Genomic DNA, 71567 nt, shown 5'->3' with positions numbered 1-71567 from the left:
AAAACCAACCAGGACTTCAACAGCAAGAAGCATCTCTGAATTCTTACTTTCCCCATTAAAATGATAAGACACTTTATACTCATTTAAACTACTCCAGGACAGGAAAGCAGTAAGGACCCTTCTTCAGATCCTTGCAGTGGAGTCAGGGCCAAGCAAGATGCGTGTCCTACACTCACGGGCCCTGGGTTCTAGCTTCAGTACTGTTAAAAAAGAAATTGAGGGCCTAGTGGTGGTGGCACACACCTTTAATACAAGCACTCAGGAGGCAGAGGCAGGTGGACCTCGGTGACCTCGAGGCCAGCCTGGTCTACAAGACCAAGTTTCACAACAGGTTCCAAAACTATGAAGAAGCCCTGTCTCAAAAACTCAAAAGCAACAGCAACAACAAAAACCAAAAAAACCCAAAACAAACTGACTCTCGGTACTGAGCGATTTCTCTGTACATAGGAACTGTTACCCTGTTAAGCTGGGATCACACCCAGGGCTATGTGTGCTAGGCAAACACTCCATATTCCACCAGTCACAACCCAATTTTCTAACATATGTCATGACCTAAAATATTTTTGTTCCCCAATATTGTTTTCAACTAAAAGTAGCTAACTTTTGTGTGTTTGAAAATCTATCTAAATGCCAATGGGAAGAACAAACTATGCCCACAATGAAGAGCGTTTCCAGTCCTTTCTTATCATGGGTATTACATCCCAGAAGGCAAAAGCACTTCTGACCATTTCTTTAGACTATATTTCCAGAAAAAGGACTATGGGTCATTGTAGTAATAAGAGCGGCGGGGCTGCGTCCCCGCACCCGGCCGCCCGAACAGCTAGCTTTACCCGAAATAATTACACGGAAACTGTATTCTTTTAAACACTGCTTGGCCCTTTAGCTCTAGCCCTTACTGGCTAATTCTGATATCTGGATCAACCCATCTCTAATAATCTGTGAGCACCGGTCTTACCGGGAAGATTCTAGCCTACGTCCATCCTGGGTCAGAGCTTCATCGCGTGTGTCTGCCCGGGAGCTGGACATGGCATCTCTTCTGAGGCGTCTGCTCCCGAGAGGAGAGCTGTCGAGTCTGAGCTCACTTCCTCTTCCTCCCAGCATTCTGTTCTGTTTTCTCCACCCACCTGTGTTCTAACCTATGAGGGCCAGCCAAGCAGTTTCTTTATTTTTTTAACCAATGACCTTCCTCCATCAGGTCATGAAGGCAAACACGAGGGAAATCTCTGGAGACATACCACATTTATTTCCATTAAAAATTGTTTTGTTTGTTTTGGGTGTTTTGAGACAGGATTTTTCTGTGTAGCACTGGCTGTCCTGGAACTCACTTTGTAGACCACACTGGCCTCACACTCAGATTCACCTGCCCCTGCCTCGCACCTACTGGGATTGAAGGCATGCGCTGCCACGCCCAGAACCAATATAAACTTCCAACACTGTGTGTGGGTCACTGTATTTCAGTTACTACACTGTGGGAAGCACCACCCAAAGACACTCCTTATAGCCCTTAAGTTCCTACACCAGCACCCATATTTTTTTAAAACTTCAGTCTTGGCAGGGCAGTGGTGGTGCATGCCTTTAATTCCAGCACTTGGGAGGTGGAGGCAGGCAGAAATCTGTGAGTTTGAGGCCAGCCTGGTCTACAAAGCAAGTTCCAAGACAGCTAGAAGAACTGTTACACAGAGAAAAATCAAAACAAAACAAAAAAACTTCAGTCTTTATTTTCCTTTAATTCTAAATACAGACTAGATGATTGAGTTCTTTCTTTTTTTTTTTTTTGTTTTGTTTTGTTTTGTTTTTCGAGACAGGGTTTCTCTGTGGCTTTGGAGCCTGTCCTGGAACTAGCTCTGTAGACCAGGCTGGTCTCGAACTCACAGAGATCCGCCTGCCTCTGCCTCCCGAGTGCTGGGATTAAAGGCGTGTGCCACCACCGCCTGGCGATTGAGTTCTTTCTTTCTCTTTTTTCTTTCTTTTCTTTTGAGACAGGGTTTCTTTGTGTAGCCCTGGCTGTCCTGGAACTCACTCTGTAGACCCAGCTAGTCTCAAACTCAGAGATTTGCCTTTATGCTGGGATTAAAGGACTGTATCACCACTGCCTGATGAATCCTTCCATTTTTATTTAAACTTTATCCTTTTGTACCATTAGACGTTCCCTCCAACTGAACAGGCTGACTGTGTTGTTCTTCTCATTTAGAAGCACACGATGCAGCACTTGGGAGGCAGAGACAGGCGGATCTCTGTGAGTTCGAGACCAGCCTGGTCTACAAGAGCTAGTTCCAGGACAGGCTCCAAAACCACAGAGAAACCCTGTCTCGAAAAAACAAAACAAAACAAGAAGCACACGATGCTTTTACCCACAGCTATGCGGTAACAAGGGCAAACAGGTGTGCATGTAGTCCCCAAATCCTTCATGAACACATTACTGTACTTTTATATACATTAAAGCTGTTTCAAGTTCCATGTACAAATGAAAAGGTAATATTTTTTCTCAAGAAAAGTGCCTGATAACACTCAGCAACAGAAACTAACTTAGTATAGCTATGGGGAATGATGATTTACTTACGTATTCTGACACGTTATTTACTATAAACAAGTAAGTCCAAGGGTTGTGGAAACTAAAGGTCCCTTCACCGTAGACACCAACAATCTCACAGGTCCTTAAAAATGGCAAAACTCAACGTTAGGACTAACCAAGCAAACCCATATCTTAATAGGTCTCCTTTAGAGACTTATTTTATGTATATGAATGTTCTACTGCATGCAGACCTGTGCACAATGTGTGTGCAAGTGCCTTTGGAGGCCAGAAAAGGGTGCTGGCCACGCTGGCCCTAGATGTTACTGAACCTGAGTCCTATGCAGGAGTTCGGGGTGCTCTTAACCACTGCGTGCTCTCAGCCCTGAACACACACTTAAGAATTCCGAGACCATTTACTTCAGCATCGCTATGGATCATCTCTTGACTCTGGTCCCGGACAGAGGACATTCTTCTAGATGAGTATGATATGATTATTCCTTCTACCTTAAAGGAATGACAAACTCAGCGTCATTGAACTAGAGAATCATCACTAACTCCAGAAGACAAGGCCTGATTTTGAAAAGTGTAATGGATAAACATTGACTCCGGCTCACCTTTTCCCTGTAAACTATCTGGCAGATGCGTATCTGATTTTGGAAAGAGTGACAGATAAACATTGATCCCAGCTCACCTTTTCCCTGTAAACTACCTGGCAGATGCGTATCTGCAGACCCAGTTCCCCCACCCCCCTCCCCGAAAGTAATTTTTAGCACAAGTACTGGGTTATGCGCTCATCCGGTTTCTAAGCAGCAAACAAAGCATAAGCCATAAAGCGCTCCAGCTCAAGGGCAGAATAAAGAGCTGACCTGGTTTGTTTCAGTGTGGCTGTCTTTACTTTGTGAGCTGCAGAACTTTGAGGTCTAACAGAGGAATCATATAAATTGACACTTTGGATTTTTTTAAGGGAACGTTTCTGAGGTAGTTTCATTATGTTTCATATTTTGACATCAAATGGTTTTTGTCTGTGTTTGAGACTCCGTCTATGTAGACCAGGCTGGCCTCAAACTCCCAGAGATCTGCTTCCTCTGCCTCCTCGGTGCTGGGATGAAAGGTGGCACCAGTAAAAGACAGTGCTCCCAATAAACTTTTTTTTTTTGAGACAGGGTTTCTCTGTGTGGTCCTGGCTGTCCTCAAACTCACTCTGTAGACCAGACTGGCTTGAACTCACTGGGCTCCTCCTGCCTCTGCCTTCCAAGTGCTGGGATTAAAGGTGTGCGCCACCACTGCCCGGCTCCTAATAACTCTTAACAAGGTAGAAAATAAATCTGTGTGGTTAACCCAAAGGAGATTTTATTTTTTGTGTTTTACAGTCTGCTCTCAAAAGGATGTGAATCTCCTAACAATTCTTATACTGTTCACTGTAATAGAATCCAGATTTTATATATGGATTTACATTATTAATCAACATTGATTTTCTTCTTGTTTTTTCCCATTTAAAAACATAAATTATTTTTTTAAGATAGGGCCCAGTCTGACCTTAAACTCTCAATTCTCCTGACTCTACCTTCAAGTGCTAGGATTATTTGCCATGAATCACTACACTTGGTTTCTGTGGAATTAAACCCAAGGCTTTGTGCATACAAAGCAAACACTCTTATCAACTGAGCTATATTCCCTGGCATGTATCAAGAAGATAAAAAAAAACCCAGCTCCAGAAAGGTCACACTTACAAAGCTGTCACAGTGGTGATCGATCTAACCACACTGTATTGAAGCACTCCCAGCTTGCAGCGAAATAATAGTATTCTGCAAGAGAAGAGAACACCAAAGCTCAACTATTCAGTGGCATCAGAGCATCTCAAAGCCTCCAAACTGAAATCATTTACAAGGCGCGGAACAGAAGGATTAGAAAGTACTGGGACCTTGGTCTTTTCTTGTTTCCCACTCTTGCCATGATATACCTCAAATCAATAGGACCCAATGATCTCATCAACAGTCCAAATAAACCCGATTATCTCAGAAATTTTGCTAGAAGTGACAATGAAAACTCTAACACACACACACTCCAGGAGAGAAACTGAGGCACAGATCAACTGTGCATATATACCTGTGCATATGTAAGAATGTGTTCACAGAAAGATTTCCTGGGACAAGGGAGCCATCGATATTAGCAGCATATTCTCCAGGCTGTGGCCCAGACTGCACAGAGGAGGCGGTGAGCTGAGCTCCGGCTTTCCTCAGCCTCCAGACAGCAGGTGCACCGGCCGCACACCTTCCCACCACAATGGACTGGCCCCACAAACTCTCTTCCTTCATTGCTCTTGGCAGTCATTTTGTCCCAGCAGTGAGACAATTAGTGTGTGATCACAGACAAGATCATAGAGGCTCCTATACCCAGCTGTAAAAAGGATGCTGACTTAATGTTTTCTAATGTTCTCTCCTACAATACACTGATGAACTTTTCTACTAGAGTGATCACTCACAACATAAAAAGAAAACAAAACAACAATCAATAAAAACAGCTGACTGATACTGAAAGCCCACGCGGAGGCCCATTAAAGACAAACATACTTACTCTCCCATAGCCCAGGGTGGACAGCAGCACAGAGGACAGAGAAGCTTTTGTTGATCCTTAGCTTCCAGGTGGAGCACCAAGTTGGGGATTTGAGTTGCTACATACTTGTTAAGGAATAACATGAAGTTGTAAATAACATAAGCTTCGTAGCACTCCCTCAAGGTGTCCACGTAGATGGCGCAATGGGGATACTTCAAAGCTGACCACTATGAGAAAACAAGATGTTAAAGACCTGTCACTGACATAACGTGAATTCACCCTACTCATAGACGCTAACTCTAGAGCCTGGAGATCACGTCCCATGCTTGCTGCAAACTACCATAATCCAGAATGGATTCACTTGGGGAGGAGGCCAGGGAATGCAAGGCTGCATTCCATCACTGAGCTGCATCCCCAACCCTGTAACACATGCCTTGATGTGCAACAAGCAGTTTCAACACAGCTAACAAAACAGGTAAGTGCTGGGATAAATAAGGAATATAAAAAGAAAATTAATGGCATTCACAAATTATCTGAAATTAAGTGGAAAAAAATGATCACAGAAAATGCTCCTGAAGCCGGGCAGTGGTGGCGCACGCCTTTAATCCCAGCACTTGGGAGGCAGAGGCAGGCGGATCTCTGTGAGTTCCAGCCTGGTCTACAAGAGCTAGTTCCAGGACAGGCTCCAAAACCACAAAGAAACCCTGTCTCGAAAAACCAAAAAAAGAAAAAAAAGAAAAAGAAAAAAAAAAGAAAATGCTCCTGAAGACATCTGTGTGTGTGTCTTTCTTTCTTTCTTTTTTTTTTTCAGACAGGGTCTATGTAACCCAGATAGTATGGAACTCACTAGGTAGACCAGGCTGGCCTCCAACTCACAGAATTCCACCTGAGGGATGGGATTAAAGGGATGCAACACATGGCTAAAGCCATTTTCTTTATATCTAACCACCAGAGTAGTTACATCCACTGTGGAAAGTCTTTTGTCCTTTCCTTTTTCTCCTCTTTTGGGGGGTGAGGTGACAAAATAATAACGGGAAGGCATGATAGTGATCCTTGAGAATCTGCATCCATGGGTTCAGCCAACCCTGGAGCAGATACCTGTAAAACAGCCTCTGACCCCTGGTCTGCACTCTGGAACTCACTATACAGACCAGGCTGGTCTTGAACTCATGGGGGTTCTCTTATCTGCACCACTATCTCCTCAGCCTCCAGGGCTGTCACTATTATTAATTTCAAGCATATATTAAGGAGTAGTGGTGAGAGAATACATCCTTGCAATATGCCTACAACTGTCTTTAATACAATCGTAGGAAAAGAGCTACACATTAAAAACATTTGAAACAGCTTCATTTTTCATTACATTCTTTGCCAACATTAAAAAAAGTGAGCTTAGCCAGTTGCAGTGCTATATGCCTTTAATTCTAGCACTAGTGAGACAGACAGGTGCTGTGGGACAATGGTCTGCACCCTGTCAATTGTATTTTAATAAAGCAGGAAGTATAAGTGGGGCGACAAGAACAGGAAAATTTTGGGAAGAGGAAAGATTCAGTCTGCAGTCCTCACTCAGCTGCAGAGGAAACAAGATGAAACTGGCCTCACTGATATAAGGTAGTGAGCCATGTGGCTAACACAGACAAGAATTACGAGCTAATGTAAGATATAAGGATGAGTTAATAAGAAGCCCGAGATAATAGGCCAACTAGTTCATAATTAATGTAGAGTTCTGTGTGTTTCTTTGGGACTGAACAGCTGTAGGACTGGGGGAGACAGAAACCTCTGTCAAAAAACTGGGAGCCCTCTGTAAGTTCAGGGTCAACCCGGTCTCCAGAGTGAGTTCCGGGACAGCCAGAAACACAGTGAGACCCTATGTAAAAATAGAGAGAGAGAGAGAGAGAGAGAGAGAGAGAGAGGAGCCATCTCTCCAGCCCAAAAATTCTTAATACAATACAATAAAATATACTTACGGTACTCAAACTGTATACTGGGACCATCCAAAGAATTCTATCGAAAGTAAAACATATAATAACATTTAATATCATGTTTATGAATTATGTCAGTCAACACTAGTAGTAGCAAATATATTAAGACTTGACCTTATAATAGGTTTTTGAAGTTCTGGTTTTGTATGATGTATTACATGGTGCACAATCCCCCAGAAGGACACAGAGATTGTCAGTATCATAAAGACACCCGCGATAAAGGATGGATCGGTGTTTATTCCAACCTCGAAAGACAAAAGAACGCATTAGTTTAGATTCTGATATTAAAACTATAAAGATCAATATTTTTATTTCTTATGTTTTCATTTGATTTCTAATTCTCCTTGGCATTTCCAAAATAATTAGTAACAATTTTTTTAAAAGATTTACTTTTTAAAAACTTCTACGAATGTTTGGGTCTGTGTGTGGGTATGTGCATGTGTGGGCATCTGCTGAGGCCAGAAGAGGGCGCTAGAGTCCTTGGACCTGGAGTGAGAGGGGTGTGAGAGCACACACCTTTAGTGTGTGTCCAAGGAGGAGGCTCCAGGACACCAAAAGAGCCCTCCTCGAATAAAACAAAACATTCCCATACTATCTTTGCCCACGGAATCGTGTCTGAGTGAGGACCAGCACCGTGTGTGCCAAGGACTGATGCAGACCAAGTGTCCTCACAGAGTGCCGCTAGGAGGAAAGTTCCATGTCGAGCAGTCATAAACCACATGACAGGAAAAACAAGCTACCACAGCCACCGCTGCAGTCACTAAATGAGGAAGTTATATTTATATTAAGATTGCTATACCCAAATTTGGACAACAAATTTCAAATAACCTAAAAATTTAACAAATGAGAAATACTTAATGTCATAGTTTAATAGCCTGAACTAGCTATATGGACTATAAGCCAATAAAAGTTTAGTGAACAAAAGCACCCTACAAATATGGCTAGACACATTGTTTAACTAAAATATTTTCCACAATCAAAGGGGGGGTCATCTACATGGTATGTCATAACTCTTCCAAAATAAGTGTTTCTCAATAAAAGTACTTTCTGGTTATTAATTAATTAGTCGATAATTCTAAGTTCCCTTTATACATATATTATGGCTATGTTAGGTACCCAGTTTCCAATGCTTTACTAATGTCACAGCATGACATCAACACATAATGAAGGGTGGGTCAGAGAGATGGCTGCGCTAAGGTGCTGGCCTCCAACACTGCACTGATCCCTTGCGCTCCGCCCTCACTCAGCACTCAAGAAGGAAGGAGAGAACCAACTCCCCCAACTTGCCTGTCCTTTGACCTCCACAACTGGGCCATCCCACAAATACGCCAGCAAATACATTTAAGAAAAGAAAGGAAGGAAGGAAGGAAGGAAAGAAGGAAGGAAGGAAGGAAAAATGAATACACAAGGAACTTTGGTAAAACTTTTCCCTTGACTGAGAAAGAAAGAAAAGAATGAATACACAAGGAACTTTAGTAAAACTTTTCCCTTACTGAAGAGTAACTTCAAGTCTGGGAATGTCGCTCAGATGGGAGAATGCCTGCTTGCCTCAAATGCACACAGCCCTGGGTTCCATCCCCAGCGTTCAATAATCAGAAGCGCTGAGAATGTGCTTGGAGGATTTCTCTAGGCTACAAGGCAAATTCCAAAGAGCATGGTCTACGTGAGACTTTATCCCATTAGAGAAAGAAACAAATAAAAGTCATAACTTCAAACGTAAAACTAATTAGCAAGTCAAACTAACAGGAATCGTTTCGTTTCAGGAAGATCTTCTAAAATCCAGAATGTAGCTTTCAAGGTAGTTTATTTTATCTGGTTAAGACCAATATCTGTACAGCATATCTGATTTCCCAATCTGGGAATTGATGGGTATCGGCAAAGCATTCTAAGCAGCTTTAACTATTTTCTCCACCCGGTCCCACCTCCAGCTGTAGTGGCAAAATGAAATCAGACGGGTCAGTATGTTCAAAGACAAAATGTTTTTTAGACCCCAAGCATGACAGCGCAGACAAAGGGATTCTGCCAACTAGCGTAGGATAGGGCAGAGGTGCTGGACCCACCTACCTTTAGTTTTTGAGCATTCCAAACAAACAGGAAAACAGAGACGAGGATCAAAATTACATAAATAAGTACGAGCAGGCATCGGATCCATGGCCTCCAGTTGTTCCCATTACAGGTCTTTTTAATAAACAAATTAGTTTTGAACAGCTCAATAAACGAACCAAGCCGAGATTTTGGCGGGTTCTCTTCGTTTTCTTTCTCCTCTGGCTCTCTACAGGGGAAAATTCAGCAGCCGCTGGCACCGCGTCCTCGGGTTGCGCTGTGGTTGCGGCTGCCGCAGCGGCAGCAGCTCGGGATGCTCACAGGTGCGGGCTGCATCCTCGCCGGCTAACCGGCGTGCACTTGGTCGCCGCTCACCTGGGGGTCGCCTAAAGTCTTGGCTGCACCACGGCCCCGAGGACAGCCGGGGTGACCTGTGGGGGTCCCACCTGCAGCTGGAAGCCAGTGACTTCCTTCCCCCTGCTCTGACAGGTGAGTCTCCGCCCCCCACCCGGAAAACCTGGCTTGCAACTTCCTCACTCACGCTTCCGGAACTTCCACAGTAGTGGAACTCATCTTCGAAAGAAATGAGTCCACTTCCGTTTCTGATCAGATGCTCAAAGCCAACGACCAGCCGGGAGCTTCAAGCTAGGCAAACCCTGTCCGGTATCTGCCGCCCTTATGATTGGTCAGCTAGAGGAAGGGCGTGACTGTAACCTAGGTTACCAGAGGGCGGGGCGAGGGATGCAGGAGAGGGTAGCAGAGGACTAGTGGTTTCGCTGACTTACTGGGTCTTAGTGGAGCCGTGGGGGTTGTAGGAACTGAGACCCTTTCAGAAACACCTTCTTCATTCTTTAGACTTTATTCCACCTAACGGAAAGCTTTAGTGAACACTGTGGAGGGGAACTTGAGACAGCCTTTTTCTCAGACGGCTTCCCAATTGTCTTTAGGGGTGGAATCGGGAGCCAGCTGGAAAAAGACAGAATAGGAAACTTTCTCTTAGATTTTAGTCAGTTGCTAGAGTTTGAGCCCTAAGGAGGAATTTGTCTGCCTAATTTCTGAACCGAGTAGGAGAGTCATTAAAAAAAAAAAAAGCTCATTTGGAAGTAACTGCCAATAACTGCCAATATATGTTCACATTTGGAACTTGTGTTAAAACTGGCATTCTGACATCGTATTCTATGCACTCAGCTTTTAGCTATATAGGTTTGCAAACAAAACAATGGCAAATGGGATCGTAAAGTCTTTCTAAATCAAGGGAACAAGCAAACATCTGTGTCCAATTAGATGCATGAATACGACCTGTAATGTCATTTTCTGAAATGAAACACTATATTATTTTCTTTACCCATATATGAGTTAAAGTACCGAGAGACAGGGAGTTTCCACTTCACAGATGATCTGCACACAAGTGCCTAGAGACAGGCAGTTTCCACTTCCAGGTGAGAAGTTTCAAGTGACAGATTTGCCCAAACATTTTCTCTGACCTTGAATTCTGCTTGATTTTTAAATACTTGGTTTGTCAAGTATACTGTACATAGTCTGAGTTCCAACAAGATCTCAGCTCCACAGTCACACAGTAGATCCTGTATTCTGTGACCTAAAAGAGCTTTACTACTAGCATGTATGTGTGAATGCGTGCCACAGCCAGTGTGTGGGGGATCAGAGGACACAGCAACCTGGTGGAACTGGTTCTTTCCTGCGGTCTTCGTGTGGGTTCTGGAGATTGAATGCAAACCGTAAGGCACGTGCGGTAAACACCTTTACCTGCTGAACCACGTGTGTGTATGTATGTGATGTATGTGTGTAGGCCAGAAAACAATATAAGCTGTTAGGCATTGTCTTAGGGTTTTTATTGCTGCGAAGAGACACCATGACCACAGCAACTCTTATAAGGAAAACATTTAATTGGGGTGGCTTGCTTATAGCTCACAGAAATTTAGTCCCTCATGGTAGGAGCATGGTGGCATGCAGGCAGATGTGGTACTGGGGCTGAGAGAGTGCTTACATCTAGACAGAGGCAATAGGAAGTGGACTATCACAGTGGGAGAACCTTGAGAAAAAGACCTCAAAGGTTGCTACACATTGTGGCCTGGATTAAAGGTTAGCCAACCTCCTCCAAGACCACGCTTCCTCCAACAAGGCCACGCCTCCTAACGGTGCCACTTCCATTGAATTTACGTGGGCCAAATGTATTTGAATTACCATGGACATTATCCTCCTTATTTTATTTTTTGATAAGGTTTCTCTGTAGCTTTGGTGCCTGTCTTGGAACTAGCTCTTGTGGACCAGGCTGGCCTTGAACTCACAGAGATTCGCCTGCCTCCACCTCCCAAGTGCTGGGTTCACTGTCCAGCCAGCTTAACTCATGTTAGCCACTGCCTGGCACATCCTCCTTGTTTTTAAGGCAAAGTCTCTCACTGGCCTGGAGCTCTCCACATGGGTTAGGCTGGCTGCCCTGTGAGCCCCAGGAACTCTGACTGTCTCCACTTCCCAGTGCTAGGATTTCATGTACAGCCACACTTTTACTAGGGTTCTAGGGGTCCAACTCAGAATCTCATGCTTACATGGCATAATTTACTGTCATCCATCTCCTATACAGATTTTAAAAAATTGCATGAAAATATGATAGCTCAATCTCCTAGGAATGTTTTCGTAGCCTCTAACGTTTGCATTGGTGCCATTGCTGTTCTTGCCTTACCTTTAGCTCTGTCTCCTCCATAGCAGCTTCATGATTTAGTTTGCACCTTTGTAAAGTAGGGAGATCATATTGCCATGCCTCTGCATGATTATGTCAGTTGAAAGAATTAATACTTGCAAAATGCTTAGTTCAGTGCTGGTGGAGAGACTAGGGCCCAGCTAGGTGGGCACTGATTCCAACAGAGCACATGCCTGACCAGGATTGACTCTAGGTGGCCTTGCCCGTGTTGCTGTCTTGGAACCTCTATTTCTTCCCGAAGGGACTGGTTTCACTCAAAGAACCAATGAGAAGGTTTGGGAAGCCAAGCTGGGCAGGGGCTTCTAGAATGCTCTGCCATCTAAGGCCACCGGGGTTTTTCTGTGGTGGGTGTTGTAGGTCTGAAAGACCCCTCCCCACAGATGGCTAACTGAGGTGCCTATTTAATATGTCAAAGCGGACACTGGCCAATAGGTTCTCTCGGCACACAAGCACCTCTTGCAAAGTCCTAGCTCCTCACAACACTCCTCACCCTTCCCCCTCCCCTAAACCTCTCTAGCCCAAGCTATGTTTCCCTTCCACCAGCTTCTCTTTCCTATATGCTTCAGAAATTTTGGCTACGTGCTCTCTTGGCTCTGCTATTGGCCTCTTGGTCTTCTCTTTGCCCTCTTGCTCCCCCCCCCCCCCCCCCATGGCGCAGTCTATTCTGCTGGCCATGTTCAGTCTGGACTCTTCTAGATGCTCTCTCCTCTTATCCACAACAAAAACCTCTATCATACCCAGGAGTGGTCATGTCCTAAGTTTTTCTTTCATCTGGTGCTGAAACCCAGGAATAGCATACATGAGCTCCCCCAAGGGACTCACCTCTCTGAACCAAGCTGCTGAGTCTCCTATGTGTGGATCATTTGTTTCTGCTGGCTTCTGCCACACACCAAATTTGATTCTAAATTCTAGAGTCTGTCTCTTCTCCTGCTGCTTCTATCTACCTGCTCTAACCATTTGTCTCTCCTTGCCTACTGGTAAGCTTCTCTCTAGCTCTAGGAGACTGGGACACCTGCCTGCCATGCTCCACTTGGGCATCTCTCTAAGACACTCTCCCTTCTCCCTCTGTTGGAACCCTCACTTTCCCCAAAGCCTCTCCCAGTCTGTCCTTCTGCTACTTTCTCCTCTATTGGGTAAGGGTGACACTTTCTTGGGGTTGCCTGCTTTGACTAAGCCACACCAGTGTGTCAGGATGCTCCTGTTGCCCTACTGGGCTTCTCCTCTGTGACCAATCTGCTTGGGATTGAAATTCTTGCTCCTTTTGTTCTTATCCCCCTCCTGGAGTTTCCTTGTCTCCCCTGCTTCTCTGTGCCCTCCTGGGAATCCTTGCTCAGGCAATTCCTGCAGCTCTGTTCTTGAGTCTCTCTGCTCCCTCTTGGGGTTTATAGAAACTTCCTCCAGCAAAGTTCACTTCAGGACCCTTTCTCCTTTTGTCTCATTAACTATTGTGCGTCGGCCTCATTCCCAGCAGCAGATGGCCAGCAGCTTTGCAGGCCCCTTCTCTTGTTGACTCTGGACTATCCTTCCTTTTTAAAACATCTTTATCTATTTTTTAATTTTTAAGTTTCTCCTCTCCCCCACTCTTTTCTTTCTTTACCCCACAATTCCTTTGAATATACATTATGGCTTTTGGTTTTTGTTTTTATGGGATTCCTGAGTGCAAATTAGTAGGTCTCTGTGTCTGTATCTGTTACTTATTTTTTTTGCCTCTTTTCCTTCTGTCTATTGATATTGTCCTATTGCGATGTCTTCATTTTTGTTTATCTTGTTTTATTTTACTATTATCTCTTAGAAGCCTGTTTATTTTCTAATGAGATACAGAAAGGGGGTGGATTCAGATGGGAGGGGAGAAGGGGAGGAACTGAAAGGAGTTTGGGGAGGGGAAAAACATAATCAGGATAAAAATAATATATTTTCAGCTGGGTGGTGGTGAACACCTGTAATCCCGGCACTCTGGAGGCAGAGGCAGGCGGATCTCGATGAGTTCAAGACCAGCCTGGTCTACAAAGTAAGTTCCAGTACAGTCAGAGCTGTTACACAGAGAAACCTGTCTTTAAAAAAAAAAACAAAAACCCGGTCGTCTGCTCCTGCTACCTAGCGTGCTCGCTCGTGCGTTTCTCTCCCTCCATGCTCCCGGCTCCCTCCCTGAAAGACCCTCAGAGTGGTCCTTCCCTCAGGAGGAGACCCCTAACCCAAGGAACAGTCAAGACCACTGGCTGCAATTAGCAAGAGGTTAATTGGGTGGGCACAGGTTCCTGTGGGCGGTTTTCGGAGGACTTGCGCGCCTGCAGGCTGGCAGAAGGTCTTTTTATAGGAAAAGGGTGGCAAAAGCAGGCATACAGAAGCAATGCATGGTTACAGGGATCTCATTGGTCAGTTCGAATGAGGCGATGGGTTCATTTAGGGGACAAGTTCCCAAGAGACATGAAGGTCTGATAATAATAGCAGACTTGGCCCTATTTAGGGTACATGTAGTTTTTCCCAGAACTGTTCATTCCCCTCCTAGGCCTGGTGTCTGACCATAGATATCCTGTTTGACCGCCTAGGAGTACTGACTTTACCTTGAACTTACATTTGTTTGTGTGAAGGCTTTGCAAGATGGCATTACAGCAGCTAAGCGGGGATCTTTCACTCCCCACGCTGCCCGGTGACCGTGGCGCCCCACTGAGGCCAGAGAGGACGTTGGATCCCCTGGAGCTGGAGTTAGATGCAGTTGTGAGCCCCTCTGGGAACCGAGGAGTAAGAACAGCAACGCTGTTCATCATGGAGTCATCTCTCAGGACAGACCTGTACCACCAGGCTCGGCTTCCTCGCCAGACCTAAAAGACTTTAAGAAATGAGCACAAAGCTCCCGTGACGCTCCGCCGTCTTTGCGTGGCTTGGCTCGCGCCACAGTCACAGCTTCCACCTTTTTCACAATTTTTCGCGCCAAAACGTCCCGCTCACAAAATGGAGACCGGAAGGAAGTGGTGCACGAACTCCCCCCCCCTCCCGCCCAGGAATCACAGCCAATCATTTTGGGAATCAGGCAGGGGGGCGGGACTCGACGGACCAGAGCGGCCGAATAACCAATGCGAGCGCAGACGCCGCGGCGGACGAACGTCAAGGCTGGTTTTCCCGCGAAAGCCGGCTTGTAGGGGACCGAGGTTCCTGTGGCGCGGCGCTGAGAGGTGAGGGACCGAGGTGCAGTCATGTCGGGCTTCGACGACCCCGGCATTTTCTACAGCGACAGCTTCGGTGGCGACCCGGGCGCCGACGACGGCCAGGCCCGCAAGTCGCAGCTGCAGAGGCGCTTCAAGGAGTTCTTGCGACAGTATCGAGTGGGCACCGACCGCACGGGCTTCACCTTCAAGTACAGGTGGGACCGCTTGCGTGAGGCGAAGGAGGTCTAGGGAGGACCCTCTGGGTAGAGGCTGGACCGCCCTCGGGTCAGGTGTGGAGGGAGGTGGGGGCAGGGCTGTAGCGTGGGCACCGCGGCTGACGGCTCCTCCTCGCCGTCTTGTTGGCCACCGCAGAGATGAACTGAAGCGGCATTACAACCTGGGGGAATACTGGGTCGAGGTGGAGATGGAGGACCTGGCCAGCTTTGACGAGGAGCTGGCCGACTACTTGTACAAACAGCCAGCCGAGCACCTGCAACTGGTGAGTAGCGCCGGTTTCAGAGTCTTGTATAGCCTGGCCCAGTCCCGTCACCAGCAGTTTATACCTTTCCTCTTCTTCAGCTTGAGGAAGCTGCCAAGGAGGTAGCAGATGAGGTGACCCGACCCCGGCCTGCAGGTGATGAGCAGCTCCAGGACATCCAGGTCATGCTCAAGTCAGATGCCAGCCCATCTAGCATTCGGATTCTGAAGGTGGGTCTATTGAGTGGGCCAGTCAGGGTGGCGTGGTTGATATATGGTGCACAAGGCTCTGGCATCGGTAGCCTGTGGCACCAGATGTGTGACCCTGAGCAGGACACTTAAGTAAGCCTGTGTCCTTATGTATAAAATACTTCTGTAGATTGATGTCCTAAGGGAAGGCAGAGTTGAGTCTTGTAGAAACAGCAGTGACTTCCTGTCCATTGGGGAGACTGACAAACCAGTAAACACCATCGATAACTCACAGGCAGAGGCAGGCAAATCTATGAGGCCAGCCTGGTCTACATAGTAAGACCCAGTCTCAGAAAAAAAAAAAAACATAAAAAATAAAAAAATAAAAAGACCAAAAGAAATGGGGGACACCGTGGCCATGGCTGAGATGGGTGGAGAGTTGGGAGAGAATCCTTCTGAGCAAGTAATCTTGGAGCTAAAACTGAAGGGTGTGTAGCCAGCCAGGTCAAAACCTGGAAGGGCTTTCCACCAGCTCAAGGAAGAGCAGCAGGTGCAGAGGCCCAGGGGTGAAAATGGTCGCCTGTTTGGAGGAGTGGAGAGAAAGCAGTGCAGCTGGAGTCCCCTGAGCCTGAATGTTGGTAAACAAGAGGTGGATGTGTGCAGGTGCCGTCCACATGTGCAGTTCCTGGAGGCAAGCAGGTGTCTTTACTCACTGGCCCTGATTCCATTTTCTTTCTATGAGGCTGGTGAAGTACTCTATCTAACTCCAGCCGGAGACTGATGCCGAGTTCAAAAGATCCCTCTAGCTGCTATGTAGAAGAGGATTTATAATGCAGGCAGGGAGGAGGACGCAACACTGATTGTTGTTCTGTCTTAGGGTTGTTGAGAATCAAAGGCACAGTACATGTGGCAGTACTCTGTAGTAGTGTCCAGGTGTCACCATTGACTTGGTGTCACTACACCGAAGGCTATTTATCTTGCTTGGACCGTGTAGAGCTCTGCAGTTTTGGAGGCCCTGTCAAATTGTTCTCGGTTAGCAGGACAGCCTCGCTTCCACAGACAGCTGAGTCCTTTGCACAGTGTCTGTTGGTTTCTTCTCAAGTCTCGTGGTCTAGAACTGAACTGCATCGTAGGTTCTCTCTCTGATGGTGGCATTGGATCTGTCTGGGTGGGGGCTGCTATTTCATTGGAAAGAGAAGATTGTCCCTCTTCTGGCGGAGTTTGGGCGGGGTGGGTTGTACAGAGCCATGCCTCTTCCACTCTGGGAAACGTACTGCAAATGTACTGGTTGCAGTGAGTACTTGGCCCTATAGAGCAGTACTTTTTTTTAAAAATATTTATTTATTTACTTATGTATACAACATTCTGTTGGTGTGTATGCCTGCAGGCCAGAAGAGGGCACCAGACCTCATTGCAGATGATTGTGAGCCACCATGTGGTTCCTGGGAATTGAACTCAGGACCTTTGGAAGAGCAGGCAATGCTCTTAACCACTGAACCATCTCTCCAGCCCCAGAGCAGTACTTCTTGACCTGTGGGTTGCACCCCTTTGGAGGTGACATGTCAGATATTCTGTATGCCAGAATTTTTCATTACGATTCCTAACAGCAAATTTACAGTTATGAAGTAGCAACAGATATTTTTATGGTTGGAGGGGCCACCAAAACATGAGAACCGTATTAAAGGGTTATAGCATTATGAAGATTGAGAACCAGTATTCTAGAGGGATTCCCCTACTAGGGATGGGATATCTGCACCCTTGTAGGTAATTTTCAAAAAAGTTGTTATGGATTGTTCAAGGGTTGTAATGCCTGGGCAGGTCTTTGTGACTCCATCCTCATTTCCCAGAGGTGGCCACTTTTTCCTATGTTTCTCCTTCGAACAGTGGAGCCCCTTTGTTCCAGAAAAACTTGGAATGGAAAGATGGAAAAAGGAACTTTGCTTGTTCTTTGTTTTAGGTTTATTTTACGTGCATGAGTATTTTGCCTGTGTGTACAATGTATGTGTACATGGAGGTCAGAAGAGAACATTGGATCCCTGGAATTGGAATTACGGGTGGTCGTGAGGCACCATGTGGGTGCTGGAAACCAAACTTGGGAGTTGTGGAGGACAGCCAATGCTCTTAACTGCTGAGCTATCTCTAGCCTACCTGCCCACTGTGAGAAACTTATCACATACAGAAGTGTAGAGAAAAGTGTAATGAGCTCCATATGCTGTTAACTGAGATTGAATGCTAATATTTTATCTAGTTTTCTGCCTTTTCCTGTTTATTTCTGAAGAATTTTAAGCTGAATGTTGTATATGCCTTTTTTTTTTTTTTTGATTTTCGAGACAGGGTTTCTCTGTAGCTTTTGGTTCCTGTCCTGGAACCAGGATTTCCAGGCAGTCTCCAGAGACACCCTGTCCACCCTGTCTTGAACCGCCCCTATCCCCCCAAAAACTTAGTGTTAGTATCCAGTAGTCGTTACGATGGGGAACTTAAGGCTGGCAGAAGGTCCATAGTGGCTGGAGATGGAACTTGAACTAGAGCCTGGGCTTCTGCCCCATGTCTGTTCTCTGTGGTGTACAGCACAGGAAGTTACTGTTAGAGCTGGAGTTTGGGTCTTATGGTTTTGTCATAAAAGGTGTTTCATGTTTCCTTTGTCTCTCCAGTCCTCTCCCATTGTTCTGCGAGGCCCCTGAAAGTACCGGCCTGTGTCTGAGGCTCCTGAACCTGGTGTCCAGGTAGCCTGGCATTGAATGCTCTGGAAAGTCTGAGCTAAACTATGAGCCATGGCTTTGTCACCTCCTCCAGATCTTGTCCTTGTCTTTCCTCAGCACCTTCTCATGTCTCCTGGTTCTCCTTAACTATCAAGTCTCCTTGTGTCTCTGTTACAGTCAGACATGATGTCACACCTGGTGAAGATCCCCGGCATCATCATCTCAGCCTCTGCGGTTCGTGCCAAAGCTACTCGTATCTCCATTCAGTGCCGCAGCTGCCACAACACCCTCACCAATATTGCCATGCGTCCAGGACTGGAGGGCTATGCTCTCCCCAGGAAGTGCAGTATGTGAGTGTATAGCCGGGAGGGATTCTGGGGGAAGTGACCTGAATGAATCACTTCAGATCAAAAAGCCTACAACCCTGGCAAGTACTGCCTGTATGTAGCTACTTGTTCTAGGCCTTCTGTGAAGGGCTGGGTAGCACGATATCCTTGGGTCAGACCCGGCATGGTGTTCCTTCATGTGGGTGCCCCACCTGAATGTCACACAACCTATGTGGGAGACGCAAGGTTGAAGAGGAAACAGTCCATAGAGATGGATTCTATATGGGATCTTGAGGGGAAAGGTTCTCTGTGTAGCTTTGGTTATTCTGCGGCTCACTCTGTACATCAGGCTAGCCTTGAACTCAGAAATCTGCCTGCATGTGCTACCACTACCCCACTCATAGAATCTTCTAAAGCAAATTGACTTGCTGGGCTAGAGCCAGAGTGCCCACTGTACTGCCTGAGAACATGGCTATCCTACTTGATATTTTGCATGTTGTTCCACTATAGTGGTAGAACAAATGGACTTTCAGTTAGCAGTACTTAAAATATTTACTGTATGGTCTTATTAGGAAATGTTTGACTCTGACCCAATGAACCCTACTTGTATCCTGATTGCTTTTGGCTTTCTCTTCTGGTTTCTTCTCAGCTTCCACGTTGCTTGAGGCATACTGGCCTTGTCCTAGGCTGTTGCTTGCCCTCACCTGCAGCCACAGAGGAGTTCCTCCGTCTCCTCATGTCCCAGCTTTACTGCTCCTCAGTCTATTCCCTATTCAGGAGCAGAGTGACTTGGCCCTTCCATAGGCTGCCTTGGGTCTAGTTCTCTCTGCCTAAATGGTTTTTCCTCAGGCTGCCACGTTTTTTCTGTCTCTTTAGGCTCCTTACCTGTCCTCTTACCTTATCCTCTTCATTATCCTGTGCTTACACCCTCCCACCTGCCTATTTTTACTGAATGTCATTATACTATACAGATAGTTTTCAATCCTAATGGGAACTTAGCTTCTAGACCAGGGACTTTTGGTTCACTGCTGTTTCCTCACCTATATTAGTTGAGTAGACTTATATATAGGCCTTAGAGTCTGCATCCTCAGAATGTTCTAGAGGTGGTAAAACCTTACTGGAAAAGATCCTGGCTGTGGATGCGGTTTATGAAGGAATTTGATATATAGCCTCTCTTTCACATGTGGGGACAGTGAGGCCTCATGAAGGAATTAAGAGTATGATTGCCACCTCAGTGTGCCAAGGCTCCTGAAGTTCTGACTTTGGATATAGCATCCTGCCATCATGGAAACTGTCCTTCCAGGCCTTTCTCCAAACTTATCCCAGCTCTTCCTTATATTGCTGCTGCATCTCAAGGCTGACTTTGAATGGATGAGCGCTGCCTTTGGGTCCTCAGGGTAACTCTGGTAACTGCTTTCTCCCCTGTCCAGGGATCAGGCAGGGCGCCCAAAGTGCCCACTGGACCCTTACTTCATCATGCCTGATAAGTGCAAGTGTGTAGACTTCCAGACCCTGAAACTTCAGGAGCTTCCTGATGCAGTGCCTCATGGTGAGATGCCCAGGCACATGCAGCTCTACTGTGACAGGTAGGCTGGCAGGGCTGTGGGTTGTTGCACATGTCACTCAGGTGTACCATAGAGATAGATCATCTGGAGCAGAGTGTGTGCAGGGTAGAGCTCCTGTGTCTGGTGCTTCTTATTGACTGTCATCTCTCGTCTCCCATAGTCCACAAGGCCTGTCTACCCATATTTTACATGGGGACTTTAGCTGGGGGAGGTCAGATGACTTAGAAGTGGTACCAAGGCCTATGCTCTTTCAGCACAGCAGGATCCCCAGCAGCTGTGCTAGCTCCTGTTCAATCTGCTGTCCTAGTCAGGCTTCCTGTTAAGAATTTGCCTGTGGTTTTGTTGAGTAGTTATAAACTGACCTGGGGTGAAGGTTTACAGGTCCCTGAGTGCTTACCCTGGGCTCATACACCTGAGGTCAAGTACAGATGCAAAGCTTTCTGGGGAGTGATGGACCATGGTTGTCAGCTTTATTACTGGCAAGTATGTGCAGACGCAGACTCTTTGGAAAGCTACACCCTAAGCCTCATTTTTTTTCCCCATCAGTAAAATGGGGGTCTGGAGTATCTCAGACTGCTTAACAATAAATGTCAAGGGTTTAACACAATTCCTTAACTGAGTATAGGGTATTAGAGTATTCTCTGAGTATCCAGAGGGCTTGAGGATTAAGGTGTGAAAAGTGTAGGAGGTTAATAAACAGTATGGGTGCCTGAAACAGTCCTGTGAAGCTGTGATCTGATAGTGTTAGTGTATAGAACACCTTTGTGGGGCTGGAGAGATGGACCAGCGGTTAAGAGGTCCTGAGTTTAATTTTCAGCAACCATCTGTACTGAGGTCTGACACCCTCTTCTGGCCTGCAGGCATACATGTAGGCAGAATACTGTACACATAATGCATAAATAAATCTCAAAAAAAAAAAAAGAATGTGTGTGTGTGTGTGTGTGTGTGTGTGTGTGTGTTTTCTTTTGTTGTTCGAGACAGGCTGTCTCTGTGTGTAGCCCTGGCTGTCCTACTGTCCTGGAACCTGTCAGACCAGGCTGGCCTCAAACCCTCAGAGATCTACCTGCCTCTGTCTCCTGAGTGCTTAGATTAAAGGTGTGAACCACCACTGCCCACATCTTTGTGTTTTTTACCTTGCTTGATTCCCACCAGTTGAGACAAGTCAGATTAAGTATCATTTCTCTAGGCTCAGAGAGGCACAATGACTTCTTTGATATCACACAGCTGCTTTGGTCTTTTTTCTTTTATTTTCTTTCTTTCTTTTTTTTTTTAAAAGACTTATTTATTTATTATGTACACAGTGTTCAGCCTCCATGTATGCATGCAGGCCAGAAGTGGGAGCCAGATCTCATTACAGATGGTTCCATGTCAGTTGCTGGGAATTGTACTCAGGACCTCCGGAAGAGCAGACAGTGTTCTTAACCTCTGAGCCATCTCTCCAGCCCCCTGCTCTGGTCTTTTAAGGCACACTGGTTCTGGGGAAACTTGGAGACTTAACCACGTACCATCTCATTAAAATAACTGACTGAAAACCTACAAGCAGGCTGACTTGGTTGAGTTCAGAGAGTGTCAGAAGCAGAAATTGAGAGTGGTCCTTGCAAGGAGTCTGGTGGCAGGGTATGAGGAGAAAGGTCTCCTAAGGAGTCAAAATGAGACACCCATTGAGCCTGGTGTCAGATAAAATGGAGCTAGGACATTTGAAGGCTGGGCTCCACCAGCACAGCTGAGTTCAGTGAGAACCAGCTCAGCATCATAAACACTGTCTTTGCCATCCAGACAGACATGGGTGTGTAGCAGTAGTAGGGAAAGGTCCCTTCCTCTAGGCCTTGTGAGGATCCAGCCAGCCTGATAGTGATGCTAGGGGTAGACATGCTAAGCTGACCACACCGTCACCCCTGGATTTCACTTGTTTTTCTTTATTTACTGCACTTTTCTCAGGTACCTGTGTGACAAGGTTGTTCCTGGGAACAGAGTCACCATCATGGGCATCTATTCCATCAAGAAGTTTGGAATGAACTCCGGCAAAGGCCGGGACAGAGTGGGTGTGGGCATCCGGAGTTCCTACATCCGGGTCCTGGGCATCCAGGTGGATACAGATGGCTCTGGTGAGTTGCTCAAACCATCAGGACATGCTTTTCTTTTCTTTTTCATGGTAGGGCTCAAACTCAGAACCTTGTGCATACCAGGCAAATATTCTACCACTGAGCTATATTCCCAATCCCAGGGTGTTTATTTTTCAGAAGGCAAAATTTGTTTTCCCAAAATGTCCACTTACTGTATAGTTGTGGCTCCCGCTCTGAGGTTGTTGCCTAAATGCATGCTTGAATTGCATGACTCAGTGCAGTAGATAGATGCAATGTGGTGTGTGCTGCACTGCGTCTCGGTAGCTGCAGAGGAGACAAAGAGGGTTGAGCAGTCTAGTTGAAAAAACAGCCTCTGAGGAGCAGGTGCCTGAAACTGAACTGCTTGATTCCATCAAGGTACTGAGAAGGAGCTAGGGTGTCATTGGAAGGCTTCCTTCACCAGGGGTGTCAGCACTGACTTGGAAGGATGGAGATGTGGAGCAAAAGGGTCTTGCAGGATATAGGAGAGCTGATGGGAACTCAGGCCTTGTAGGGGGTGGATATAACTGGATCTCTAGTAAGAGTTGGGTTGAATGGCAGGGGCCTTGTAAATAGCTTCAGCTCACAAATGTCAGGAATCAAGTAAATAGCCTCAACTCTCACATGGAGTAGAAAACTCATGCTTAGCACCCAGGGGCAGTGGTAGCAACCTCTGGGCTAGAGTGATGGAGTTTTGAGTACCTTGTCCATATTCTATGTCCATAAAACTCCCGGGTTAAAATTGGAAAAGCCACCTGATTATCTAGCCATATTCCAGACTTAAATCTAACTCTGCTTGACTAGCCATCCCAGACTTAATGTGGCTACAGTTAAGCCTTTTTTTTTTTTTTTTTTCCTGGTTTTTCGAGACAGGGTTTCTCTGTAACTTTGGAGCCTGTCCTGGAGCTCCTTTTGTAGACCAGGCTGGCCTTGAACTCACAGAGATCAGCCTGCCTCTGCCTCTGCTGGGATTAAAGGCGTGCGCCACCACCGCCCAGCTCAGTTAAGCACTTTTATTTCCCACCTTCTGAAACTGGCTCCTCCTTAGCCTTTCCCCACTTTCAGGTGCTCAGCAAGCCCTCCAGGTCCTCTTCAGTTCTTTTTAAATCCTTCCACCTCAATGCAAGTATACTGTTTGGCTGTTTACGTTCACACTTAGGACTGTCCACTTCTTAGTGCCCTGGTCTGAGTCCCACTCTTTCTCCTAGATTGTTCTTGGAAGAACACTTGAGAGTCCACTTTCTCCGATTCCTCAGCAGCTAAAGTGAGCCATGCTATTGCGACCAAACAATTGCATTGGTTCTCTACTTTATCTGCCTTGTAAGAGATTTGCCAGTGGTCCCCAGGGGCCATATGATCTGGCCTGTTTTGTTTGTTTGTTTCTGGTCTTTTGAGACAGTTTCTCTGTATCCCTGGCTGTCCTGGAACTCACGCTGTAGACTAGGCTAACCTCAAACTCAGAAACCTTCCTGTCTCTGCCTCCCAAGTGCTGGGATTAAAGGTGGCATACACCACTTAACCTACCTATGATCTATCCTTCTGATTGTTTGGAACCTTCTTTTCCTCACTGGACCCTTGAGATTTGGAAGACTGGGATAGTCCTGTGCCCTAACTTTCTTGAATGAGATTGTGCCCTCCTGGTGCTAAGGGGGTGAGGAGGTTCCTGATTTAGGGCTAGGCCCAGCAGTAGGCTGGAGGAGATGTCTTTTGCTCACTTATGCACCTGTCTGTCCTCCTAGGCCGCAGCTTTACTGGGTCTGTCAGCCCACAGGAAGAGGAGGAATTTCGTCGCCTGGCTGCCCTCCCCAACATCTATGAGCTTATCTCTAAGAGCATTTCCCCTTCCATCTTTGGGGGCGTGGATATGAAAAAAGCTATAGCCTGCCTACTCTTTGGGGGTTCACGGAAGAGGTGAGGAGCCTGGGAGGAGGGTATTAATGACAAGGTTGCTTCAGAAGGACATCTGTGTTGAGAACCTAGTTTTCTTCATGCCTCCCAGGTCCCTCAGCCTGCTGGCATGGGGAACACAGTGGGAAAACATTGGGCTAGGACCAAGGATTTGATCTCTGCCCTAGACTGTATGGGGAGTGAGAGAGGCCGCCTTGAACAAAGTTTCTGTGCTTGAATGAGATATGTGAAACATCTCGCACTTAGAAAGTGTCATATATATATACATACATACACATACTTTGTTTTGGTTTTTCTTTTTTGAAACACATTTTTTGTTTTTTTTCCTCATTATATAGTCAGACTGCCCTTACAACTTATGATTCTTCTGACTCAGTTTCCCAGATTCTAAGATTGCAGGTGTGGGTCACTTACGGCTTCCTATGTCCTTTTGAAACTAAAATACAGCTACAGACAGTAGCAGCAATGGCATTGTACTAGTGGCTACTGTTTAATACATTTTTTATATGTTCAGAGCATTCTTGTGGTTAATGTGTCCTGAACCAATTGTAGTAGTACCAAAGAGTTCCACAATAGCCTGCAATGGAACATAACAAAGGTTATTTATTTGGGGATAAACTCACAGTAAGGGTAGTCATCACAGTCCTCTTCGTGTGCTGGGAACTGAAACCAAATCCAGCAGAAAGGGGGCTGCACAGGCTTTGCTTTTCATCTGCACTTACAGTACATGAGACCATGCCTAAAGTGGGCCGGTATCTTAAAGGCTATTGGCTGAAGGAGTTTCCACAACACTTCCTCCTTTCTGTCTCAATAAGAGAGTACTGAGTTTAATACAAAACTACGTACAATAAGAACAAATATCAAGTATTGTCCAGGAAAAAGAAGAGGCAAAAACATACATAAAAACTAGAATTACAACCCACATGCACAACATCCAACAAGAAACACATGCTAAATGTTTCAATAGTTATTCTATCCTAAGGAGTCTAAGTCTTATATTGAAAATGGCTTGGCTAAGTCATAAGAGGAAAGTAACTGATTGTTTTGTCTTCAACCCCATCAAAGACCTGAGAAGGGAATCTACCTATTATCCCATCCATCACCCCTCTTTTCTTTTCTTTTCTTTTCTTTTCTTTGTAGATTTTTTCGAGACAGGGTTTCTCTGTAGCTTTGGAGCCTGTCCTGAAACTAATTCTTGTAGATCAGACTGGCCTCAAACTCAAAGAGATCTGCCTGCTTCTGCCTCCTGAGTTCTGAGATTAAAGGTGTGCACCACCACCACTGCCTGGCTTCCTCCACTCTCCCCTTTTTTTTTCAAGAGAGATCCCTTAGCTTACTTCATTTCCACCCCAACCCTATACCCCTAATAGATGGCCCTAACCCTGAGGACAAACTTTGTTGGGAGAGTGGATGTCATTTTCTAGAATTACTTCCAGCTGTCCTAGGTGCAGTGTTATTTCTATGGGATCCTGTATAACTAAAATGATGGGTTAAATTTCATGATTATTGTCTGGTACAATTGCAGATAGTCTCTGAGTATAGTTGGTAGGGTTTTTCTGAAATGCTTGTTTGAAGTTCTGGGCAGAACGTTATAAGAAGGTGCACTGGGGGACTTGAGAGATGGCTCAGAGGTTAAGAGCATTGCCTGCTCTTCCAAAGGTCCTGAGTTCAATTCCCAGCAACCACATGGTGGCTCACAACCATCTGTAATTGGGTCTGGTGCCCTCTTCTGGCCTGCAGGCATACACACAGACAGAATATTGTGTGCATAATAAATAAATAAATATTAAAAAAAAAAAAAGAAGGTGCACCATCTCAGCTAGCCAAGTTGAAATCATCTTGAGCAGTTTATAACCTAAACTGATCTTAAAGTGGTGCTATCAGCATAATGACATCGTATCAACCAGGTGGAATTGTGGTGCTCTATCTTCTTCCTGGAGACTACAAAGATTATTGCAGGAAATGTATTGTTCATTTTGGAAAACTTTATTCATATCAAAACGGAAAGTTTGAATTTCTATGGACATATTTCAACGAAAGCGTACTATAGAGGCAAGAGTAGGTATGGGGAGAAGTAAAATTTTTGAAAGCAGAGTTTGATTAACTATAGTCCCTAGATTTTATCTTCCTTCTGTCCCATACCAGATGGCTCCTCATATGAGACAGAAACTTTGGAATTTTTTTTAAACAGTATGCTTAGATTTAGAGGAGAGCCAATGTCAAATTCCAAAACCAGCTTTGATTTTTAATAAGTGGCAACTACCATTATATGTGTGTATATAAGCCATTTTTAATACATGACTTAGATGCCTTCGGATAGGATAACTAGTGAAACATTTGGCATATTTTTCTTGTTTGATGTTTGTTCATGCTGGTTGTAATTCTAATTTTTATGTATGTTTTTGCCTCTTCCCTGGACAATACTTGATATTTGTTCTTATTGTATATAGTTTTGTATTAAGCTCAGTAGACCGGCCCACTTTGGGCGTGGTCTCATGTACTGTAAGTACAGATGAAAAGCAAAGCCTGTGCAGCCCCCTTTTGGCTGGATTTGGTGTCAGTTCCCAGCACACGAAGAGGACTGCGATGACTACCCTTACTGTGAGTTTATCCCCAAATAAATAACCTTTGTTATGTCCCATTGCAGGCTATTGTGGAACTCTTTGGTACTACTCCAACCCAGTCCTGTCCTCTCAGCCTATAAGGGTGTCACTGTAGTGTCCATTTCATAGATGGGGAAACTGAGGCACGGAGAACGAAGGGGCTTAACTGGATCCTCCTCTGTGACTATTCTGCAGTGTGCATAGTTCTCAGGTGTGCCTCCCCGACCCTTAGCTCTCATTTCCTTTACATCTCTACCTGGGAAATAAGCCTTGCCCCCCAGTGTTAGGCTAGGAAGCACAGAACTGGGTGTGAACATGTTTCTGGGCCAAACTGTCATTTACACCTGTTCTGAGACTCTGAGGGGAGGGTGACCAACCCACACAAAGCCAGGAGTGGTGATCCCTGATTATAATCCTAAAATTTGGGGGATTGAGGTAGGAAGATGGTGAGTTCAAGGACAGCCCACAGATTCACTGTCTTCTACCAACCTGTTGTGTCTAGGCTCCCTGATGGACTCACTCGCCGAGGTGACATCAACCTGCTGATGTTGGGGGACCCTGGCACAGCCAAGTCACAGCTTTTGAAGTTTGTGGAGAAGTGCTCTCCCATTGGGGTGAGTGGCTGGGGACTACTTTCTTCCTGGCTTGGATGCCCCAGCAGAGAATAAAGCTACAGTTCGTGGGCATTCATGGGCTCTTGCTCAACCAGGACCTACTTTTTTCTCATTCATCTTGTCTGTTGTCGGGATGGCAGAGAGGGTGTGAGAAGGAAAGGACAACAGGTTAGGTGTGGGTGGTAAGAACATGGACTGAGTCAGGTCTGGTTTGCTTCTCAGACTAGCAGTAGTCACGTGGACTTTGAAGAGGTAGCCTAGACTCCCTGAGCATCAACCTATCTAGTTGCAAAATAATGGCACTGCTAGTGATAGTAGCTGGTATCAAGATGGGCCAGATGCTTCCTGATGTGCCTGTGAAGTTTTTACTCACTTAACTGTCTCCTCATGAGTATTACCACCCGTGTTATGCATTGGAGATAGGAACGGAGCTCAAGATCCCACTACTGGGGGACTTTAGAACAAGGTTTGAGCCAGTGTGTCTAATGATCCAGGTCTCCTAGGTCTGGGAAGATCAGGGTAAGTGGACTGTGCAATAGGAAGTGATGGTTTTAGATGGAGGGGTGTGTGCTAAGTTTACCACATTGGCACCATCCCATAGCAATACCGTGGCCTGAAACTGTGAGCTCTGTTAAATCTTGTAGTAGCCACATTTAGAAAGTAAGACTAGGTGAAAATAACTTGTATAATCTGTTTATACCTGTAGTTCAATATAAGTAATTTTTTTTTGTCAGTATAGATGGAACCTGAAAATCTTGTGCATGCTAGGAAAACACTTTTTAACACACTAAGCCACACCCCAGGCCTACTATAGACAAGTACTTGACATTCCCGGTAGTGCAGTCTGATCTGAGTGTCTCATTGACAAGCATCTCAGGTAGGTATGTTTCAAGGAGTCTGGCAGCATATAGCATGCAGGTCTTCACAGATGAAGAACTCTAAGGGTAGAGACAACCTAAGAACCAGGAATTCCCAGCCCTGAGGCCAGCTTGAAATATGCCCTTCCTTTTCTGGGCCTCATTGCTTATGTCACAGGGCTGTGCTGTAGCTCAGGTGAGACTTTTGTTTTTGATTTTTCAAGACAGGATTTCTCTGTACCAACCCTAGCTATCCTGGAACTAGGTCTATAGACCAGGCTGGCCTTGAACTCAGAAAGATCCACCTGCCTCTACCTTCTGAGTGCTGGGATTAAAGGTGTGTGCCAACACTGCCCAGCTTCAAAGAAATTCTTAAAGTAGGCTGAGGCCCAGGATGGCCTTTTTCCTTGCAGAAGAAAGAATTTTCAGTTGGGCCTTGAGTTCTGGACCTTTGCATTGTGATGTGGAGTCGTTACAACCTTCTGGGTTCTTGGCATTTGGGGCTAGCATTTGGTGCTGACACCTCTCCTTACTTTCCCAAGGTATACACATCTGGAAAAGGCAGCAGTGCTGCTGGCTTGACTGCCTCAGTGATGCGGGACCCCTCTTCCCGAAACTTTATTATGGAAGGTGGAGCCATGGTTCTGGCTGATGGTGGGGTTGTCTGTATTGATGAGTTTGACAAGGTGAGTAAGTCTTCTAGTTGGGGTGTGTGGACTCAGGTGTGGTAGCACATAGCATTTCTGAGAGCGTTGTATGTACTTCTTGTGCCTATCACTCTGGGGTAACTTGGATAAGTTGCTTGCTTTACCTCTCTGAGATACTCTAGAAATTGGGGAGAGTGAAAGCCAAGCTCATGTGGTCATCTGCCATTGGCTGACCTGAAGTCTGTATTATGGAATGGTAGCAATTCCTAGTTATTCTCCTGCCACTTTCCTCTCCCTGGTGAGGATTCTGATAGATGTGTCTTTCCAATGTAGATGCGGGAAGATGACCGTGTGGCAATCCACGAAGCCATGGAACAGCAGACTATCTCCATTGCCAAGGTGAGTGGCCCTTTCATCCTTCATCATTTCAGCCTGGTGGTCTTCTTCAAGCTGCTCTGATGGATGTACCAAGTTATGTTTACTTAGGACTGTGCTGGCAGCAGCCGGCCTGGAACACACACAGACACCCACGCACGCATCCTTATGAGCGCATGTGCACACACACACAAGTAATGTATGTATATGGGTGTATGTGTATGAGTTCATATGCGAGGAAGGAGAGGCCTGTCCCAGGATTTTTTGACTGTCTCTTCCCCACTTTCCATCTCAGGCTGGGATCACTACCACCTTGAACTCTCGCTGCTCTGTTCTGGCTGCAGCCAACTCAGTGTTTGGCCGATGGGATGAGACAAAAGGGGAGGACAATATTGACTTCATGCCTACCATCTTGTCCCGATTTGACATGATCTTCATCGTCAAAGATGAGCACAATGAGGAGAGGGACATGGTATGTCTCATTGGCTGGGCTGGTGGCTCCAGGTGGTTTCATGGTCATGAGGGTGAACAAGAGATTTTGCCGGGGAAATGCCGGTGCTCAGATAGGCTGTGAGCGAGATGCACATGAAATGACTGCATTAGTGACTTGCAGAGTGTTGGAGAGGGACCTGGAGTCCTGTGGCCTAGTCCTGTTTATGCCTTGAGGGAGATGCTGGGTGATTTTAGCAAGATGCTTCCACTGAGCTTCACTCCTTGCCCTTGCTAGTAAATTTCTGAAAGAAAATAGTTAGGGAATTTGGTTTGCAATAAGTTTAGTGCACAGGTGGTTGCTGGCCCAACTGTCTCTCTGCTTCATTCTCAGGCAATTAAGGTTTCTACTGCTGTGAAGAGACACTTGTTACCACGGCAATTCTTATAAAGAAAACATTTAGTTGTGGTGGCTTTACAGTTCAGAAGTTTAGTCCATTGTCATGGGAAGCAAGGCAGCATGCAGACAGATGTGGTGCTAGAGAAGGAGCTGAGAGTTCTACATCTTGACTTATAGGCAACAGGAAGTGGTCTGAGACACGGTGTGGCTTGAGCATATATGAGAACTCAGAGCCTTCCTCCACAGTGAGATACTTTCTCTAAAAGGCCATACCTATTCCAGTAAAGCTATACCTCCTAATAGTGCCACTTCCTTTGGGGGGACTATTTCCTTTCAAACCACCACAGATGGTAAAAGATTGACCAGGTTGGGCTGGAGATTGTGGCTCTTCCAAAAGTCCTGAGTTCAATTCCCAGCAACCACATGGGTGCTCAAAACCATCTGTAATAAGGTCTGCTGCCCTCTTCAGGCCTGCAGGCATACACACAGACAGAACATTGTATACATAATGAATAAATAAATATTTAAATACATAAATAAATATTAAATAAATAAATAAATAAATATTTTTAAAAAAAGATTGACCAGGTTTAGGTTTAGGTTTCGGTGGAGGCTAAACCAGGAGAACTGCAACTTTAAGGTCAGCTTGGCAACTTAGACCCATATCTCAAAAGAAGTAATAAAGGACTGGGGATTTTGTTCAGTGGCAGAGTGCTTTCTTAGCATGTAAAAGATCCTGGCTCAATTCTGAGTATTAATAGAATCAATAATGTGTACTCAGTTTGATAGCTGGTGATTTAACTGTCCCTAAAGAAAAGAGGGAGAAAGAAGACTTTTCCAGTAGTTCTAGTAGAGGTCCCAGGATGGACTCTCATTGGCTTGGGTATGTCCAATATCTACCACCAAGACAGGTTTTTGTATGTAGCCCTGGCTGTCCTGGAACTCACTCTGTGGGTCAGGCTAGCCTTGAACTCGCAAAGATCCAGCACCCAGCTCTATGTCCATACTTGCCAGCAGTAGATAGGCCACAGGAACTGGAGCAGAAGCCACATCCCACCACATCATTATTTCTTCCTGTCTGTTCAACCTTTGTGCTTACCCAGTATTTCCTCTTTTGCCAAGATGCTGGCCAAACATGTAATCACTCTGCATGTGAGTGCCCTGACACAGACACAGACTGTGGAGGGTGAGATTGACCTGGCCAAGATGAAGAAGTTCATTGCCTACTGCCGAGCGTGAGTGTTGGGAGAAAACCCTGTTCGGTGACACCGGGCTTCATGGGTGGAGAGCATGCAGACCTGTTCTTCCTTACCCAGGATTACCTGGTAACCATGTTTGAACTGTGTTCTGCTCTCATCTAGCACTGTGACTCACTCCATGGGTGTAAGGTTATTTGCTTCAAAGTTACCGTTGTGGTGCCCACCATAATGGGCAGGTTGCTCAAGTTTTCTGAGCCTCAGTAGCCCAAGGTTGATGTTTTATAAGGACTGCTCAAGATGGTTAAATTCTTGGCATCTCTCTGCACTGGGTCAGTACTCAGTGGATTGCAGCTTTAACTATCACCGGAACCCTACACGATTCTTCTATCCTAGGCATGGTTCTGTCTTTTTGTATATAAATGACCTGTAGCTCTGTTGTAGAAAGGTGAGGTGCAAGGTTAGATAACTTGTCTGAGGACATATGTGGGAAGTAGTGGGAACAGACAGGTACCCGCTCCAAAGGCTGTGCCCTTAATTAACCTCATTCAGATTCTCAGTATTAGTTATCTTTGAAAAGGTTGGCCCCAAAGATGGGGCACTGGTTGGTTGATCCTATAGCAGTTGAGTGGTCCCCCAGGTCATGCACCTGCCAGAGTGAGTGGGCATCAGAGTCCGGTCTGATAGTTCCTATGTCTTTGAGCTTTGGGAAGCCTTGGAGGTGGTCCTCAGTTTTCTCAAATCAGCGGGGTGGAGAGGAGGAGACTGCTTAGAAGCCTGCTACTGTGGAACCTCAGTGCTGGAAGAATGTACACCTGTTGGCCAGATAGCACAGTGCAGCTAGTAGCAGTCAGAGTAGTTTTCTTCACATCTGCTCAGATCTCAACCAGCTTTCTCAAAAGAGATGCCATGTAGATCTCTGACACCTGCTCATAGCCAGCCCTAGTCCCTCTTTGTTTCAAATGACTTGCAAGTAATGTGGGAACATACACGTCTGCAAGCCAAGTAGAGGCCTGGGGATGGGATGGGCAACTGAGATTTCTTGCTGGTCTCATTCTAGTTCACTCTGCTATCTGCAGGAGGTGTGGCCCTCGGCTGTCGGCAGAGGCAGCAGAGAAGCTGAAGAATCGTTATATCATCATGCGGAGTGGGGCCCGTCAGCATGAGAGGGACAGTGATCGCCGTTCCAGCATCCCCATCACTGTGCGGTGAGCGAGTGGACCTCATCTCACAGAGTAGGGCCAGTTGGCCATTGCCATCCTCATAATACATGCCCAGGGTGGGTTGGGAAAGGGAGCCTCTGGAACCATGTGCTCCGGCCTCCTAATGGTCTGTCTTTGTGAGTTGTTTAAGCCTGGGGGTGGTTGGGTGTGCCTCACTTCTGTAGTTGGCCTGGCTTCCCTCTCTGAGAGGCAGACTGAGGTAAGGGGGAACACTGTCCTGGGAGATAAGCCAGGCTCTGTTCTAGCCTTTGACCAACTATGTAACCATAACGAATTTGATCTTCACTGGATCTCAACTTATACTTACAGCTGGGCCTACGATCTTAAGCTGAATCCTACCTCTAGCATTGATTACAATTACAACTAGATTTGATTGTGTATAATGTAGCTTATGTTGGAAGTGTATTTTCATTATGAAACTGGGGAATATGTAGTTTATGGTGGTTTTTCAGAGTTGTCAGCCTGGGTTTCATTATGTCCATCATTGTCAACCTTTCAGCCCTATAAGGTTCTAGAAGTTCCAGCCATCACTTTGATCATCAAGAGAGGCAGCCCGGGGACACGCTTTTTGTTGTTGTTCATTTTACACACCAGTTCCTCTCCCTCCCCTCCTCCCATTCCCACCCGTCTCCCCCTCCCCTCCTCCCATTCCCACCTGTCTCCCCCTCCCCTCAACTCATTCCCCATCCACTCCTGAAAGGGTAAGGCCTCCCATGGGGAGTCAGCAAAGCCTGGCACATTAAGTTGAGCTTGGACCAAGCCCTCCCCTTCATCAAGGCTGAAGGATACTTCTGACATTTTCATATGATGCATGGATTTAGAGCTCATTGGTCACATCTTGTTTACACAGCCACCTTGACCAAAGAGGCAGGCAATATCCTTTACCAGGCAGCATGTACTGGAATGAAAATTGGGTTCCAGTACTAAGAATATAGGGTAATAGATAATGGGGATGGCAATCTATCCGGCGATCTCCCCTATAGTTTTTTTTTCCCTACTTATTTATTATGTATACAGTATTCCTGGTGTTCTGTCTGTTTGCCTGCAGGCCAGAAGAAGACACCAGATCTCATTACAGATGGTTGTGAGCCACCATGTGGTTGCTGGGAACCGAACTCTGGACCTTCGGAAGGGCAGGCAGTGCTCTTAAGCACTGAGCCATCTCTCCAGCCCCCTCCCCTATAGTTCTAACTACCTTGGCCATGCTCCTTCCTAAAGGGTGGGGGTGGGGGGGAGTAAGTGGGCTGAGGTCTTTGAGTATTCTATTGTTCCAACAGGCAGCTGGAGGCTATTGTGCGCATTGCTGAGGCCCTAAGTAAGATGAAACTGCAGCCCTTTGCCACTGAGGCCGATGTGGAGGAAGCACTGAGATTATTCCAGGTGTCCACACTGGATGCTGCGTTATCTGGCAATCTGTCAGGTGAGTAAGTGCTAGGCTGTAGTCCTGACCTTAGACTTAGAGATTTACTTAGCTGTTGGCCTGCAGGGTGCTGCCTGGATGTGTTTTTGATAATAACCTTGCCCCCCACTTCTCCATGGACTGTTTTCACTATTTTGGAAGCTTTTTCTAGGCTTCTTGAGCCAGTTCATTAAATTTAATTGTTGTGGCCTGTCACTGGTGAAGAATGGCTGGCAGCCTTCTTTCCTCCCTGTGTTGAGCTCAGAATTGTAGAGTTTCCCAGCCTGTGGCCTCATCTTTTTTGACAGTCACGTCTGGGATGCCTGGCTGTCAGTCCTTCCTGTCTCAGAGACTGACACAGAGCTTCCGTGGTGCCTTGCTCACAAGTCTTAGTGGAACACAGGCGTGTTGGTCCCTGAGCCCTAGTGTCTGTTGCCTGCTTTCAGCCAGTCTTCTGAGACTGGTGATATGTCAGCCTCTTCAGAGTTAGGTTTACTCTGATCTGGCCAGGATTCTGGCTGAGAATTTGCCGGTCACTGTCTAGGTGTCAGAGCTGTAAGCAAGCAGTTCCCAACCTCCCTGTTCTACCTATCCCATAGACTTTCTTACTTTTCTTGGTGGGATAAATACAGTGAGGAGGTAGTTATAGGTAGTGTAAGGAGTGGTAGGGAGTGGTGACAGCTGGGCCAGCTGTGTTGGAGAAGGAATGATGTTCTCCCATCTGGTGGAGATCGTAAGCTTCTCTTACCCAGGACTTCTCATGAATGTCACCCATATTTGGACCCTATCAGGTCCTGCCTTCCCTGTCTTCTTGCTCTGTAACTCCAAACTTGTACTTCCACAGCACATGGTGGTGCAGAGGCAGGAAGATCTCTGAGTTTGAAGTTTGAGGCCACCCAGGGTTATATAGTGAAACATTTCCCCCCAAATAAATAAATAAACCCAACCAAACAAAACTGCTTCTGGCCGATCCTTTCTGTGGCTATTCCTGTTACCTCAGTGTGTGTGACCCACAGGGCCTCATGGTACCTGGCTCTCAGTTACCTTGATGGCTATGTCTCTACCACCTGGCGCTGGGCCTGTTGGATGGCCTCTGTTGCATCCTATATTTCTTAGTTCTCACTCCCGTGGTAAGGTTCCCACTGTCACCTGACACTGTTCTGTCTTTAATTTTCTCTCTGGGTTAGGCCACTCTACTGAGAGGCTATCATTTCTCTGACCCTCCCAGTAGAGATGAACTGGGTTTTCTAGTACCCAGTTTCTTACTGCACTTTCACAGGAGTGGAGGGCTTCACTACCCAGGAGGACCAAGAGATGCTGAGCCGCATCGAGAAGCAACTCAAGCGCCGCTTTGCCATTGGCTCCCAGGTGTCTGAATACAGTATTGTTCAGGACTTTACCAAGCAGGTGAGCCTTCCTAAACACTGGGAACCTGCAAGCCATGCCCAGGATACAGAGGATTTCCTGCTGGTTCCCTTGCCCTGTGCTCTATGCTCAACAGTGGGTTGCTAGGGTGGGGAGTGTTTGAGCCACCGTTTCTTCCCTAAGAACCGCTATAGTTGGAGTTGGCTACTTATATATCCCTTGAAGTGGGAAAGGTACAAGCTGGGTAGCAGAAACCACCTTCTAATTTCCCCATCTCTTAGTCTTTTCCCTTGTTGCTTGGCTCCTTAAAGGGTAGAGAGCCAAGAACCAGTTGAGTGAGCTTTGTAGCCCATTGGGCAGAGGGTTACTGATCCCGTGCACAGGAGATAGTGCTTTTGGGTGCTAGGAGGAACCTGTGCCCTTTAAAATCATGAAGATAGCTCTGGTTTCTGTTCTTGGCTTTCTTTTCTGTGTATCCTCATTTTGCTCCTGGAAGTAATTTACACAGTAGCTCATACTGGTAAAAAGATTCACCAGCATCCTGCTCTGTAGGTGAAAAGATTATCATTTACTGAGTCTGGGGCTGGAGAAAGTTTGGTTTCTAGGGTCACAAGGGCCTAAGTGCTAGCTCACTTAATTGCTGTATGATCTCAGATACCCTCTGAGCCTGTTTCTTCTGTAAAATGAGATAATTCCTAATACTGGATGTTTAAAGTTGATATAGGACTATACTTGCCTGGTACACAGGAAGTGTTACAAAGTATAAGCCCTTCTGAAGTCAAGGCAGAATGAAGGTGGAAGCCTTTTGTCTGTTGTAAAGTTGTTTATGAGCAACCATGGGCTCCCTTGGGTCCTGCTGATACATCCTTGTATCTATCTTCTGCTCCCTCCTACAGAAGTATCCAGAACATGCCATTCGGAAGGTGCTGCAGCTTATGCTGCGCAGGGGTGAGGTCCAACACCGCATGCAGCGCAAGGTGCTCTACCGCCTCAAGTGAGCTCACTACCCATCAGCCCTCAAACCTGAATGCCAGCTCCGCTCCACCTCCCAGTTGGTGTTCGCCATTCTAAGGAAGAGGTTCTGCCTCACCGCCTCTGACTGCTGTCTGCAGATGCACTGGTCCTGGAAGTGTGCTTTGGTCTCTTGGTCTCATCACTGCGCTCGGGTGCATGAGTTTCGCTGTAGGTGCCTATCTCCTGTCCTGTCTCCTCAGCAAGACAGGTCTGGAGCAAGAAGAGGCTCTGTAGGTAGACAAGTCTGTACATTGGCTCCTGGGCTGCCTGACTGCCAAGCTTCTTCATGTGCTCAGAGGGAATAAATAAAGTCAGTTCCTGGCTGCTAATCGTAGAGCCAGTGCGACAGTTGTTTTGTGTGAAGGTGGGGTTGTCTCAGCTTTCTCCAGCAACACCTGGTGTGAGAACTGAATCAGTCACTAAGCCCATCTGTGCCTCAGTTTCCTAGTCTGCAAATGAGTTTGACATTGCCTCACAGGGTTGTATTTGAGCTCAGTGAGTGAGAGTGAAAACCCAAGTAAGCTGCAGTGTAGAAAGCCTCCAGTGAACTTTGGGTTTTATTTACAGCACAGTGGGCTGGATGAGTTTGTGGGACCTTCATGCCGTGTATCCCTGGGAAAGGAACTAGACTTCAGGGTTCATCAATAACAGAGCTAGGAGGACCTGACCCGAGTTCAGCATAGTAGAAAATACTAGGGGAAACATTGTTAAAGGAAGATGCCCCAGCATTTTTATTATCAAAATGCCACAGAGTTTTGTTGTGCTCTTAGAAATATAGACTTCACAAAATTAAGGAAAAGTGAATGAAATAAAGTATCTGTATTTGAGCCGGGCGATGGTGGCGCACGCCTTTAATCCCAGCACTCGGGAGGCAGAGGTAGGCGGATCTCTGTGAGTTCGAGAACAGCCTGGTCTAGAGAGCTAGTTCCAGGACAGGCTCCAAAGCCACAGAGAAACCCTGTCTCGAAAAACCAAAAAAAAAAAAAAAAAAAAAAAGTATCTGTATTTGTAAATGGAAAGCCTCAAATGAACTGGGCTTAACTGGCTGAAATGCTCTGGTCAGTCACCGACAGTAAAGCCACTGTAGTGAAGCTGCAGAGAACAGGACGTACAAAAAAACCTAGTTGTGTCCTGTGCTGAGAGTGCTGCTGCTTGAGGTTGTCTCTGTATGCCTCTTGGATATGCGCTTGCTCCTGACTCATGTTCTGAGCTATTTCTTTTTGATTGGTTTGCAAACTTGGAACAGGGTGTGCTTGTTGTTTGGAAGGCAAACTTGGTGAGAGCATTTCCTCATGGGTACTTGAAGCCTTGAGTAGGATGCATGGACAAGTTGGCCTGCAGAAGTGAGTGGTTGATTGAGTGGAAAATACCAGTACCTGCCTCTTGATAGACCATTGCTAACAGGCACAGTGCTAGGGATATGATAAGATAGGCTTGCAGGTTGCAGGGAATCGGGGAGTACTTAAGGGGTGTGCAGCAGTATGAGGAAAAACGGCCAGGAAAATTCCTAGGAATTGGGGATTGGTTGGTTTCTGAATTCGAACTGGATTCTAACCCTTAATTCTCCAAGACATTGATCTGAGCTCGTGTGGCCAAGCTACTGTAGCCCTGCAAGTATGGCCAAGATAGTCTGAACCTCCCTCCGTTTTTCCCTCTTCTCTTTCTTCCCCTTCTCATGTTCCCATGATTGTGATAACAGTAGGATTTGAAGCAGTGCTCTGAGAACCTTGCCAAGGAGAGCATCAGCCCAGCTCCCTGTTGTGCTAAAAAGGGGCTGCTGTCATTGATGCTGCCAGCAGCTTGATTTTCACTTTTTCTTACCTTGGCATGCTTGGGTCTCCTGGTGATCCCTGGTCCTTGCCCCCGATTCAGACATTTTGTATCCCTGGTTTGTCTTTCAGCTTAAATATTATTTGTCCTTAGCCATATGTGGTGATTCCCCTGTAGATTTTACAGCAGGCAGGGAAAAACAATCCGTGAAGAGATAAGAATGGAATTTGTCTAAGCCTGACTTTTTTTTTCTTTTAAATAACGGGTTGAACCAAGAATGAAACTCGGCTCACCTTGATTTTATTGTAATCAGCACTGGACCAAGATTTCTAGAGTCTGGCCCAGATATTTTACTTCAGTCTTGTTTAAGCATAGCACAATTTTGGAAAGAGAATTCAGAAAACAATTCAGTCCCAAGTGCACAATTTAAGACATGTTTACATTGAGATTCTTTACAATATATATATGACTTTCATAATAATGGATACTGTTGACTAAAATAGTGCCCAAGATTTAGGGTCTAGGGAGCCTAAACATAATGCCTGAGGATGTTAGGGTAACAGAAGACTTGCAGAGCACAAGTGACATCACTCATGGGACAATGGTGGCACCCACCTTTAATCCCAGCACTCACAGCACTCAGGAGGCAGAGACAGGTAGATCTCTTTTTTTTTTTTTTTAAAAACATTTATTTATTTATTATGTATACAGTATTCTGTGTGTATGCCTGCAGGCCAGAAGAGGGCAACAGACCTCATTACAGATGGTTGTAAGCCACCATGTGGTTGCTGGGAATTGAACTCAGGACCTTTGGAAGAGCAGGCAGTGCTCTTAACCACTGAGCCATCTCTCCAGCTCCCCAGGTGGATCTCTTTGAGGCCAGCCAAGTTGACAGAGCTAGTTCCAGGAAGACCCCAGAGCTACAGAGAAACCCTGTCTTGAAAAACAAAAAGAAAAGAATGGGCTTTTTTCTTTTTTCTTTTTTTAAAAAATATTTATTTATCATATATACAATATTCTGTCTGTGTGTATGCCTGAAGGCCAGAAGAGGGCACCAGACCTCATTACAGATGGTTGTGAGCCACCATGTGGTGGCTGGGAATTGAACTCAGGACCTTTGGAAGAGCAGGCAATGCTCTTAACCTCTGAGCCATCTCTCCAGCCTCAAGAATGGGTTTTGTAAACCGCTTTTGGGTGGGTTACTTAGTCTAGGGGTTGTAACCCACCTGGCAGTTCAGTTATTCCAGGGTCCTGGAGAGGCACTATCTGTAAGATAATGGGCTAAGAGAGAAGAAGGAGGCCATGCTAGGTTTGTCAGAGCCTCCGTTTATTAGAGACAGCTTACAGCTTATATAGGATAAGGAGTTGGGGGGTGGGCACAGGGGCCTGGACTCTTGCTGCATGATTCACGTTGGTCACAAAGGCCAGGAGGTTACCTTTGGTCAGGTCAGGTAGGCCAGGAAGTCACGAGTCACCTAGTTCTCTAGATAGTTTGGAATGTGGGGTGGGTTCCGCTAACAGATAGCTCTCTATTAACAGCTAATTTGGGTATGGGGTAGGCTCTGTCAATAGAACGGTTTCTCAATACAATTGGGGGTGTGGAGTTCTCTGCAGACTCCCCAGGGCGATGGTTCCTGTAATAATTTTAGGAGGAAATGGCTCCTGACATTTTGTGCTGAATAATGGCTCATGCCTTTGAACTCAGCACTTGGGAGACAGGGGCAGATGGATCTGTGAGTCTGAGGCCAGCCTGTCTACAAAGTGAGGACAGCCAGTGCTAGTACTGTTAATGCAGAGAAACCCTGTCTTGAAAAAAAAAATTTTAAAAATAGATTTTAGCCGGGCGGTGGTGGCGCACGCCTTTAATCCCAGCACTCTGGGAGGCAGAGGCAGGCGGATCTTTGTGAGTTCGAGGCCAGCCTGGTCTACAAGAGCTAGTTCCAGGACAGGAACCAAAAAGCTACAGAGAAACCCTGTCTCGAAAATCAAAAAAAAAAAAAAATAGGTTTTATGGTCTAAAAGCAATGCTCGGATTTAGGGGGAAAGGTCTAGAATAACTAAAATTCTGGGAGGTGTAGCAGAACCTGTCTCATCAGACAGTTAAGTATCACCAGGTCATAAAACTACCTCATTCCTGGCATTCAGGAAGAGCAATTGTGAATCTCATTCCATTGAAGAGGTAAACTTTAACTATTCTGGCTTCTTCGGTGCCTGTCTCTGTGCACAAGGCCTTTTTGCCCTTTACAATCATTCGTGTCATGCAGTGACAGGATTGGTATGAACACAAATGAGATCGCCTGTTGTACTCCTGGGCTGTACTGCATCTGCCATCACATACCTGTCTGACCCAAATTCATGTAGTTTACACCTTGGAAGATGTGGAATTCTTGGCTGAATTGTAAACAGCTGTTAATGACAGAAGCTGTTGGGAATCACACTGGTCACTGTAGCCACTATAAAAGTCATACCTATGCCTAAAATGCTGTTACTGTGGTGATTATCGGGCTAGGCATGGAAACTAGCATCCTGTAAGCATTTCAGAGGATCGTGAGTTCAGGGTCATCAGCTTCAAAGTGTTAACAGCTACAGTTGGGATACAGAAGATTATTTATGTTTCAGAAATAACCTGCATAATATATTACCTTTTTTTCCCCCTTCGGTTTTTCAAGATAGGGGCTCTGTGTAGCAGCCCTAGTAGTCCTGGAACTAGCTCTGTAGACCATGCTGGGCTGGAACTCACAGAGATCTCCCTACCTCTGCCTCCCAAGTGCTGGAATTAAAGGCATGCACCACCACTGCTTGGCTGTTCCCTTTCTTCCTTTCTTTCTTTCTTCCTTTCTTTCTTTCTTTCTTTCTTTCTTTCTTTGTATTTATTTTATGGTTTCTTTTTTCCCGTTTATTTATTTATTAAAGATTTCTGTCTCTTCCCCACAACCACCTCCCATTTCCCTCACCCTCCCCCAATCAAGTTCCCCTCCCTTGTCAGCCCATAGAGCTATCAGGGTTCCCTGCCCTGTGGGAAGTCCAAGGACCACCCACCTCCATCCAGGTCTAGTAAGGTGAGCATCCAAACTGCCTAGGCTCCCACAAAGCCAGTACGTGCAGTAGGATCAAAAACCCATTGCTATTGTTCTTGAGTTCTCAGTAGTCCTCATTGTCTGCTATGTTCAGAGAGTCCGGTTTTATCCCAGGTTTTTTCAGACCCAGGCCAGCTGGCCTTGGTGAGTTCTCGATAGAACATCCCCATTGTCTCAGTGTGTGGGTGCACCCCTCGTGGTCCTGAGTTCCATGCTCATATTCTCTCTCCTTCTGCTCCTGGTTTGGACCTTGAGATTTCTGTCTGGTGCTCCAAAGTGGGTCTCTGTCTCAGTTTCCTTTCATCGCCTGATGAAGGTTAATATTCAGGAGGATGCCTATATGTTTTTCTTTGGGTTCACCTTCTTATTTAGCTTCTCTAGGATCACGAATTATAGGCTCAATGTCCTTTGTTTATGGCTAGAAACCAAATATGAGTGAGTACATCCCATGTTCCTCTTTTTGGGTCTGGCTTACCTCACTCAGGATAGTGTTTTCTATTTCCATCCATTTGTATGCAAAATTCAAGAAGTCCTTGGTTTTTACTGCTGAGTAGTACTCTAATATGTATATATTCCATTCTTTCTTCATCCATTCTTCTATTGAAGGGCATCTAGGTTGTTTCCAGGTTCTGGCTATTACAAACAATGCTGCTATGAACATAGTAGAGCATATACTTTTGTTGTATGATAAGGCCTCTCTTGGCTATATTCCCAAGAGTGGTATTGCTGGGTCCAGGGGTAGGTTGATCCCGAATTTCCTGAGAAACATCCACACTGCTTTCCAAAGTGGTTGCACAAGTTTGCATTCCCACCAGCAATGGATGAGTATAGCCCTTTCTCCACAACCTCTCCAGCAAAGGCTATCATTGGTGTTTTTTATTTTAGCCATTCTGACAGGTGTAAGATGGTATCTTTAGTTATTTATTTATTTTTTATTTTTTTTAAAATTTATTTATTTATTAAAGATTTCTGTCCCTTCCCCGCCACTGCCTCCCATTTCCCTCCCCCCCTCAGCCCGAAAAGCAATCAGGCTTCCCTGTCCTGTGGGAAGTCCAAGGAACCCCCACCTCCATCCAGGTCTAGTAAGTTGAGCATCCAAACTGCCTAGGCTCCCACAAAGCCAGTGTGTGCAGTAGGATCAGAAACCCATTGCCATTGTTCTTGAGTTCTCAGTAGTCCTCATTGTCCGCTATGTTCAGAGAGTCCGGTTTTATCCCAGGCTTTTCCAGACCCAGGCTAGCTGGTCTTGGTGAGTTCCCAGTAGAACATCCCCATTGTCTCAGTGTGTGGGTGCACCCCTTGCGGTCCTGAGTTCCTTGCTCATGCTCTCTCTCCTTCTGCTCCTGATTTGGACCTTGAGGTTTCAGTCCTGTGCTCCAATGTGCGTCTCTGTCTCTGTCTCCTTTCCTCATTTGAACTTCTTCTGTTGAGAATTCTCTGTTCAGCTCAGTACCCCATTTACATTTGGGTTGATTAGATTTTTACGGTCTAGTTTCTTGAGTTCTTTATACATTTTGGAGATCAGACCTTTGTCAGTTGCGGGGTTGGTGAAGATCTTCTCCCAGTCAGTGGGTTGCCTTTGTGTCTTAGTGACAGTGTCCTTTGCTTTACAGGGCTGTTCCATTTCTTAATCCATTTATCTAAGCCCTTAGCTACATTCTACTTCCTGGTGATCTTTTTCTCAAAATTTACATTTTGTAATTTACCCTGCTTAGCTTGCTCCTTTTCAGTGTAAATTTTCATTAGAGTTACCACTAAACACCACATGGCACAGTCTATACAAGGCTATTTTGAGATTTCCTCTGCTAATGGAATTAAAAAATATTCACTTTAGCCTCAGGCAAACTCTTTGGACAAAAGGAGCCACTTTCTTCAAAATACTTCAAGAATGATTGCTAGGCAACATACTAAAATTATTCTCTGTAACCTATTGCATGAACCCTCAAACAGTTCAAAAACTCATAGCCTCTCTGTCTTCTATGCTCCTACTAGTATGACCCATTAATCAGTGCTTAAAGCATTCCACTGCTTTCCTAACCCAAAGTACCAAAGTCCAAATTCCTTCAAACAAACACATGGTCTGGTCTGTCACAGCAATACTACAGTTCCTGACACCAACTTCTGCTTTAGGATTCTATTGCTCTGAAGAGAGACCATGACCATGACAACTCTTTTAAGGAAAACGTTTAATTGGGGTGGGTGGCTTGCTTATAGTTCAGAGGTTCAGTCCTTTTATCATGGTGGGAATCTTGGGATCACGCAAGTAGACATAGTGCTGGAGCTGAGAGCTGATCTTGCAGGCAACAGGAAGTTGACCAAAACACTGGGCAGTATCCTGAGCATAGGAAGCCTCAAAGACTGCCCCACAGTGACATACTTCCTCCAATAAGACCATGCCCATGCCAACAAAGTCACACTTAATAGTGCCACTTTATGAGATTATGGGGGCCAATTGAATTCAAACTTCCACAAGTACCTGCTGTGGACGAGGTAGAATAGACTAAGGCAGACAGGATGGACATGTATGGTGCATTCAAGATTTGCCAGATCACAGAAGCTGGAAGTTCAAGGCATGGTTGCCTGGGTTGGTGTCTGACATTTCTTTTTTTCTTTTCTTTCCTTTTTTTTTTTTTTTTTTGGTTTTTCGAGACAGGGTTTCTCTGTAGCTTTGGTGCCCGTCCCGGAACTAGGTCTTGTAGACCAGGCTGGACTCGAACTCCCAGAGATCCGCCTGCCTCTGCCACCCAAGTGCTGGGATTAAAGGCGTGCGCCACCACGGCCTGGCGTGCCTGACATTTCTGACCTGCAGGGTCTGTCTTCATGTCATCAATTCCGTGTGTGTGTGCGCACGTGCGTGCACACATACATCCAAATAACGTAAGGATACCAATTAGGGTGGATTAGGGCCCACATTAACATTATTTATGTTTTTGGAGACAGGGTTTCTTTGTGTAACAGCCCTGAACAGTCTTGGTTTTCCTGAAACTTTGTAGACCAGGCTGGCCTTGAACTCACTGAGATCTGCCTGCCTCTGCCTCCCAAATTCTGGGATTAAATGTGTTGACACCACCGCCTGGTAACTTTTTTTTTTTTTTAAAGGTAGGGTTTCACTGTGTATCCTGGCTGGTCTGGAACCTGCTATGTAGACCAGGCTGCCCTCAAACTCACAAATCTATCTGCCTCTGCTGGAATTAAGAGCCAAGTTCTACCACACCTGTCCCATAGCTACTTTCTGAAAGCCTAATATTCAGGTCTGAGGTGCAAGTTCCAGTTGCCAACAGTGTTTTTGGCCTCTTGGAAGGTTCCTTTTATCTTTTGTCAAACACCATTAAGAGGAAAGGGCATTAGATGGGGAGCAAAGTAGCTCAGGAGTCAGGAACCTTGGGCAACGTGAACCAAGTTTCTCACCTTGTGATGTGGGGACATTAGATTTGGAGAGGGGCTCTGGGCATGTATTTCATGAAGAGTCCAGGGCTTTCTGGTGCTTTCCTCTGCCAGCATGTTCTGGAATTCATGTGCAGATGATGGGCTTTCTCAATACCTGCTTATGAATGAGTGAATGAGTGGTGTTAGTAGTTCTGCCGCTGGTATGCGCCAGGCACTACACTAGACACCTGCACACTCTACAGCATCCTCTGCTCCACAACTCTGAGTTACATACAGCCCCTGAGTGGCAGGTGAGTCTCACCTGTGAGTATGTCAGAGCAATAAGCTGATAGCAAGACTTGAGCCTCTGTGCAGTCCCTAGTGTCTCAGGCTTCTGCACAGGCTGGTGCAGACTTGAGCCTGTGCAGACCGTGGTTCTCAGGCTTCTGCAGAGGCCGGTGCAGACTTGCCTTGGCAGTCAGCTGTGTCCTGGGACATGGATGGTTGGGGCCCTCTAGAGAAAAGCAGCAGCTTACTTGATGCTTAACTACTGGCCTTCTCTGGAAGATCCAGAGCCTGTGTGAGGTTGTTTGTCACTGAAAGGTAGGTGTGTGTGTGTGTGTGTGTGTGTGTGTGTGTGTGTGTGTGTGTGTGACACAGACCTGGGGACAGCAGGAGTGGGAAACAGGCAGGCTCTATTGAGTGCCTCATATTTCATGTGGAAGATTAGTCCTCGTGGCACAGGGCTTGAAAGCTTTGTGTCCCAGGGAGACCCTTGGTCTGAAGACACATCTAGAGCTTCGGGTGGGTGCTCTGTAGAAGCCTGTGAAGTCTTTTATCTGTCGCTAGCCTTGCCCCCTTTGTTCTTTTTTAACTTACTTTTTTTCTTTTTTCTTTTCTTTTTTTTTTTTTTTGAGGCAGTCTAACTGGAACTCTCTATGTAGTCCCAACTCTACACAGACCTATCTGCCTCTGCCTTCTGGCTGCTGGGGTTAAAGGTATGCACTATGCCTGATGGCCCCCCTTTCAGACACCTCTAACAGGACATTTCGTTGAAATTGGGTTCTCTTGACTCTGTCAGGGGTGTTAGGAGGATGGTGTCCACTAGGCGGCGACAGAGTACCTGGCACGGCCCCGTCTGCTGCAGCTTCCCTGGGGTCACATGTCTGGCCTCAAGACCTTGGTTCCCTCTCTTGATTCTCCTTCCTCCAGGAATCCCTCATCTTAGAGAGGCCCAGCTGATCCTGCAAGATCCTCCTTCGTTTTGCCTCAAGAGAGGAGAATAAAGGATCCAGGGAGTTATGGGGATGCTGTAGGTAGACTTTCCCATGAGATTGGCCTGGGGAAGAGGGTTTAAAACTGATGGGATCCCCTGGGAAGGCCCTAAGGTCTGGGTGTGGCTTCTGTCTGGGCAGCTCCTCCCTGAGGCCATCATGTTGCCCTCTGCCACCGGGCTGCGGTTTGCCCTTATTGTTCCCATCTAAAAGGACTCTGCTAAGTATCCTGCACTACCTTTGGGCTCAGCACAGAACAAACCCTAAATGTCTAGCCATTCATCTTTCTCTAAAATCCAGTCCCTTCATTTGGGCCCACTGAAGACTGCATATCTAGTGATCCAGTGACTAACTGGCCCATAACAGGTGGCAGCCTATAAAAAATGAATCATTCCTTTAGCTTTTTTCCTGCTCAGCAACCAGAGACATTCCAGGTAGGTTCCTAGAAAAGACAACATGAGCAGAACTCTGTCTTTACCCCTGCAATAAGCCTTAGTTTTATTTTGTTGAGATAGCAGATTCTTTGTTATTCATCTTAATCTTATCTATCCTGACTGATACTGATCAGAAATGGGAGTTTTGACAATATTTCTGGACTTTTGCCTCCCTAACCTGCTGCAGTAATCAAAAGGCATGTTTGTATGCGATAGTTTACTCTTGTTGTCTGCATACTTGCACTCCCTGGTATTCTATCCGAAGATGGGATTGTTTCCAGGGAGAGAATGTGGTATCTGTCTGTCCACCTGCATGTCCATCCGTGCATGCATACATCTGTCTGCCCCTCAGTCTGCTGCTCATACTGCTACCCTGGGGGTTTAGGGTTAAATGTGTCAATGCTGGGCCCAGGCATTTTCTCCGAGGTGTCTTAGTATTACTGATACTTTTATTTCATCCATCTTTATTTGCCTGAATGTTTATTTGCCTTTATTTGTGTGTGTCCTGGATACTGACGATACAGAGAACAAAGCAGGGGAAAAAGATCTAGAGAGAATGTCAGCATTGCCACCAAGAGCCTTATGAACCCAAGGCAGTGAAACTCCATGAATGCTCTGGCTGTGGATTCTTGGTGGCCCTGTGCTTTGAGATGCAGCCAAGGGACTGGCAGAGAGTGGGGGTGGCAGGCTTCATTATATAAATCTGTAGCCTGGGAGCCAGGGTACTGTTTTGACAGTTCTGTTCACAGCCCCCACATGGACATGCTCCTTAGCTGCAAAGCCGGTGGGGAAGGGAACATCATGGGAGTCTGGAAACATCTTCTCCCAGGCTCCAGTGCTAAACCTGGCAGCTCTATAGCCTGGGCCAAGGCCATCTGCTCAGTCCCTTGCTCAAGTCCAGCCTGTCTGGCCTCCACTGGCTGAGTCAGGGAGGGTTTAGAAGAGAGTAGAGAAGGAGCTGGCAGGGCTTCCTGAGGAGAAAGATGGCAATGTGGGAGTAGGCTTAGGGAGTCATAAATATAGGAAGGAGAGGAGGACAGGATTGCTGGGGGCAGTGCCTTTAGGGATGGTTCTCATTCAAGCACTCTGATGTTCATCTCTATGAGGAAGGGCCCTCCCTGTGAAGCTGCAGTTCTATGGGTACTGGGAGCATGCTCTTGGCATCATTGGAAAAGCTTGATCTTGGAGCTGAGCAGACCAAGGAAGAACCAGATTGCTATCCTGGGTTGTAAAAGGAAAGACTAGTAGCTTGAAATGGCAGATACTGCCCTTGGTTCCTGGGAGTTGGCATTGCACAGCCTAGCTGGGACCTCTGTCTTTACTATTATCAGGCTAGGGTCCCCCAGGAAAGCTGGATTGAAAGAGGACTATTTCTCATCTCCCTCACGTGGCTTTTGATACCTAGAGAGAACATGCCATTTGGTCAGACATACAATCCTCAGGACCAGAAAAATAAATGAAAGCCTTTGGGCTTCTTGAGTGACACCACACTTCTTTTTGGGGCCCCCATTTTAGTGTGGAGGCCTCTGCCTCATTTATTCTACCTTCATCCTGCCTTTCTGTGGGGTGGGCCTCCGAGGGATGGAGTGGTGGCCAAATGAGGCTTTCTGTGAGCTTTTCCACCTGCAGTGGCAGACCTGGGCACATTTGGTGCAAAGGAGCGGAGAGTAATTTTTCCTTTGACCCACCTCATCCCCTTTGTCTGCCCCTTTCTCTGAGGCACTGGACCAGCAACTGTAGCCTGTGGTGACTCCTTTTGGCTGTGGTCTAGACCATGGCTAAGTTGGTCGTAGAAGTTCCTCCTGGTAACTATACTTCCTTGTAAGTTGTTATTTAGTGACTAGAATCTGGCAGTGGAAGGGCACTGTAGAGGGATTGGGGAAGAGATAAAACATTTTGAGAGCTGATATCAGGCCTTGCTCCTTCTCTGCTTTCAAATTTTTTGGGGTGAGCATCCTCTGCCCATAGGAGTTAGACTCAAGGCTTAGCAGCCATTTGAGGGAGATGGAAATAGCATTCTTTCAATCCAGCTTTCCTAGGAGACTGTGACCTGATGACAGCAGAGACAGAGGTCTCAGCTAGGCTGTGCCAAGCCAACTCCCAGGAACCAAGGGCAGTGAGTATCTGCCGTTTCAAGCTACTAGGACATTTGCCATGCAGCCACAGAGTTCCCTGTATACTCATCACTGCCTTCTAAGGGCCAACTGTCCTCTCATTCCCCTTCTGCTTTCCATTGCTCTAAGGCCTGATCAGAACTCACAAGCTCAAGTTCTAGGCAACTTATTGGCTGAGGAGCTGACCTTGGATGTGTCATCTTGCTGTCTCGGGGTTCATTTTTCTTTTGGGTAAAACAGCCTACTGAATCGTGAGCACTCCCCAATGTTCAGCTCTTTAGAGTGTGCAAAGTCTTTCTCAGAGTGAGTTCCAAAACAGCCAGAGCTACACGGAGAAACCCTGTCAGGAAAGGGGGGGGGACCCACAGGAGAAGCCATTAGTGAGAATAGTTGGTGGTCTGTCAGTTACTTTTCTTGGATTAGGCGGAATTTAATCTCAGAGATCCAACTGCCTCTGCCTCCTGAGTGCTGAGATTAAAGACATGCACCACCACATCTGGCTGGCTTCTCCTGTCTTAACAGCTATGTGGTGGACTGAATGTGCTCTGCCCTTGCCTGGTGTCTACGTATCTTTCAGTCTCTTGTTTTGACTAAAGACCTGGAATTCAGATTTAGACAACCCGATTGGCAAAGGAGGACAGCCATGACTGTGTGGCATCCTTACCAGCAGCTGCTGTTGCGGACGCTGCTCTGAGGCTTTGGGTCTCTCTTCTCACCAAACAGGACAGTTGCTGTTGATCCTTTCTGAACCAGGCATTCCCAGGTTCTTACTTATTCAAAGAATTGAAAAAGCAGCCAGACATGATGTGGTCCATATTTAATCCTAGCACTGGGGATGCAGAGGCAGGCAGATCTTCATGAGTTTGAGGCCAGCCTAGTCTGCATAGCAAATTCCTGGCCAGCTAGGGTTACTGGCTGTGAGATTGTGGTCTAAAGAACAAAGAATTGAAAAGCACACAAATCTCAAAACAGTAAGAAGTTTTATTTAAAGAGACAATTCAGCTAGAATGCCCAGGAGCCTCTGTTGTTTGAGGTTTCCTTTAGTCCAGACCAGGAGGATGAGTTTGCTAGGCATGTGGATGGTTCTCTGTTTTGCCTGACAGACTTGTTATATAATCCTTTCCAAGGATACATCTTATTTTAATTATATGCATATCTGATTATGTATATACATAAAAGAGTAAATTGGCAATTTTCCCCCTAAAAGTTCACACCAGAGAAAACAGTTTGCCTTACTGCACGTGGACCTAAATCAGTTCAGGCTGGATTGAGCCCACACCTGTAGTTTGAAGATATGTTTAGGGGTGTATTTGAAAAGGGGAGTTACCAAAGGGCTTCTAGGGTGAAGTGACCTGTTGCCTTTTTTGGAGAGGAGAGTATGGCATTTGAATGTAAGTGGGCTCACAGGTTACTAAGTGCATATTTTTTTAAAGATTTATTTATTTATTATGTATACAACATTCTACCTCCATGTATGTCCACACGCCAGAGGGTGCCAGATCTCATTACAGATGGTTGTGAGTCACCATGTGGTTGCTGGGAATTGAACTCAGAACCTCTGGAAGAGCAGCCGGTGCTCTAAACCACTGAGCCATCTCTCCAGCCCTACTAAGTGCATTGTTAAGAAAGGGTGTGTATAGCCACAGCCAAGAGTAGTGCCAAGTTGCTAGGAAATTCTCTATGTGTTAGATCCATACTGGGTCCCAAAATGGCACTGTGGCAGACAATGTCCTAATTGAAAGCCTGGGTCCAATTCAGGCAGGGCTCTGACTGGGTAAACAGAAGGATTGGTATCGGGTAAATAGCAATGTAAACAGCATTCTTCAGCAATCTTGTGAGGCAGTTCCTCTGTGCCAGGAATCAATTACTTCCCTTATCCACCCACAATGATCAGTTCCCTTGGCAAAGAGCACCTCATTCCTGATTAATCCAAATAAGTAACAGATCAAAGCCCCCATGCTGACTTCCAGGCTGTCTGGCCAGTACTTCTTCTCTGGTGTTGCTACCTGACCCCTGGACACTGACAAGGCTTTTCCTGCCAAGAGAGCCCAGCAGTTTGTCTCCCCAAATAAACTGTATTGCTACAGAATGGGCTAGCTCTGTGGTTTCACTGCACCTTCCCATATATTATGCTTGTCTGCGTCAGATTGACTTGATTGCCTGTTTTATGGGATATCTTGACTGACAGCTGAACACACGTAGAGGAACTGCAGAAATCCCATTTGGCTATTTGATGTAGATATAATCCGTTGTGGCGTTCAAATCCAGTGGGAGAAACTAGAGACTTAGACTCAAATAAAATTTAGATTAAATGAGTTTATTCTTCCTGCTAGCAGAAGGATGAGAACCTTGAAGCCAGGGTGCAGAAGGGGGTTAAGGTGAGGTGTTTTTTTTTTAAATTGTTTTTTATTGAGCTGTATATTTTTCTCTGCTCCCCTCCCTTCCTCTCCCCTCCCCTTCTATCCTCTCCCAAGGTCCTCCTGCTCCCAGTTTACTCAGGGGATTGTGTCTTTTTTATTTCCCATGTAGTTTAGAACCATGTATGTCTCTCTTAGGGTCCTCTTTGTCATCTAGGTTCTCTGGGATTGCGAATTGTAGACTAGTTTTTCTTTGATTTTTGTCTAAAAGCCGCTTATGAGTAAGTACATATGATATTTGTCTTTCTGGGTCTCTGGCTCAGACCTGCTCCTGTGGGGGTCGCTGCTTCTCAGGTGAGGTTTAAGGTGGTTATCAGAAGGGTGTGTATTACAGCTACCCATGGAATTCACACTGGGCAGGAAAAATGGTTTTACTCCCCTCAGTTGTTTCTTTCTTTCCTGCTATATAGTAATAAAAAGACCATTTCTTCACTTTCCCATAGTGATAGCGAGTTTTACAGAAGCAACAGCAGTGGTTTATACCTCACAACCTATTATTATATTCTTATCTCACCGCAGGCCACTAGAATCTCCCAGGCATTCCAGAGCAAAAGGTCAAGGGATCTGAAGGGATGCCTGGCTCCGTGGTAAGTTTCTTTGGTCATTAGTGGACATGTGTAAATGATTACTCAGGTCTGAGCACTCTAATGACTGGGACAGAGCAGTTCATTTCTGGGGAGGCAATAACACCATCATTTTAGGGCTGGCAGTCACGTCCACATAGCTCTCTAGTTTCTAGGGCCTAGAAAATGATTGTGGTTTCTTTTACTGACTGCTGTGCCCTATGATCTTATGTATGAGCAGTGAACCCTAACAAAATTCTTTTTGTGTGGAGGGCAGCAATGTTGCTAGAGAGAGGCGGATCAGTCTTTAAACTTGAGGCTACAGTGGAGAACTGAGTAGGCTGTGACTGAAAGGGGCTCAGTCATGGCAGTCTGAGAATCTTCTATCACTATGTTTAGTGTATGCCAACAGGAGATGGCTCAGCTCCAAATTAAAGGCACAAGTTCCCTCCATTTCTGCACACGACTCTGGCTTCCTATTCAGTGCATAGTATGGAAGCTATTCTGATGGGTAGAATGGAGCTGCAACTTTCATGCCCTCTTCAATAGCACTGACTCTTCATCTTCCTTGGATATATGTCTTTTGTGGAAGGCAGCCTGAGTCTCCAAATCCCTATAGAGCCTCACCTGTAGCCACTCACCTCTCTGACTTTGACTATTCTTAGCACGCATCCACGTGTCTTTGGATAGTCCAATTCTAGTGCCAGAGTTACATCTTTCTTTGAAGCCTGTAATCACCATAGTCTTGTCTTTCAGGGAGAGATCACACCTTATGAATAGCTGACAGCCCCCACAGCCTTCCTCTCACTGTTTTGGGAACAACTATTGATCTCTGTACCCATTTCATGTCCCGAGGACTTGACTCAGGTGATCCTTCGAGAGTTTCCGTTGACCAGACTCTATTGAGGGCTCACTTGTCCCATGTCTAGCTGAGGAGTGTGATGATGGAGCTTATTTGCTGTCCTATAATTTTGGACCATCTCTGCCAAGTACTTGTCTAGTCAGTGTGTGATAGTTGCCTGCTGAAAGACTACACTTTCCAGCTTCCCTTGCAGCTAGGCAAGGAAGGGACTATAGGAGGGAATAAAGGTAACTGCCAACTTCTTCCAGTGTGGAAGTTTTCTCTCCTTCACCAGTCTGTAGTGTATGCTTTTCCATCCATGTGGGTGAGGTCTGAGATGACCCACATGGCATGTCAAACACAGGCCTACCTGAAGGTCAGACTCACCTCTCTTTCTGCCTTTTCTGTCCCTGTTAATCTGCTGGTGATAATCTAAGAGTGGAGGCAGGGACAGTAGCTTCTGTTGGTGGTCTGAGGAGTTCCCTTTCATCTCTCATGGATATCTAAGTTCCTGACTTCATTACAGAGAAGAATTCCAGGATGAACCTGTGAGAAGCAGAGTTAGAGAGAGATTTTTAAAATAGATTTTGAGTCTGAGGGTTAAGAAACAAATAGGCATTCAGGAAAAGTAGGGTATTCCCAAGGGATTTCCTTTGCTAATGCCGTGTAAATAGAATCTTGTGGGTATAAAGTTATGTTAAAGGGTGAAATTTCCAACAAGATTTGAAGATTAAGCAAAGTTTAAAATGTAAGTTAGAAAATTAAGTAAGACTATACAAGCTGGTCTACATATTGCTTTTATCTTAAAGAATTTCCTTTCATAAGTAAACTGTAAAGTGGATTTACAAAGTGTATTGTTTAGGTTTAGGGATGAGAGAGGACTGCTGATGTGTAAAAATTCAAATTTATCCACATTTTGGCCCTAAGTAAGCACAGCTGTTATTTTTAACATCTTTGTTTGAAATATGTTTAGGAATGCATGCATTATTACTGTAGCCAATTTTGGCTTCATCAGTGGTGTTTGAAGTTTCTTGATTCTTGAGAAGGAAAGTCAAACTAAATCTTAGGATGAGGGTCTCTTTCTCTGCCTGTGTTCCCATCACTTATATGTCTTTTTTTTTTTTTGTTGTTGTTGTTGCAGTCTCAGCATGACCCAGATAGCAGAATAGGAGTTGGGATTCCGGATATGGAAGAGCACCAGATGGGCCTTAAAGGATTGCTCCAAGGTTTTGCTGTGTACCTCATGTTGACCACAATTTCCTATAGTGTGGGAAGGCAAGCAGAGTTTTACTTCATCGTGATCTCTGGCTCAGGTGAACAACCTCATAAAAACACACAAAACTTGAAAAGTATGGCTATTGAAGTCATATTCCTGAAACCCCTTTGTTATAGGAGGCCGCCTGTTTGTTCCTGGCTGCTCAGCCCCAAAATAACCACACAGAAACTGTATTAATTAAATCATTGCTGGGCCTATTAGCTCTAGCTTCTTATTGGCTAGCTCTTACATCTTAATTTAACCCGTATTTTTGAATCTGTGTATCGCCACATGGTTGTGGCCTACTGGCAAAATTCCAGGTGGTAGCTCACATCTTTCTCCTCTGGCAGCTCCATGGTATCTTTCTGACTCCGCCTTCTTTTTCCCAGCATTCAGTTTAGTTTTCCCCACCTCGCTTTGTTCTGCCTTGCTATAGGCCAAACAGTTTCTTTATTCACTAGCTGATAAAAGCAACACATAGATAGAAGGACTTCCCACACCACCCCTCTGCATAGGAATTGTCAGTGAGTTTCTCAACCATAAGTGTCTGCTTAGAATGACAAACCTATTTTCTCAATTCTTCCTTCATTCTACAGTTTGGCCCCATTTCCACTTCCCTGTCCTTAGGGGCTTACTGCTCTAATCTTCATCATTGCTGTAGATTTTCCTAGAAGCATAGGCAGTTTTAGATATTCTTGAGCCCAAAACACACTTTATTAAACAACACAACCAGGAAACCCAGGCAGTGCATTGGAAATGAACTTTTTATGGTAGAGAGATACTCAGATCCTACAAAAACTGTCCAGTAAGTTTAAGATGACTTTCCCTTTCTTGTGGTATTACGTTTGATCCCCTCCACACATTCCTAACTACTTTTTTGAGGTATAAAGAAAAATCACTTCTCCTGACTAGTTTTACTTCATCTTCATACAAGCTAGAGTTATCTAAAAGGAGGGAATCTCAGCTGAGAAAATGCCTTCATCAGATTTGGCTGTCAGACATTTCTTATTTAGTGATTTATGGGGGAGGGCCCAGTTCCTTGTGGGTGGTGTCTGGGTTCTATAAGAACTATCTCTGGGCTGGTGGTTCTGGGTTCTATAAAAAAGCATGCTGAGCAAGCCACGGGGAGCAAGCAAGTAAGCAGCATTCCTCCATAGCCTCTGCATCAGCTCCTGCCTCCAGGTTTCTGTCTTGTTTGAGTTTCTGCCCTGACTGTCCTCAGTGTGGATTGTTATCTGGAAGTATAAGCTGACTGAACCCTTTTCTCCTCAAGTTGTTTTGGTCATGGTATTTCATCTTAGCAATAGTAACTCTAACTAATACAGAGGTTGGTACTAGCAGTGGGGTACTGATGTGACAGACCTAACTATGTTGTTTTGGGGAGGATTGTGAAATTCATTTTTCTTTTTTCTTTTTCTTTTTCTTTTTCAGAAAGGGTTTCTCTATATGGCTCTAGTAGGCCATACTGGCCTCAAACTCAGAGATCCACCTGCCTCTGCCTCCTAAGCGCTGGGATTAAAGGTGTGAGCCACCACTGCCTCCTGGATTATGGAATTTGTAATTTTGGGCAAAAAAAAAGCCATTGAGTGTTGAGAGCTCAATGGGTGTTCCATAGGAACTTAGAAGATAAGAATGCTTAGAACACTGCGTACATTGGAGGTCTGACTTGTTGAGTTTCACAGGGAAACAAAGACTCTATTGGGTCTTTTGTGTGTCTGGTCAGCTGGAGCTTAAGTATTGAGTAAAACTGAGTGTTCAGTGCTGGATTCCACTTTGCAGATGAACATTAATTTCTCCATTTATAAAACAATGCCTTTAAAACTGTCAAGTAGTCTCAGCCGATGGCACTCCCGCTGTGTGTCACATCTACAATACAGAAAATGCAGTTTCTATCTCAAAGAGTCTGGTCTAGTTATACAGTGACAACAACAGAAATATTAAACTACCCTTTAAATATTATCCTTGGTTTTCTGGAAGTCTTAAAAGGGAGTGGTAAGTAAAAGTGAGGCTAGATAAAGGGGTTTATGTGGGGAAAGTCCTTAATAAATAATTAGACATTAGATCATGACAGAGAAGAGAAGGATTTTTTGCTGCATAGGAACTACATGGGAACAAGCAGGGCCTTGTTGTAAGGGAAGAACAATCTGGCTGGGATGTTGTCAGGAGGAATTGGAAAAGATAGGAATGGTCATATTGAGTCCAGCATAGACAAGGACATATTCAAACATGAAGATAAATATAAATGTACTCAAGACTGAAAATAATGTACTGTTATTGAATCCCATGTACAGTAATATGCTAACATTTGCGTGTTAGAAAATTAAAAGGTTATGCGAGAAAGAGCAAAGGAAGGCAAAAATGGGGGATGCTATTGTAACTTAGGGTTGTAAGATAGCAGAGAAAGCATGGAGAATTACGTACAGAAAAATATAAATCCAAAATTATACCCAAGATTTTAGGATAGAACATACTGAAACAGAGAGATGACATGGCACTACAAACCACAAGTAAGGATGTGATTTTGGTTTTAAAATTAAGAGATAACAAATTGAATTTGGACAGCTTAAATCTGTACTTGTTGTTAGAATATAAAAAACTGACTCCGTGTATGTCAAAAAAATACATCTGAAAATAAGACATGTAATCCACTTATGTTCATGAGTATATAAAATTAGATGTCGACAAAAGCAATATAGCCAACCTCTATACACTGAGAAAACAATAACAAATAGGATTCTAGGCAAATTATGTTTTAAAGAACAAAATATTGTAGCAATGAGAAAATATTTTTTATCTCAGCAACATAAAAAATAAGTGCATTTCACACTGAGGGTGAAGCTAACTCTAACCCATCAGATTAAAACACATAATCTTAAAATCTTTTCACCAGGTTTAGGCTTTGAAGAATGAAATTGGCATTAGTAAAATGCTGTAAAAGTGCAAAGGAGACAAATTAAAAAACTAGAGAAGGGAAAATAAATGCATTATATATATATGTGACTATAAATGGTGCCAAAAACAGAATCAAAATCTGGTTTTTCCAAAATGATCAGTAAAACAGAGATATCTCTATTAAGATTTGGCCTATCTAGTACAAGATGCATTTGTTATTTTAATATTTGCTACACTGTATCCCCAGAGCATAGTAAAGATCCTAGAACATACTTTTTATCAATGAATAGTTAGAACATTTTGTACTTATAATGATAAACTACCACCAAAAGAGATAAGCACCAGAAACATGTGTAAGTCCTCATGTGAGATCTACAGCCTCTGTTCAACAGTAGGTTTGGTAGTATACTCTTAGGGGGAGATTCCATCTATTTTGTACTCTTACACTTGGAATACAGAGTTGAAGTGATATCTCTATCATAAGGACCAGAATTGACATCCCACTACCCATGTTGTGTGGCTCATAAATGCCTGTCACTAACGATAACTTCAAGAGATCCAGTGTTCTCTCCTGGACTCTGCAAGTAACCACCCATACATGTGTGCACCGGCATACATGCCTTCAAGCATAGACATATACACACATTAAAGATAAAAAATGAATATTTAAAAAATAAAATTAAAAATTGAAAGCCTTGAGACAAATTACTCATTGTGTCTCAGTACTCAGACTGAATTTAAATCTGCAGTTTACATTTTTGTACATGTGTCCCATGCACTTTACTGATATTCAGCCATTATCCTTCCTTGTTTCCCCACACTGGTCCTCTACTTCCCTCCAAATGGTTCTTATTTACCTTTCATGCCATAGTAGTAGATACAAATGATATAAACATACAACTATAAATTATATTTTTTCTATGAGAGAAAACACGAAATATTTATCTTTTGACTCTATCTTAACATGGTGGTCTCCATTCCCTTGCATTTTCATGCAATAATTTTATTTTATATTTCATGTCCTTTATGTACCTTATGTGTATTACCATATAGAGGGGAAGAAATCATTGAACATAAAGTCTACTTTATAACAAAATGACATACATCTCACATATGTACACCAATGTGCGTTCCACAGAGGTGATGTTATGCAAAGTTAATATCTAAAGAGGGATTGTGATATAGGTGTGGCTTGGGCCAGTTTCCAAGTATAAAAAGAGAGTTACACTATCATATATTAGTAACCTGAGAAAGGATGAAAATTCAAAAATTGAATTACAATTTCCTCTTGATATGTAAAGAGCAGAAAAGTAAATTTTAACCATTGTGAATCATTCTCTGTTTGTCTCTCTGTCTGTCTGTCTGTCTGTCTCTGTCTGTCTCTGTCTGTCTCTGTCTCTCTCTGTCACACACACACACACACACACACACACACACACATGCACACAAATTTGGGTGAAAATTCCAGAGTTCTGAAAAAATGGCAATGGATGTACTAGCTGAAATAGTGACAGGGACACAAAGTGTAGTGGCTGGAGAGATGGCTCTGCTGTTAAGTTCTTCCTTTTGCAGGGACATGGGTTCAAAAAATTCAAGGGATCCTGGATGTTTGAATACTGACATATGGAAAAAATTATTACCCAATAAGGATCAGCAAAAAAATCAAATAGGTTCCTGTAGTAATACGAGCGGTGGGGCTGCATCCCCAACACCCCAGCTGCCTGCTAGCTTATGCCCGAAATAACAACACACAAACTGTATTCATTTAAACACTGCTTGGCCCATTTCTATCTAGCCTCTTCTAGGCTAACTCTTGCACCTGGACTAGCCCATTTCTAATATTCTATGTAGCACAGCTAGGTGCGCTTACCGGGAAGATTCTAGCCTATGTCCATCCTGGGTTGGAGCTTCATCGCGTGTGTCTGCCCAGGATCCGGGAGCATGGCGTCTCTCTGAGGCGTCTGCTCCCGAGAGGAGAGCTGTCGAGTCTGAGCTCACTTCCTCTTCCTCCCAGCATTCTGTTCTGTTTACTCCACCCACCTGTGTTCTAACCTATGAGGGCCAGCCAAGCAGTTTCTTTATTTATTTAACCAATGACCTTCCTTCATCAGGTTCCATAAGTAAAAATATTCAAACTATATTTTTATATATATACATGTGTGTATTTATATTCATAAATATATAGAGCTGGTTTTGGAGTTGGACTCTGGCTCTGTCCCTCTCTAATTCCAAGCCTGCTGTTAAGAAAAAAACCCAGAATTTCTGTCTCATGTCCGGAGCTATGATATGGGATAAAAAAATTTAAAAACCGTCTTTACTTTTCTTCATATCTATTTTGTCTTTAACATATCTTTTATTGAATATATATGTCTGTATATGTCTATATAAATAATGTTTAAGTTTTCCACAATGAACAATGAATTTTCCTGCAGTAATCTTTAAAGTTTTCAAAAAGAAGATGGGGCTCCATAACAACTCCACCTGGTTGATATGACATCATGATACTGATAGCGCTACTACAAGAACTGTTTTGGGTACCAGCTGCACAAGATGGTTCCAACTTGGTGAGCTGAAATGGTGCACATCTTTTACAACATTCTGGCCAGACCTCTACAAAATAATCAGAGACTACACACAATCTTACCAGACATTAATCTTTAAATGTAACCATCATTTTACTCTCACAGGATCCCCTAAAAATGTTGTCCCCATGACAGCTACAAGTAATTCTAGAGGACGATGTCCCCTCTCCCAACAAAGCTTGTCCTCGGGCTTAGGGACATCATTTAGGGGTTGATTATAATTGGTATACGGTTGAGGGTTGGGGGAGAAAGCTCAGGGATCTTTTTGAGGAAAAAAAGAGGGAAAATTGGATAATAGATTGGTATTTGTGAGTTATTGTTTATAGACAATTACATTAGTATAGATTCTTGTATACGGATACAAAATTAAATTATATTGAATATTTTATGCATGCATGCTTCTACCTCTGTTTAAAACATTTTTTATGTATTGATATATATTTACCATATTACAGTATACATTTCTATCTCTGATCAAGATACTTATGCATTGTTTACATTTGGAGGTCATTGTCCTCATTTATTGCACAGTTGTTTATTGTCTTAGTCTTTAAGTTAGATAGGTATTAAGAATTATAGATCAATAGTCATCTATGTTTGTCATATTTATTGTTAGACTAATCTGGTTCTTTGGATATATAGAGATTATATTCTGTATAGGTAGATAATCTTCAACCTCTTCAAAGAGCTATAGAAAATGGCATTTAATTTAAGAGTTCTGTGGTAGCGAGACACAATTGCTCCTGGCAACACCGATCTATTCCCAAGAGAATGTTGAGCACCAAAGTCACTCCACTGTGAGCTTGTTTTCTTTGCTAAAGGGGCCTTTGGGCAAGGAACTGCCCATACCTCAACCACTGACAAAATACATATTATCCAGATACATATTATTTCAGATACATAGTATCTGGAAATGGATAAGCAGGACTGTCAAATCTTGCCAAGACAGGGTAAGACGGTTTTGAAAAATTTCTTGCCTTTAAAAATAATCTATCAGTTATTCTAGGCCTTAGCCAAAGTTGGTTGCTTCAACGTTGTAAATGTGACTTTGGGTGATTGCCCAGGTAGCCAGTTGTCTCTATGATTTGTTGCATGTTTTGGAAGTTGTTTGATTGGACTTCCTAATTACTCAGGTAACATTATTTCCCTTCTCGGATCTTTGATGAGGTTGAAGACTAGATAAATGTAGTTACTTTCCTCTCATGACTTGGCCAAGTTATTTATTATACAAGACTTAAGCTAGTTAGAATAGGATATTTGTTCTTACTGTATATAATTTTGTAGTAGGTTTAGAACTCTCTTATCTAAACAAGAGGGGGAGGTGCTGTAGGAAGGTTTACAGCTAGCAACTACCTGCCTACTGGGATGTGGCCTCATAGACTATTTACCTGGATGTGGAAGGAAGCGCCTCCGGCCCCTTCCTCTCTGCTTTTCCCTGGGCCCCATTTGCTGTTCAGTTTTTTGGATCTGATCTTCATCTATCGTTCAAGCAGAGAATCCTGACTTTGTAAGTTTTACCTCTTAATAAACACCGATCTATTTCTTAGTTCTGAGCTAGTGTGGGATGCCTTTTTTTTTTTAAGCGTCCGATCTCTCCATCATCAGTCTCTCAATCTTCCGAACTATGATTATGAAGTCTGGGGTTACAGAGGTTTGCTACCATGCCTGGAACTTCAATTATATTTTCTTGAAGTATGAGGGTACAAACCTGGGGACAGACACACTGGACAAAAATGTTCTTTTAAGCAAACAATCCTCTGTTAGATCAATTAGAACATAAACAAGCTTATCTTGGTAACATAGGCAGTTAATACCAACTATTTAGGAGACTGAGGTAGTATCACAAGTTCAAAGTCTGCCTGGGGTATAGCATGAGTTCAAAGCCAGCCTAAACAAGTTAGTGAGCCATTGAATCAAAATAAAAAGTGATCAGAAGATTAAAGATGATGTTGTATTTTAGTCTACTTGCCTAGCATACACAAAGGGAAACTTATATCCAGACATTTTACAGATTAAAACATACAAAATAAGGATGTTTTACTGAACCCTAATTTATTCCTTCTCTTGAGATCTTCATTTTTAAATATGGACTCAACTTTCTGACCTATATAATTATGTTTTCTGAAGAATTTCTTTTAACATCTCTTTCAAGGCAGACTTATTAGTAAAAACTGTCTTTGCTTTTGATGTGTCTGAAAACAGGAATTATTTCTTTGGTATTTTTAAAAGATAATTTTAAACCAGGCGGTGGTGGTGCACGCCTTTAATCCCAGTACTCGGGAGGCAGAGGCAGGAGGATCCCTGTGAGTTCAAGACCAGCCTGGAGGACAGGCTCCAAAACTACAGAGAAACCCTGTCTCAAAAAACCAAAAAGAAAAAAAAAGATAGTTTTAATGAGTACAGAATTTTAGATTAGTGGGTGTGGTTATATTGTTTAAGACTAAGTGTTTTTCTAATTTTTTCGTACACTCTTAATTTGTAAAGAAATGTATAATGTGATTATTATCATTTTACCTATAAGGTGCCCATTTATCTTGCTTCCGTCAAGATTTTTTTCTTTTACTTTTTTACAGTATGAATATGAAATATAGTAGTCTAATTCTGTATGGTTTTCTGTGCTTGATGTTATCTGGTCCTCCTTGGATCTGTGGTTATTTACAGTTATCTACTATTGTGGTTTCAAATATTTGCAGGTTCTTCCCATTCTTATATCTATAATACATATATTGCACCTTCTGTAATTATCCTATAATTATGGATATACTTCTCTACCCTTCCATTCTATTTTCTCATTTCATTACATTTTGATAACATTTTGACAGTTGTTCAAACTCCATTTTCTTTTGTAGTGAAACTATCAAATGTTCTTTTTTTTTTTAAGATTTATTTATTATGTATACAACATTCTGCCTTTATGTATGCCCGCACGCCAGAGGAGGGTGCCAGATCTCATTACAGATGGTTGTGAGCCACCATGTGGTTGCTGGGAATTGAACTCAGGACCTCTGGAAAAGCAGCCAGTGCTCTTAACCTCTGAGCTATCTCTCCAGCCCCCTCAAATGTTCTTTAAGCATTTTTTATCTGAAATATTTTGTTTTCTTTTCCTTTTCCTTGTCTCCCCATATGTTACTCATTTGTTCTCTAGTGTGCATTTGCCAGTCAGATCCTTTAGCATATTAAACATAGTTTTAAACTCTCAGTCTGAGAAGTCCAGTAACTCTACTATATCTTAGTTTTGTCCTGATAATTGCTCTGTCTCTTCAAACCATTTAACACTCTAGTGATCCTTGCGTTTTGGTGGTGGTAGTAGGTATACATATTTCAGTGTGATTTATGTTTGCTAGGCGGATGATTTAAATGTGACTGCATCTTCGCCAATCCTAGTGATTATTGTAGGACTTTTTAATTTCTTCTTTGATATCTTCATACAGGTATATAATGTGCTTTGATTCCCAGTGTTCCCCCAGCTTCCCCTATATAACCCTCAACTACTTTCCCTTCCCAGCTTAATGTGTTCGCCAGGCTCAAGCCCCATTTTGTCTGGCATGCTCTGGAGGGGAAATGTCCCAGCTGGGCGGGGCCAAAGGCAGAAAAGTCTTTCTGTCAGCTTCAGTGAGACAGCTGAGCTTATTGAATCCCGTGGACAATTTATAAGGCCCACGTCAGGGGAAAAGGGAAGTGCATGAACAAGGGAAGGAATGTACCTAATTTAAATATGAGGACCCAACTGAGGACAGATTAACACTAATGAAGCACTTATTCAAATACCAGAGTTCAGGAAAAAGGAAAGGGACTAGTGTGCTTAGTCATATAGTCTTTGCAGGGAGCTCTTGTGCAAGGTCATCCTCCAAAGAAGGTCAGGCATCCTGGCCATATAATAATCAAAACACTAAACATATAGAATAAAGAAAGAATATTAAGAGCCTCAAAGGAAAAAGGCCAAGAAACATATTAAGGCAAACCTATCAGAATTACACCTGATTTTGCAATGGAAACTCTGAAAGACAGAAGGTCCTGGACAGATTGCTACAGACACTAAGAGACCACAGAAGCAAACCCTGACTACTATACCAAGCAAACCTTTTAATCACCATAGATGAAGAAAATAAGATATTCCATTGACAAAACAAAAATTAAATAATACCAATTCACAAATTTAGCCTTCTAGAAAGTACTAGAAGGAAAACTACAACCCAAGGAAGTTAGCTACAAACATGAAAACATAGGCAACACATCTCACACCAGCAAATCACAAAGAAGGGAATCACACAAACACTACCACCTAAAAAAATAACAGGAATTAACAATCACTGGTCAGTAATATTTCTTAATATCAATGTACTCAATTCACCTATAAAAAGGCACAGGTTAACAGAATGGATACAAAAACGATTCATCCTGCTGCTATGTACAAGAAGTATATCTCAACCTCAAAGACAGACATCATCTCAGAGTAAAGGGTTGGGAAAAGATTTTCCAAACAAATGGACCTAAGAAACAAGTGGGTGTAGCAATCCTAATGTCTAACAAAATTGACTTCAAACTAAAATCAATAAAAAGAGATGGAGAAAGACACTTTGTACTCATCACAGGAAAAAATCCATCAGATGAAGTCTCAATTCTGAACATCTATGCCTCAAATTCAAGAAGACCCACACATATAAAAGAAATATTACTAAAGCTTAAATCTCACATCAAACCTCACATACTAATATTAGGAGACTTCAATACTCCACTCTCACCAATGGACAGGTTTGATAGACAGAAACTTAACAGAGAAATAAGAGAACTAACAGATGTTTTAGACTCAAATAGACTTAATAGACATCGACAGATCATGTCACACAAACATAAAAGAATATACTTTCTTCTTAGCACCTCACAGAACCTTCTCCAAAAATTGACCACTGTTGCAAGAAGAGCCAGGCTACTTGTTCATCCTGGCCACCTGGTTAGATTAGTCCCAAAATAACCACACAGAAACTGTATTAATTAAACCACGGCTTGGCCCATTAGCTCTAAATTCCTATTGGCTAACTCTTACATCTTATTTTAACCCATTTCTATTAATCTGTGTATCACCACATGGCAGTGGCTTACCAGCTAAGTTTTGGCAGCATGTCTTACTCTGGTGGCAGATCCATGGCATCTTCTTGACTTTGCTTTCTTCCTCCCAGAATTCAGTTCTGTCTTCTCTGCCTAACTAAGGTCTGCCCTACCAGGCCAAGCAGTTTCTTTATTCATTAACCAATACAAGCAACACACAGAGGTGACTCCCACATCAGACCATATACTTGGATACCATACAAATATCAACAGATGCAAAAATTGGGGTAACCCCCAGTATCTTCAGATAACCATAGCTTAAAGTTAAAACTCAACAACAACACTAATTGCTGAGAGACTACAAACTCATGGAAATTTTACAATTCTCAGCTGAATAACCCCTGGGTCAAGGAAAAAATAAGGGAGAAGATGAGCAAGAAAGTCAGGACCGCGAGGGGTTGTACCCACCCACTGAGACAGTGGGGTTGATCTAATGGGAGCTCACCAAGGCCAGCTGGACTGGGACTGAAAAACATGGGATCAAACCAGACTCTCTGAACATGGCAGACAACGAGGGCTGCCTGAGAAGCTAAGGACAATGACACTGGGTTTTGATTCTACTGCATGTACTGGCTTTGTGGGAGCCTAGTCTGTTTGGATGCTCACCTTCCTGGACCTGGATGGAGCGGGGAGGACCTTGGACTTCCCACAGGGAACCCTGACTGCTGTTTGGACTGGAGAGGGAGGGGGACATGAGTAGGGGGAGGGGAAGGGAAATGGGAGGAGGGGAGGAGGCAGAAATTTTTAATAAATAAAATAAAAAAAAGACTTCCTAGAATTCAATGAAAACGAATATACAACATGCCCAAACTTGTGGGATTCTACGCAAGCAGTGCTAAGAGGAAAGTTCATAGCACTAAGTGCCTATGTAAAGAAAATGGAGAAACCTCACACTAGTAACTTACAGCACAATTCAAAGCTCTAGAACAAAAAGAGGCAGACTCACCTAGGAGAAGTAGGCGACATGAAATAATTAAGTTGAGGGCTGAAATAAATAATCTAAAATAAAATAGAAACCAAGAAAACAATACAAAGATTTAATGAAACAAAGAGCTGATTCTTTGAGAATATCAACAAGATAATCCAATAATTATCCAAACTAACCAAAAGGCAGATAACAAAATTAACAAAATCAGAAATGCAAAGGGGTCATAACAACAGATACTGATGAAATCCAAAGACTTGTTAGGTTATACTTTGAAAACCTGTATTCCACAAAATTGGAAAATCTAAAAGAAATGGACATTTTTCTGGATAGGTACCACATAAAAATGTTAAATCTCGACCATATAAACAATTAAAATAGACCTACAACCCTTTAGGAAACATAAGAAATCATCAAAAGTCTCCCAACCAAAAAAAAAAAATACAACAAAAAACAAAAACAAAAAACAAAACCCAAAAAACAAACAAAAGGCCAGGGCCACATAGTTTCACTGCAGAATTTACTAAAATTTCAAAGAAGAGCTAATACCTATACTTCTGAAATTTTCCCACACAATAAAAGTAGAAGGAACATTGTCAAACTCTTTTTACGAGGGTGCAGTTACCCTGATACCCAAACCACACAAATACTCATCTAAGAAAGAGAATTACACACCAATATCCTTTGTGATTGTAGATGCAAACATACTCAATAAAATACTGGCAAACTGAATCAAAGAATACATAAAAAAATGTACCATGATCCATTTGGCTTTATCTCAGCGATGCAGGGATAGTTTAATATATGAAAAATCTGTCAATGTAATCCACCATATAAACAAACTGAAAGAATAAAACCATATGACAATCTCATTAGATTCTGACAAAATCCAACATCTCTTCATGATATCAGGAACACGAGGAATGTATCTAAACATAATAAAAGCAATATACAGCAAGCCAACAGCCAACATCAAATTAAATGGAAAGAAAATCAAAGCAATTCTACTAAAATCAGGAACAAAACAAGACTGTCCACTCTCTCCTTATCTTTCAATACAGTACTCAAAGTTCTAGCTAGAACAATAAGACAACAAAAGGAGACAAAGGGGATACAAAAAGATGTTAAATTTTCACCATTTTCAGATGATATGATAGTAAACCTAAGTGACCCCAAAAATTCTACTAGGGAACTCCAATAGCTGATAAACACCTTCAGTAATGTGGCAGGATACAAGATTAACTATAATAAAAAAACCCTAGCCTTCCTATATATAAATGATAAATGGACTGAGAAAGAAATGAAGTAGACATCACCTTTTACAATAGCCACAAATAACATAAAATATCTTGGGGGAAATCTAATGAAACAAGATAAAGACCTGTACAACAAGAAGTCTTTGAAGAAAAATATTGAAGAAGATATCAGAAAGTGGAAAGATCCCCCATGGATATATAGGATCAACAAAGTAAAAATGACAATCTTAACAAAAGCAATCTACAGATTCAATGCAAACCCCATCAAAATCACAACACAATTCTTCAAAGACCTCAAAAGAACAATACTCAACTTCATATGGAAAAACAAAAAAACTCCAGGATAGTTAAAATGATCCTGTACAATAAAAGAACATCTGGAGGCATCACCATCTCTGACTTCAAGCTCTACTACAGAGTTACTATAATAAAAATAGCTTGTTATTGGCATAAAAATAGATGTGTGGATCATTAAAATTAAGTTGAAGATCATGATACTAATCTACACACCATGAACAGCAGCAGATTTTTTTTTTACAAAGAAGCCAAAATTGTACAGTGGAACAAAAGAAACCGTCTTCCAAAAGTGGTGCTAGCACAACTGGATGTTGACATGGAGAAAAATGCAAATAGATCCATATCTATTCCCATGCCCAAAACTCAAGTCCAAGCAGAACAAAGACCTCAACATATATCCAGTTACACTGAACCTGAGAGAAAAGTAATTGGCACAAGAGGCCAATATAACATTTAAATATAACAAAATATAACACAAGTAGCACAGATACTGATAGCAACAATAAATAAATGGGACTACCTAAAACTGAGAAGCTTTTGTAAGGCAAAAGATACAATCAATAAGACAAAATGGCATCCTACAAAATGGGAAAAGATCTTCACCAACTCCACAACTGACAGAGGGCTGATCACTATAATATATAAAGAACTCGAGAAACTGGTCATCAAAGTACCAAATAATCTAATTTAAAAATGGGGTACAGATCTAAATAGAATTCTCAACAGAAGAACCTCAAATGATCAAAAGATATTTAAGGAATTGCTCAATATCCTTAGTCATCAGAGAAATGCTAATCAAAATGACTCTGAGATACCATTTTACACCTGTTGAATGGCTAAGATCAAAAACATTGATGGCAGTTTATGCTAGAGAGGTAACGGGAAACACTCCACTGCTGGTGGGAGTGCAAACTTGTACAGCCACTTTGGAAATCAGTACAGCAGTTTCTCAGAAAATTTGGAATCAATATACCTCAAGATCCAGCAATACCACTCTTTGGCATATAACCAAAGGATATACAATCATATCAGAAGCATTATTCAGTGGTAAAAAACAATCACACCATGAAATGTGAGAAGAGAAAGTGGGAAGGCAAATAGATGGAACTAGATAAAAACATTCTGAGTGAGGCAATCCAGGCCCAGAAAGACAAACATGGTATGTTTTTACTCATAAGTGGCTATTAGACATAAAGCAAAGGTTAACCATGCTACGATCCATAGCCCCAAAGAAGCTAGGTAACAAGGCAGACCCTAAGAAGGACATATGGATCATCCTGGAAAGAGGACATAGATGTGATCTCTTGAGTAAACTGAGAATGAGAGTGTAGGGGAGGGTATGGAGGATGGGGATATTTGGGATCAGGGTGGTCAGGTTCGGGGAGGGACAGAATGAGAGAGCAATGAAAGATATTTTGTTAGACAGAGTGATTAAGGGGTTAGGTAGAAGCCTGGTGCCAGGGAAGATCCCAGGAAAACACAAGGATGACCCCAGCTAAGACTCAATAGTGGAGAAGGTGCTTGAACTGGCCTTCTCTTGTAATCAGATTGGTAACTACCCTAATTGTCATCAATAACTGATGGAAGTAGATGTGGACATCCACAGTCAAGCCCGAGTGGCGCTCTGGGAGTCCAGCTGAAGAGTTGGAGGAGGAAGTATGTGAGCAAGTGGGGTCAAGGTCATGATGGAAACCCAGAGACAGCTGACTTGAGCTACTCAGGATTTGTAGATGCTAGACTGACAGCTAGGGAGCCTTCAAGGGGCCACACTAGGCACTCTGCACGTGGGTGACAGTTCTGTGGCTTGGTCTGTTTGTGGGATCCCTAGCAGTAGGATCAGGATCTGTCCCTGGTACAGCAGCTGGCAGTTTGGAACCTATTCCCTATGGTGGGATGCCTCATTCAGCCTTGATGCAGGGGGACTGAGCTTGGTCCTGTCCCAACTTGATATGTCATCGTTTGTTGACTCCCACAGGAGGCCATACCCTTTCTGTTGAGTGGATGGGGAGGTAGAAAGGAGGTGAGGTGAGGGAGTGAGAAGAGAGGAATGAGGGAAATCTGTGGTTGGCATGTAAAATAAATAAAAAAAATAAATAAAAAACCCTAACTAAGACAGAAGTTGATACCAGGGATTGGGGTATAGCTGTTATAGGCCTGACCATGTGTTTGTTTGGAGGAATCTGGACTTTGGTACTTTGGGTTGTGTAATCAGTTGAATACTTTAAGCACTGCTTAATGGGACATACTAGTAGGAGCATATTAGACAATGGTGCTGATAATGACTTGAAATGTTGGGAGCTGACTCAAGAGGGTTCAGAGAAGAATTTTAGTATGTTGCCTAGAAATTTTTCTTCTGATATTTTGATGGTTGCTGAAATATCTTAAGAAAAGTGGGTGCTTAAGAAAGTGGCTGGCTGCCTTTTGCCCTTGTCTGAAGAATCTGTTCAAAGCTAAACTGAGTTTTGAATTAATTCTGTCAGCAGAGGAAATAAAAAAAAAACAGCATAGTATTGACTCTGTTATGTTGTTTTTAGTGGTAGCTCTAATGAAGATTTATTTTTTTAAAATATTTATTTATTTATTATGTATACAATATTCTGTCTGTCTGTATGCCTGCAGGCCAGAAGAGGGCACCAGATCTCATTACAGATGGTTGTGAGCTACCATGTGGTTGCTGGGAATTGAACTCAGGACCTTTGGAAGAGCAGGCAATGCTCTTAACCTCTGAGCCATCTCTCCAGCCCTCTAATGAAGATTTATAATGAAAATAGGAGCAAGATGCTCGGGGTAAATCATAAAATGTAAATTTTGAGGAGAAAAAGAGCACCAGGAAGTAGAATGGAGCTAAATCCTGTGTTCAAGGATATAGATTAAAAAATAAGTAAAGGGAATGGTGACTTTAGGGAAGATCCCACCCAGTAATGGAATTGGAGAGAAGTGCAGAGCCAGGTATAGTGGTGCACACCTTTAATTAGAGAGAAGTGCAGAGCTAGGTATAGTGGTGCACACCTTCAATCCCAGCACTGAAAAGGAAGAGAAGTGCAGAGCCAGGTATAGCGGTGCACACCTTCAATCCCAGCACTGAAAAGGAAGAGACCGGTGAATCTCTGAGTTTGGAGCCTGTGTGATCCAAAGACCAAGTTCAATGACAGTCAAGCTTAGGTAGTGAAGAAAAACATAAAGCTGGTGAAAATGTAATTTAAAAAGGGGGCCATTTTCCAGCCCCACCAAGCAGTGGTAGCTTTGGCCTTGTGGTTCTAGTTTTAGAGTTAAGGGTAGAAGAAAAGAGTTATGGAATGAAGCCTCTGAAACCAGGCATGTCTCAGAGGTCATTGAATGAAGCTGTGAAGGTGAAAGCCTGCATTGTCTTGGTGAACCAAAGATGTTAGGGATGACACAGTGGTGGGATACCTGCTGAGGAGAGCTGCTAACCAGGACTGGAACCAGCCTCCAAAAAAAGAGTAGAAATGGAGACCTGAAGAGTATGTTGACAACAGACATGGAGATGCAGAGTATGGAGTTTGCAGGACTGGTTTTGGCCTTGTTTTTTGCCCAATATTTCCTTGCTATGCTCCCTTCCCTGCATTTTGGAGTGCTAATGTATATTCTGTGGCATTTTAAGTTGGAAGCATGTGATCTGCTTTTTGATTTTGTTTTTTACATGTGATTACAGTTCAGAGATTGTCATGTTAAGCACTGCGCTGAGACTTGCAGAAGAATGAGAGGAGGGTTATATGAGCCAGGTTGCTATGGCAAGAGAAGACTTTAAGAGCAGTGACTTGCTGTAAGTTTTACAGTTCAGTGGGCTTTGTAAAGCAGGCACTGACAGTGGAACTAACCAAAGCAGAGTCTCTTTCCCAGCTCACATTTGCCTTCCTTGCTTGACTGTGGCTGTCTCTACTTAGATTCACCTTAAGAAAAAAGACTGCCTTCTGTTTCTTGCTGTTACACACTCACTTGACTCACAACACAAAGATACCTGGCTTGTTCCCCACATCTGTAGTTATTCCCTATACATGTGGGTTGTATTGGGCACTTAGTTTTGTTGGTGAACTCTTGGATGACAGGTACTGGACAAAACTCTACTTGCCATAGACAAAACTCTACCTGCCACAGTCTTTGACAAAAGAACGTCCAAAGACAGAAAAGAGAGAAGAGAAAGGGAGAAAATAGAGACAATAGACTGAGGATCTAAGAGCTGAAGGAAGAAAGGGAGGGAAGAAGGAAGGATGGAAGAGAGGATGTGAAAGATGGATGAAGGAAGAAAGAACGCAAAAAAAGGAATGAAAAGACCAACAAATATTAGCCTCTTGTTGGAACTTCTGGTCATTCCCCAGCCCACAAGCAGAGTCCAGAATCTCAAAAACAATGTCGTATTAAAAAAATATGAGGGGTAGGAATGAGTGGAAGCTCAAGAAATCATCAAAGACTCAGAGAGTGTGTTGTGTCCAGAGGTATCAGGATTGGACTGATAACTTTTGGATAGAGAGTTCCTCTCCACCATTCATGACATGGCTTGTCACAGGATCTCCAGCCTGTACTTCCTATGCCCATGAGTTTATTTCTAGGAATGACTAGGGCTGCCACTGATCACTTTAACCCCAGCTTATCCAAGGACTGGTAAACTGGTTGGAGCCCCCTTCATTTCAGTATTTGAACCAGAGTCCCAAGCATTCCTCATCCCTTCACCCCAGACCTGCTTACATCACATTGAGGCTTTGTCAAAAGGAGCAATATAGTTCTGATGGATGGCTGTATTAGACAAAAACATTGTCAAGATATACTTTTACCAGAGCTGCTCCCTCTGCCCTGCCATCAATGAGAGTAAGACTCTTTCATCTTTCTCTATCATCTCTCTATCATCTCTTTATCATCACTGTCTCTATAATCTTTATTATATCTTTTTCTTATCTATCTATCTATCTATCTATCTATCTATCTATCTATCTATCCATCTTTCCATCTATCTCTCTCTCTCTTGCTCACTCATAGAGAGACTGAATGACTGTAGAACTGGGTGAGACAGACTCTTCTGTCAGCAGCTAAATAACAAGTAAAACCTTA

At 44.0% G+C, this 71567-nt stretch overlaps 2 protein-coding genes across 2 annotated transcripts in view; one reads left to right on the top strand and one right to left on the bottom strand.

Moving 5' to 3' along the window:
* Positions 1-9327, bottom strand: part of Tmem184c (transmembrane protein 184C) — a gene marked incomplete at its 5' end in the record, with an annotated part of 14518 nt that extends 5191 nt beyond the window's left edge. Inside the window, 6 exons of the mRNA XM_041663328.1 lie at positions 2561-2654; positions 4243-4317; positions 5087-5292; positions 7030-7066; positions 7159-7289; positions 9109-9327. Coding sequence (XP_041519262.1) covers positions 2561-2654; positions 4243-4317; positions 5087-5292; positions 7030-7066; positions 7159-7289; positions 9109-9327 — 762 coding nt within the window. The remainder of the gene's footprint in view (positions 1-2560; positions 2655-4242; positions 4318-5086; positions 5293-7029; positions 7067-7158; positions 7290-9108) is intronic.
* Positions 9328-14879: 5552 nt separating this feature from the next.
* LOC121455950 (DNA replication licensing factor MCM5-like) lies at positions 14880-36668 on the top strand. Its single transcript, XM_041663735.1, has 16 exons — positions 14880-15161; positions 15319-15445; positions 15526-15654; positions 18489-18661; positions 20068-20223; positions 22141-22307; positions 24044-24215; positions 27318-27429; positions 28829-28972; positions 29267-29332; positions 29604-29780; positions 31260-31372; positions 32413-32541; positions 33834-33976; positions 35235-35362; positions 36217-36668. Exons 1-16 carry the CDS (start codon positions 14995-14997, stop codon positions 36316-36318), a joined length of 2205 nt encoding a protein of 734 aa, XP_041519669.1. The 5' UTR covers positions 14880-14994; the 3' UTR covers positions 36319-36668.
* Positions 36669-71567: the final 34899 nt, after the last annotated feature.

Source organism: Microtus oregoni, unplaced genomic scaffold, assembly GCF_018167655.1.
Source record: "Microtus oregoni isolate MIOR12 unplaced genomic scaffold, Mior012 000014F_ref0000157, whole genome shotgun sequence".
NCBI lineage: Eukaryota > Metazoa > Chordata > Mammalia > Rodentia > Cricetidae > Microtus > Microtus oregoni.
The sequence above is the reverse complement of the archived record's forward strand: the minus strand, read 5'-3'. Positions and strand labels throughout refer to the sequence as shown.

Coding starts and splice junctions, on each gene's coding strand:
- LOC121455950 (XM_041663735.1), top strand. CDS start 14,995: ATGTCGGGCTTCGACGACCCCGGCATTTTCTACAGCGACAGCTTCGGT. Junction 15,655..18,488: donor CTAGCATTCGGATTCTGAAG/GTGGGTCTATTG, acceptor TCTCTGTTACAG/TCAGACATGATGTCACACCT. Junction 20,224..22,140: donor ATGCAGCTCTACTGTGACAG/GTAGGCTGGCAG, acceptor CACTTTTCTCAG/GTACCTGTGTGACAAGGTTG.